This window comes from Lithobates pipiens, unplaced genomic scaffold, assembly GCF_037356315.1.
Source record: "Lithobates pipiens isolate NorthernLeopardFrog02 unplaced genomic scaffold, aLitPip1_a1.2 Scaffold_51, whole genome shotgun sequence".
Lineage (NCBI taxonomy): Eukaryota > Metazoa > Chordata > Amphibia > Anura > Ranidae > Lithobates > Lithobates pipiens.
Genome location: NW_027507874.1, coordinates 1 through 70,182, shown reverse-complemented (window position 1 = coordinate 70,182; position 70,182 = coordinate 1). Strand labels below are relative to the sequence as shown.

The 70,182-nt window shown below is 45.3% G+C and overlaps 1 protein-coding gene across 2 annotated transcripts; it reads right to left on the bottom strand.

Annotated features, from left to right (window-relative positions):
• Window positions 1-13,712: 13,712 nt before the first annotated feature.
• Window positions 13,713-42,060, bottom strand: LOC143957058 (uncharacterized). 2 transcript variants are annotated; one of them, XM_077467195.1, is made up of 9 exons: window positions 41,923-42,060; window positions 33,536-33,625; window positions 33,163-33,239; window positions 32,926-33,025; window positions 32,538-32,633; window positions 32,338-32,439; window positions 26,052-26,149; window positions 25,050-25,134; window positions 13,713-15,107 (listed from the first exon to the last, which is right to left on the bottom strand). In XM_077467195.1, the coding sequence occupies exons 2-9, from the start codon at window positions 33,567-33,569 to the stop codon at window positions 14,260-14,262; spliced, it is 1,440 nt and encodes a 479-aa protein (XP_077323321.1). In that variant the 5' UTR covers window positions 33,570-33,625; window positions 41,923-42,060; the 3' UTR covers window positions 13,713-14,259. The 2 variants fall into 2 exon arrangements, with proteins under 2 accessions (XP_077323321.1, XP_077323322.1); XM_077467196.1 differs by having other exon boundaries at window positions 33,536-33,674; window positions 41,923-42,048.
• Window positions 42,061-70,182: the final 28,122 nt, after the last annotated feature.

The window sequence follows — 70,182 nt, the reverse complement described above, 5'->3', positions numbered from 1 at the left end:
TCCCGGAAGTGGGTGCAGATACCTGGATTATACAGGTATCTGCACCCCCTTAAAAGGTGCCAATTGTGGCACCAGAGGGGGGGGAAGGGTTCCCGATGAGCGAAACTTCCACTTTAGGGTGGAGCTCCGCTTTAAGTATTCTTGTTATATTTTCTAATATTAATACATTTTTTTTCTGTACCTGGGATTAAAGGGTAAGTTTATCTTTACAGAAAAATCTGTAAGGTGAACTTACACAGGGCCCTCTCCTGTAGCACGACTGTAGTATTTAGTGTACAACTGTATCCAAGGTTATCCAGTTTTAGTCCCAGGTAGGTCCACAACTCAGTTTTCAAATGGTAATGCTGGGTGGACCATGTCAGCAGATGTTACATGCTCATCAGGGCTTTGCTAGTCTTGGTGAAGTAGAGTACTGTCCTTGTTCTGTCTTCCACAGTATAACCAACATAAAGCAAATCAAGTGATAGACAGAAGCCGATTGGAAGACTTTTTACCCCGACGCAAACATTTCAATGTTCACTTCAAGAATGGTGGCAACACTATCAACAGGATTAAAATAAATATAAAATTGAAAGGGAATTTCTCCTCATTGGAATTCATTTCCATCGAATTGGTTTGGCATAAATAATAAAAATAAACACTCAGGACTTACTACTTTATAAAGCTTTGATGTGCATTCAATTTCCTCACATAATCTAAGATGGTTTTATGCTTGGGGTATTTTTATTTTTTTGGCTTCATCTACTTTTAAAGCCTCGTACACACGATCGGATGGTGATGACAGACTGTTTGCCTAACATCCGACCGTTAGTACGCTCCATCAGACAATTGTTGTCCAACGTTCCACCAACAAATGTTGTGTGGCAGGCAAGTCACTTTCAGATTTTCCTATCGTCTGTACACAAGTCCATCAGACAAAAGTCCAAAAGTACAAACATTCATGCTCGGAATCAATGCTCACCAAACACGACATTAGCAGAAGGTGCCCAAAGGGTGGCGCTCAAGAGCTGATTCCATGTAGTACGTCACTACGTTTGTGTTTGTTGGCCGAAAATTGTGTACCATTTGTATGCAAGACAGGCACAAAAGTCTGATGCTCTGTTCGATCTGATCACGTTTACGAGGCTTTAGAGGCAGTACTTCGAAATTCGATGAGGAGCGTGGTGGATGTGGCCACACTGTACTCACAGTGGGATGGGTTTAAAGGGATATTGTTAAATAGAACCAAAGTCTATTCACTGTATACACAGCACACACAAGCTACAGTCCTTGTAATCATAAAATATGCTTTAGTTACTGTGCCACAAGTGAGAGTCTAACAGACACACATAAACCTCAGCACCATATAAAGTGCATGTGTAGCCAAAACTTTTTCTTTCTTCTGTATAGATCAGTGTACAAAAGTGTTGTAGTCAGGAGAATGCAGAGCTTCTTTTTTCTCAAAGAATAGGTGCAGGAATGCAGGAACTCCTCCCTTATGAGTCACCCACCTCTGAGCACTGTCGCTTGGCTCCACCCCCTACCCACCTCCCAGTACCGCCCCTTACAGAACCAAGTATAATTGTGTGATACTAAGTAATTTGTATGGAATTTGCTAGATACCACCCCAGCAACAATAGCCCCCCTTCCCCAGCAACAACATACCCCACCACAGCAACAGAACCCCTCACACAATAGGCCTCCCCCCAACAAAATACCAGCCAAGCAACAATTGACCCCCAGCAGCAGCAATAGATCTACCAGCAGCCAGCAACAATACATCCTCCAGCAGCCAACAATAGTTCTATCACTCACCAGTAGATCCCTCCCAGCAACATAAGACCCCCCCCAGCCAACAACAATAGACCCCCCACAAAACAAATCCCAATCAGCGACAACAGATCCCTCCGTAGACAGCAACCATAGAACCTGCAGCACACCCTGCCATAAAATACATTCAGTGTTGGAGGTGTCGGAGCTGGGATCCCCCTGTTGCTGCTGAAAAAAAAGCCCTGAAAGTATGTATCATACAAAAGCAAGGGGTATATAGCATAGCACACAGTGTACAGGGTATGACGATCACGATCATCTAATTTTCATGATATGCTACATAATTTTGGCTGCTGGACGTTGCACGCTCTGACTTCTGCACTCCCAGCTTAAAAAGTGCAAAAGGTCAGGAGGACTTAATACAGAACCCCCTGCACCCCTCTTGCCTTTACGGCTTACTGTTGCACCCTAATTTTCCCACTGCACCACCAGCACCTTTGAACGCCTCTTTTACCACCATTTCCCTGCATAGTTCTTTCACCACTGCACTCAACACACACCTCCACAACCACTGTTCCCACTGTCCAAAACATCATTGCACCACTGTTCCTCTTCACATAGCTCTGCCATCACTGTACCCCCTTGCATACCTCTGCACCCCACCAGGGCACACCTCTGCGATTAATACATTCCCCCTGCACGCATCTGCCACCACATCACCCTCTCTCACTACACCCCCCATGCACTTCTACAAATGGACTCAAGCACACCACTGTGGGCCCTCAAATGACTTCTCACCTACCAGCCCACACATGCACGTGAGTGCACACGTACACCTCCTCATGCACACCTCTGCCACCAGGGCACCCCAACATACCTTTGCCACCAATGTCCCCAAACACACCTCTACCACCACTGTACCCCTCCAAAGACACATCTACCACCACAGTACAACCCCCCAAAGAACACCTCTACCACCAATGTACTCTAGGACACCTCTGCCACTACAGTACCCTCCAACGTAACTCTGCTACAACTGTACCCATGAACACCTCTGTAGCACTGCACACCTCTTCCACAACTGTATCCCTGTACACCTCTGCCCCCATTATAACCCCAAAGCCCACCTCTGCCCCCACTTTACTTCTCAGCCTCCAATGGTCCTCGTAAAAACCTTCGTACCCTCAAACGCACCTCTGCCACAACTATAACACTGCACACCCCCCTTCCTCCCTGAACACCAATGTACTCCTAACACACCTCTGCCACCACTGTACTCCTCAGCGTCCAGTGTTCCTCCTAAACACCTCCATACCCTCTGTAAAGAAGAGAAGGAGAGATAAGCCCTGCTCTCACCATCAACTAGGTGGCACCATGTTAGCTGTAGCAGGCTCCAGTCACACTCCACCATCCTTAGCTTACAATATTGGGTTAACTTCCTTGTATGAGCAGATGCCAAAGCTCTGACCACTGAACTTTGCGTAGAGCACCAGAACACGCCAGAGCGGGGAGGTGTGAAGTAAGTAATACAGCCTGCAACTTAACCCCTGGAGACATAACAAGCATTTAACTATTGCATTGGGGTGAGGTGGAAAGGCGGGAAGTGCAAGGGAGGATGTTTTTACAATTTCTGGAGCTGGGCTTTAAAGAGTAACTCCACTTTTGTGGGAAATGCGACCAGTGGCGGCTGGTGAAAAATTCTGAAAGATACTTAAAAAAAAAACAAAAAAAAAACATCAATTGCAGCCTCACTGTGCCTATCAAACGCAGCCACTGTGCCCAGCATATGCAGCTACTGTGCCCATCAAATACAGTCACTGTGCCCAGCATATGCAGCCACTGTGCCCAGCATATGCAGCCACTGTGCCCAGCATATGCAGCCACTGTGCCCAAATACAGTCACTGTGCCCAGCATATGCAGCCACTGTGCCCAGCATATGCAGCCACTGTGCCCAGCATATGCAGCCACTGTGCCCAGCATATGCAGCCACTTGTGCCCATCATATGCAGCCACTTGTGCCCACCGACCCCCCCCCCACTTGTGGCTCTGGCAGCACCCCCAACCCCCCCTCCACTCACCCCCCTGCTCCAGCGTGGATGTCCACCGCTTCTCTTCCTTTGGCCAATCAGGAAACAGGTCTGACGCCCTGCCTCCTGATTGACGGGGAGGAAAGGAAGGTTAGTGTGAAAATGTATTATTTATAGTCACACAATTGGATGGGATCAGGGAGCACTCTCTGCGCCCCGAGCCCACCCCATTTTGAAGCCTATTAGAGCCTCTGGCTCTAATCAGGTGCTTCAAAATGTACCACCCCCGCCATAGGAATCCATTTGTCCGGCATCCTGAAAGGGACCGGCGCATGGATGGGGGGGCGGCGCCCGTGTGTCCACAATGCATGGGCCGCCACTGATTGCGACACAAGTCATACTGTAATTTAATGTTAATAAAAAAAAAATACCTTTCCTTTCAATCTGCAGTTCTGTAATTTTCTATAAAATGTGCAGCAATATGGAAACCTGGAGGCATTCTGTACACAGATGGTGCGCAGAACACCCCCCAAAAATGTAATTTACTGCTTGTGTAAATGGATTTACCCAGAAGTCTGCACTATATAAAGTATCTCACAAAAGTGAGTACACCCCTCACATTTTTTAAAATATTTTATTCTATCTTTTCATGTGACAACACTGAAGAAATGACACTTTGCTACAATGTAAAGTAGTGAGTGTACAGCTTGTATAACAGTGTAAATTTGCTGTCCCCTCAAAATAACTCAACACACAGCCATTAATGTCTAAACCGCTGGCAACAAATGTGAGTACACCCCTAAGTGAAAATGTCCAAATTGGGTCCAAAGTGTCAATATTTTGTGTGGCCAACATTATTTTCCAGCACTGCCTTACCCTCTTGGGCATGGAGTTCACCAGAGCTTCACAGGTTGCTACTGGGGTCCTCATATAATATAATTATATATATATATATATATATATATATATATATATATATATATACACATATACATACATAGATACATACATACATACACACAGTATATCCCTGCCACGAAAGTTGCATTTTTCCTGATATACTCCCAAATTGACATAACATCTAAAGGGATGCAGATTCCGCCACTTTCCTCAGAGCCCTGATTGATCAGCCAACGAATTGATAATTATGAAATCACTCCTATTAGATTGACTTTCCACATGGACACCAAAAAACAACAATTTCTTCAGAATAACAGAAGGTAGGAATCTGCAACAAAGTTTGTTACTTAATTCACCCAGTGAGGAATGTTTTTTTTTCTCAACAAAAGTGGAGTTACTCTTTAGGTACAAAGCGCACAAGATTCTTGCCTGTACTAAACTGATGAAGGGGGCACCAGGCGAGAACAAAGCACAACCAATATGGTGTTCTAGCTGCCCCCCCCCCCCCCATATGACCAAACATGGCACCTCTTGTCTCATCATAGGGGCGGCCTGCTTTTTGACAGTTGTCAGGCCCAAGCAGCCAATCTCCAGACATCTTAGGAGGAACATGATGTCACATGTCCCCATACCCGGGAGTACTGGGCGTTTTTGAGAGCCCCAAGAGATAAACAGGATGGCAGGAAAGCATTGTGAAGGGAGTATCAAAAGGGAAGGGTGTGGGCAGATTCTTTTTGTTTTCTCAGAGTTTAGATATGTGCAGGTCCTTTAGATGCTTAGTTTATACTTAAAGTGGTTGGACATGAAATATGAGCAAAGCATATACTTCTTTAGCTGTGATCTCCAAACTGTGGCCCGCAGTCCGGATCCAGTCCTTTGCTTGCCTTCATCCTGCCCTTGGGACACCATTCCTCCCACTGACACCAATACCGAGGAACTCTTCCTCCCACTGACACCAATACCGAGGAACTCTTCCTCCCACTGACATTATAAGGATTAACAAGTCTCCATTTTGTTATACTGTCATCCATTTTAAAACTTTGTATGACCAAGCTAGAATTCTAATTACTTTTGACATAAATGCTTGCTATTTGGAAAACATGCTGTTTTCCTTGAATGCCCTTGGCCGCGAGAGTTTGTACAGAGAAAGCCAAGATATGCAACTATCTTATATTGTCTCTGACCTAGAACGTCTGGACCACAGACTATTAGCACAATATTGTTGAATATTGTTGAATATCGTAGTCTTATTCTTATCTCGTGAAGGTTAATGACGTGCTTTGCCGTGAAGACAATTTCTGCTTATTTTGCTTGTTCTGTCAATAAACCTGTTACTAGGAAAAGCTTGGTGTATAGCTACGAGCGCATCCCTGATTGGCTACTCCACAGGGCGCCACCCCAACTGTTTCAGCATATAACCTGTTGTATTCAAAACATTAAATCGTAATCATTATTCGCATACATCTCGTGTATGAGTTTTGGTTATCTCACCGGTGAATGGGACTCCCAAGTACATCCAGACCACGGCCTAGGAAAGATAGGAAGAGGGAAATCGAGCACCTAACAGAGCAAGGACCTACCTTTACAGCTGGTACCAGAAGTGGGGTCATCGATTCGGCAGGTGAGTGACTACTGATTTATTTACCTTATTGGTGAGGATCTTTTGGTGTCACTCATACTGCCGCGGTGACCGCCACGTGCGGGACCTGTATTGCTGCTGTGCCTCCGCGGTGGGCTAGGCTGGCCCATCGGGAGAAGTAGAGGGCTCGTACCTAAAAAAAGAGAGTCCGGCTAGGTTGGCCTGACTTAAAACTATTAAGTAAAATAGATTAAAAGAGAGTCCGGCTAGGTTGGCCTGACTTAAAACTATTAAGTAAAATAGATTAAAGAGGAACATTACAGGGAAGGGAAGCAATAGATTGCGCCCTCCCCAAATAAGGTCGGATGTTCAAGGGACGCCCGAAGGGTAATTTGATCAAATCAAACACAGTGCACATTTTATCTGGTCATGTAAAACGATTGTATGTGATTTAGTTGTTCATGTTTTTCTTTCCAGGTTACGTAAGTATTTCAAACTTGCCTTTTCAATAGTTTTTTTGTATTTTGCTGTTCTTTCAATGTCTTTACCTTGGGATCCAGATTGCTGTGAAATTGTTAACCCTTGCCCTCACTGTACTGTTGGTTTATTGTTTCTTAAACAAATCGATATCCTGATATTGATAGCCACTCGCCCAGGGGGATATTCCACTAGACTAGGAGAACGCCCCGTGTACCCCCAGGACGAAATTTCTCCCATTGTCCCGCTAGTCAGAATAAACCTGCATAGCCCAGTCAGTGAAACCCACCTCCTTGCTGAATCTTCCCTGGAAGAAGTTCAACAACAGGTGATTCGTGCCACTGGCTGCCATCACCTCTGCCCCTTACCAAGCATTTCCTAACACCCCCCCATAATGGGGAATACTGTAGGCAAAGACGGGACCCCTTATGGACAACCTACTCCCTATCAGTATGTGCAGACTATAGTGCCCGGTCCCTATGTAGAACCATTTTGGAGTCAGGTTAGGTAAAGGTGCCAGCAATTAGGGATCCATGATATAGGTCCCGCGGGCCCCTGCAACACAGAAGATTGGCATGTAGTAAAAAAGATTTGTCAGTTACATAAGCACTCATACCCCCCCGGGAAGTGGAATGTAGATTACATGAAAAAATCTTGCAAGATATGGGAAGCCCCTCTAAAAATTTATAAAAAAAAGCATGCCAAAAATCATGCCCTCACAGAAGGAAAACCAATACCCTCGGCCCCTATAACTACACCCCTGAACGCCCCAGAAATAATCCCTTTTATAGTGGGTCCCTTTTTACCACTACTGTAATGGCCGGAGGGGAGCCAAAAGTAGTACAGCTGCTAAAATTAATTAACCCCAAATGGGCTACCCAACCCCCAGAGGATTTCATGTCAGACACCCGCTCCAGGGAAACTTCCGGGGTTTTTGAACAAAAAGGGGGGTTATTTTATAACACATTTGAACCCCCAACCCCTTTAATGGCACTCCAACCATATGCCCCCACTCGAAGACCAGAATATGCCCGCCAACCACCAGACCAGGGTTGTTTCAACTGTGGTCAAATGGGACATTGGAAATCCAATTGTCCCTACCGTAGGGGCCAAACGGGACCTTGGGGGAAGGGAAATGGACGAAGGCGTTACCCTAACGCCTTTCCTTCCACTCCACAACATCAACGTCCCCCAACTTACCAAGGACCAGTGTCAGGCCCCAGATATCACCAGCCCTATCAAGGACCCCGAGGACCCCCTCCACCTAACAATGCCGCCCTTCATGTTCCACCACCCCCACCAGCCCCTATTCCCATGCAATGGCCTGCCACCCAACCCTCAAGCAGGACATAGGGCTGCCTGGAGTATGTCCCTTCCCTCAGCCTGGTATGTTACAATGTGTCCTGGAGGAGCCTACCCCAGGTGATCCTGGGTGTAGATGGAAAACGCATTTGTTTTCTCATTGACACTGGTGCCACCTCTAGCTCCATCAATGATGTGACCTTTGACACGCCACAATGTTCTGAGGGAAGCTCCATAGGTATTAATGGGACTCCTGTTACCCACCCTATCACCCCACCCTTATCAGTAACCACCCCGGAGGGGGTGCTACTTTGCCAACAACGGTTTGCCATCCTGCCCCAATGCCCAGTCTCCCTGATGGGAAGGGACTTAATGTCCAAACTGGGAGTGGTGATCAAATTTGATCCACAGGGAGCAGTAACTGCCAGCTCTGCACTCTGCGACTTACAAGGCCCAAAGAGACAATCCAAAAAAGGGTATTTTGTACTCTTACCTGCCTCCCTGGAAACCCATGCTATTTGGGCAGAGAATAACGCGAGTGTAGGTTTCATCCCATGTACCCCTTACACCCCCCAAATGCGCCCAGACTCAGTACCTGTTTTTCAAAAACAATATGCACTACATTCTGACAAAATTGAGGGGATTACACCCCTCATCAATAGGTATGTAGCCATGGGCATCCTGACACCCGTCATCAGCTCATGGAACACCCCTATATACCCAGTGAGAAAGGCAAGCGGGGAATGGCGCTTGGTACAGGACCTCAGGGCAGTCAACAAAATGGTGGTTCCCCTCCCCCCTCTGGTCTCAGACATTGCCTTTATTTTTTCTTGCATACCGGCAAACTCAGTGGCCTACACAGTAATTGACTTAGCTAACGCTTTTTTTAGCATCCCTGTGGATCCACTGGCCCAGCCCATGTTTGCTTTTTCTTGGGGGGGGGGGGGGGGGGGGGGAGGGGGCAACTGACCTGGACCCGCCTACCGCAGGGCTATGTGGACAGCCCGGCAGCCTTCTCTATGGTATTGAATGAGACAGTCAAATCCTGGCAATCGAGCGCCGGGTCGGTACTCATCCAATATGTGGATGACCTCCTTCTCTGCAGCCCCACCCCAGAAGCTTGTGAAGAAGACTCAAAAAACTTGCTGGATCACCTAGCCAAGGCAGGTCACTTGGCCTCACGGAAAAAGATACAGTGGGTGACCCCTACTGTAGAGTACTTGGGGTGCATCCTCAACAAGGGAGAGAGAAGTGTTTCCCCCCACCGTGCCGCAGCCCTTAACGCTCTGCAGCCACCCAGGGACAAGGCCGCCCTCTTGTCTTTCCTGGGAGCAATCGTCTATTGCCGGCAATGGATCCCTGACTGCTCATTTCATGACTCCATTCTGAGGAGGGCCACGCTCTCCACTGCGCCAAAAGTGGTGGAATGGACGGAGGAAATGTTACACTCATTTAACACCCTCCTCTCCTCCCTTGCCTCCGCCCCGGCCTTAGGACTAGTGGACTACAGGAAAACTTTTTATCTATATTGTGTAGTTAATGGATCTGCCTTTGCAGCAGTTCTTGCCCAAGAGCACGGTAATTCTTACCGACCGGTGGCTTTCCTTTCAAAGAAACTCCCACTCCAGGTCCAGGGCATGCCTGCTTGCCTCCAGAACATGGCCGCATGTGCCATGGCCATCCAAGAGGCCAACAAGTTAGTTCTGGGACACCCTCTAACTGTATACACTACCCACTCAGTCACCCACCTTATCCAAAACCTCAATACACAACATATGACCACCCAAAGAGCCAGCGGGTATGAAATCATTCTTCTAAACACCTCCAATCTGACCATCAAACACACCTCTGACACCTCCCCCATCCTCAGGCTATTACATTCTCTGCTCAAACTCATGAATTATGGTGAACCATCCAAAATGCATGACTGCACAAAAGTGTTGGACCAAGTCACCTCCCCACGTAGGGACTTAAAGGACGTACCTCTGGCCGGTGCAGAGGAAGTTTTTGTGGACGGCAGTTGCTCGCGCCCTTCGGATTCCACTTTCCTGACAGGATACGCGGTAGTACAACTCCCAGATCTGGTTCTGGAGGCTAAGCCACTTCCGCCTTCCTCGGCACAGGTCGCGGAACTGGTAGCCCTCACCAGAGCATGTATCCTGTTCACAAATAGGGATGTCAATATTTACACTGATAGTCGATACGCCTTCGGCGTGGTTCACGATTTCGGGGTGATCTGGGCTAACAGGGGGTTTAGAACGGCTGATAACAAAATTATAGCCAATAAGGAGCATATCCTGGCCCTTCTCCAGGCTATACTACTGCCCAAACATTTGGCGATTATTAAAGTCAAGGCTCACACCACCACTGGTAGCTACATTGCCCGAGGCAACGCCCTTGCGGATAGATACGCTCGAGCGGCGGCAAATTCCTCCACACATCCACCCGCCCCTACCACGATATTTTTCCAACAAGATTTTTCAGCGCCAGATTTCCCCTCAGTTGCAGCCCAAATCCAATCCATGGCCACAGACGCTGATGTACTTTTCTGGGTCGAACAAGGATTGTCCAAAGACCTGAGAGGCCTTTGGACAAATGGAGGGGTCATTGGGATCCCCGAAGCCAGCTCGGCCCTCATCCTTTCCAACCTGCATGGTCCCGGACATATAGGGTCCCAACCCTTGCAACAGCTGTATGAAAAAACCTTAAAAGCATTAGATGCACAGACTGACATTAACATATATTCTTTACAGGAAGAGTACGTGAAACATCTGGTAAGTACAATAGAAGAACATAATGAACAAGTTGCTGTCACCTTTTCTCCTCTTCCAACAGAACCTACTCACCCCTTCATCCCGGGGGATAAAGTGTTGATCAAGCAGCTTGCCCAACGGAAGCACGTGGGGCCCATCTACTCCGGTCCATGGAACGTGGAGAAGGTCTCCAGGACTGCTGTCCTCACAGACTACACCCCTCAGTGGATCCATGCCAGCAGACTAAAAAAATGCCCCGAACCTCCACCGACTCCAGAACACCCCCAGAGGACACTTGCCCAAGACCAACAGGAGGACGCCACCACCAAAGGGACCCCAGAGACGAACCTACAGACCCTCCAGGAACAGTTCGTCAGAATCTCCCTGGACTCTCCTCCTCCTCCCACCAGCTCGGACTGAAGTCTTTGCAAAAAGAAAGAGACAGGGGCTTAGAAGATCAGTATGTACTACACACCATTTTGCTCTGGTCGATAGTATTGACTTTTGTGGTTTTTTCTATAGTCATGATGACATGTATCATGACAGGGTCATGTGGGTTTACAAGAAGCCCAAAAGGTACTGAGAACCGATCACTAGACAGAAGAGCATTAGTTCCAAGGCCCAGTAATCATAATAATAATAATAATAACAAAGGTTTAGGAGTAATGGTAGCACGGAACAAACTACCCCCCCAGGACAATAAAACGTTTTCTTTAGCCCCAACAATACTGGGATTTTTCAAGAAAATATTTCTCGTATTAGTGATGATAGTGTTGTTGATAGTAATGTTCTATGTGATCGCCAAATGCTGCTGCATAGCAGCCTCCAAGGTTTCCCATCCAACAATAGCAACCAAGCCCAATGACGAAGAGAAAGCACTTATGGCTTTTTCCAAGAATGTCTGGTATAGAGGATGATCGATAACTTCGTGCCAAAGTTATGATCACAGGAGGGATTATAAGGATTAACAAGTCTCCATTTTGTTATACTGTCATCCATTTTAAAACTTTGTATGACCAAGCTAGAATTCTAATTACTTTTGACATAAATACTTGCTATTTGGAAAACATGCTGTTTTCCTTGAATGCCCTTGGCCGCGAGAGTTTGTACAGAGAAAGCCAAGATATGCAACTATCTTATATTGTCTCTGACCTAGAACGTCTAGACCACAGACTATTAGCACAATATTGTTGAATATTGTTGAATATCGTAGTCTTATTCTTATCTCGTGAAGGTTAATGACGTGCTTTGCCGTGAAGACAATTTCTGCTTATTTTGCTTGTTCTGTCAATAAACCTGTTACTAGGAAAAGCTTGGTGTATAGCTACGAGCGCATCCCTGATTGGCTACTCCACAGGGCGCCACCCCAACTGTTTCAGCATATAACCTGTTGTATTCAAAACATTAAATCGTAATCATTATTCGCATACATCTCGTGTATGAGTTTTGGTTATCTCACCGGTGAATGGGACTCCCAAGTACATCCAGACCACGGCCTAGGAAAGATAGGAAGAGGGAAATCGAGCACCTAACAGAGCAAGGACCTACCTTTACAGACATCAATACCGAGGAACTCTTCCTCCCACTGACACCATACCAAGATGTGGTTTTACTCTTTCCACTGACACCAAAGATGGGACATTATTCTTCTCATTGACACCATTGATGGGGCTCTATTCTTTTCACCAATATCATTTTCTACTTCTACTGGCCACAGTTGGGCCCCCCTAAAGTCTACAAGGCAGTATATTGGTCCTTTGCTTAGAAAGTTTGGGGACCCCCGTTCTATAGTGTGTACTAAGTGTCATTACAGACTACTGCCTCATTCCTCTGCTATCAGCACAAGTCACGTCTGACACCAAGAGAAAAACGGTGACAGGGGAGGGAGCTCCAGCACACAGTCTGTGATTGACAGCTTCAGCTCCTGTTCCTGTGTGGAGTAGGGTGTATCTCTTCCCTCCACTCAGCTCTCCTCACTGAGCTCTGCAGTGTGTAATTTCATATCTTTTCTTTCTGAAAGCTCAGATAAGCTTTTTAATTTCTGGACTTTGAACGATTGTACAGAAACCCGCAGATAAACAAGTACAACCTATGTAGGGGGACTTGTTTCATCTCTGTGTATCAGTCACATCACTGGGTATATGTAAGGGTTTACAACCACTTTAAAGTGGTGTTTCAGCCCTAAAAAAAAAAAAAAAAAAGTCAGCAGCTGAAACAAAAGTAGCTGCTGACTTTTAATAAGGAGACTTACCTTTCCAGGGTGCCCGCGATGTCGGCCGCCGAGGCTGACACGTCCCTCGGCTCTCGGGTCCCAGCGCTGCCATCCTCACTAAGGGAAACAGGCAGTGGAGCCTTGCGGCTTCACTGCTCGTTTCCTACTGCGCATGCACGAGTCATGCTGCGCTTTGTGAATGGGACGCGCTGTGTTAGGGAACACACAGTTCCAAGAACACAGCGTGCCCCATTACCCAGAAGACAGCGTGGAGGAGGGGAGAAGATCACAGAGGAGCAGGAAGAAGGCAGATTAGGAAGACTGCCTAGCAACAGGGATTTCTGGCCAGGTAAAAAAAAATTTTTTTTTAAATGTTTTTTTTTTTTTTTTTAAGAATATTAATGCTTTTTTTTTTTCTTTTTTTAGGGTGGCCCTCCACTTTAAATCAGTACCTAAAACACCTCTTTTAAAACTATTGGTGGAGCCTGGTGAGCTGATTCAGCTCCTGTCTGTCTTTCTAGAAGTCATCGATATGCCACCAATTAGATCTCTCTCTACCATAATTCCCAACTCTATTCCTTTGTGTGTTCCGGCTCCTCCTATCCTCTAGTCTCATAAAAAATAATAATAAAAAGCCATCAGAGATTATGGGAACACAGCCCACACACAGGTCTCATCAGCAAAGTCCCGGAGATATAGAAGAGACAGATAGTTTACCTCTAGATAGATCCTTTAATGCACTAGGACGGTGCTTAAGTGTTCTGTCATTAAAGCGGAATTAAACACATTGATTTTACGGTTTCAAAAAACAGTTGCATTCAAGACATGCTAAATGGGAATACTAACTGTGACTTTTACTTGTGCTCTCAACCAAACTGTCAAATGATCCAATGGCTGGCGTCATAACTGATCACATGTGCAGCACCATGGCAATTGCAGATCAAACAGAGGCCAAGATGGCAGCTTCCTTGGCTGAAAAGGATAAGAAGGTTTAGTTCAGCTTTAAAAACATGCTGGGAATGCTAACCATCACATTTGCTTGTGCTCTCAAACTGTCAATCCATGACATGTCTGGTGTCATAACTGATCACATGTGCAGCACCATGGCAACTGCAGATCAGAGGCCAAGATGGCAGCTTGCTAGACTGAAAAGGAGAAGAGGTTTTAGTTCAGCTTTAATTAGCGGAGAATTCGTATTGTGAGGACCTGATGGCCTGACTAATGGTCAGTTTTAAAGGTCTGTGAACACCTAGCAAAACTCAGCTGTTTCCTGACGCAGAAACCTCTTGCGCAATGTGTGTACGAAGATGCGCTATAAGAGAGTCTTTCAACGCAAACTGCTGCCCACATTCAGAACAGAATAGCCACTGATAACGCAAGTGGACCTTCTCGTGTCTAACCAGATCAGATCTCTGCTTAAAAGCCCTCCCACACTTGGAACAAGAATACGGACGATCGCCAGTGTGAGTCCTGTAATGCGTCACAAGGTTTGCCCGTTCGGTAAAGCATTTCCCACACTCCGTGCACGAATACGGTTTCTCCCCTCTGTGAAATTTTTCATGCCTGGTAAGAGACGACTTCCGCGAAAACCGCTCCCCGCATTCGGAACACGAATATGGCTTCTCCCCGGTGTGAGTCCTCTGGTGGTTATTGAGCTTCGTTCTGTCGGTAAAACATTTGCTGCATTGCGAGCAAGCGAACGGCCTCTCGGCCGAGTGGCTCTTTTGGTGTCTGACCAGGTTCGACCTTTCGCTAAAACTCTTCCCGCACTCCAAACAGGAAAGCGACTTCTCTCCAGTGTGGCTTCTCTGGTGTATGACCAGTTGCCTTTTCCAAATGAAACTTTTGCCGCATTCCGAACATGACAAAGGGTCCTCCCCCCTGTGAATTCGCTGGTGCGTAAGAAGGTTTTCTTTTCTGATGAAACTTTTCTTACACTCAGTGCAGGGAAAACGTTTTGGAGAGGACGAATCCGCGCTGGGGAGGGGCGACTGAGGGTTTGAGGTAATAGGCATTTCATCTGAGGAGTTGTCTGTGACGTCATCGTCTTCTAAGTCACCCTCTGGACAGATAATGGGCTGTGCTTCGTAACTTCTGTAACGTCCATCTGTAGGAAAGAAGGAATGAAAAAGAATCATTTAACCACTTCAGCTCCGGGCCAATTTTGACACTTCTTACTTATATGTAAAAATTAGCATTTTTTTTAACTAGAAAATGATTTAGAACCCCCAAACATTATCGATTTACCGCCCTTCATGACCGGGCCATTTTTTATGATATGGCACTTCGTTACTTTAACTGACAATTTTGCAGTCGTGCGACACTGTACCCCTATAAAATTGAAGTCCATTTTTCCCCCACAAATACAGCTTTCTTTTGGTGGTGTTTGATCACCTCTGTAGTTTTTCTTTTTTACGCTATAAACAAAAAAAAGACAATTTTGAAAAAAAAACACAATCAATATTTGTTGTGTTCAGCTACAAAACCCATCCAATAAAAAAAAAAAAAAAAAAATAGAAAAAAAAAAAAAATAAATCTAAATTTATTCACGAATTTAGGCCAATGTGTATTCTGCTATATATTTTTGTTAAAAAAAAAAAAAATCTCAATAAGCGTATATTGATTGGCTTGCACAAAAGTTATAGCATCTACAAACTATCGGATATGTAATAAATATATATATATATATATATATATATATATATATATATATATATATATATATATACACACACATCTATATATATCTATATATATATCTATATATCTATATATATATCTATATATATCTATATATATCTATATATATATATATATATATATATATATATATATATATATATATATATATATTTTTTTTTAGTAATGGAGTCGACCAGCGACTTATACTGGGACCGCAATATTGCAGAGGATAAATCGGACACCTAACTGACACTTTTTGGGGACCAGTGACACTAATACAGTGATCAGTGCTAAAAAATATGCACTGTTGCTGTATTAAAGACACTGCCTGGAAGGGGTTAACATCAGGGGCCAAACAGTTAACCATGTGTCTAGCCAGTGCTTGTGTACTGTGGGAGGTACTTTCACTAAGGGAAGACATAGATCCACAATGCCTTCCCTACTGACAGAACAGCGCTCTGCCTTGTTTACATAGGCAGATCGCCATTCTGCCTGTATACTAAACTGCCTGTGTACTGAACAATCGGCGGATGCCAGCAGACATCGAGTCTGCAGTACCCGCTGCTGGGCTCCCGCTGTGTGTGATCACCAGAGCGGAGACCTCAAGTTTTAGGAGGTTGCAAACCTGGAAGAAGGCCGATCACGTGCACATGTATGTGATAATGCGTGTACCTGCCATCCGCTTGCAGTATATTTACTGTAAGCCACGGGCAGGGGGCTAAAGTGTAAATAGTGTAAATAAGGCAAATTTATTTATTTTTTTGATTTTTTTTTACTGGGTCCAATCAGGAAGACCTCTCACTTCCTGTTCTGGTGACAACTCTAGGATTTTGGAACTCTAATGTCACTCCTTGGTGACATTCGGTTTGGCTATGCAAACACTAGTTGATTTAAAGCACAGGTTCAAACAGTTAAAGGACCGCTCCAAGTACATATACTGCGGCCCTTAAGCACAAAATCATGCACCTGTACGCGTTTTTTTTTTCTTCTGGTCTGGGACGTGTGCCGCCAGATCCCCGCTCCCGCTGTGATTGGGCACAGCAGGAGCCAATCAGCGGGTCCTGCAGACCAGATGTCTGCCGGAAACCCAGCAATCGCTCCAAGAGAGGCAGAACCTATGTAAAGAAGGCAGATCGCCGTTCTGCTACTAAGAAGGACAGAGATCTTGTGGTTCCGCTTAGCACCAAAAGAAAGCTGTATTTGTGGGGGGGGTAGGACATCAATTTTATTTGGGTACAGCGTCGCATGACCACGCAATTGTCAGTTAAAGCAACGCAGTGCCGTATTTTAAAAAAATGGCCTGGTCATTAGGAGGGGTAAACCTTCTGGAGCTAAAGTGGTTAAAGACAAGAAAGATGCAGCATATAGTGGACATAAAGAGGAATTCTACTTTGCTCTCTAGTGGCCTGTGGCTTCTACTTTCTCTTCATTCCAGCTCTGCGGCCTATGCAAGAACCTTCAGTATTCAACACTTGCAGAAACGTGAATTTTGACGAAATGAGGTGGACAGCGTCCGCAATGCCCCGCCATAGAAGCTGCTGGCAGGGTAATCAGGACAATCCTAAAATGGATCCAGAATGGATGAAACATTGAGGAGCTGAAAGAAGAGATGTAATCCAGTCCCATGTGTGGGCCTTTGACCTCCTGTAGCATGCAGTGCACACCTTCTCCTCTCCCCATGTGAGGGCAAAAGAGAATGAAAGCCTCATATTCTGTGTACAGAGGAGTGTGAGAAGCGTGTTCATACGTCTCCTGCTTCCCTCCTATCCAGGCATATTGTCAGGACATGTAGTATGTTATAGGACATGTAGTAAAGGCATACAGCACTGTCGGGACAAGTAGGGAATTGTAGGACACGTAATAAAGGCATAATATTGGGACATGTAGTGAAGACATACTTTCGGGACATGTAGAGAATTGTAGGATATGTACTGAAAGCATACTGTCGGGACATGTAGGGAATTGTGGGACATGTAGTGAAGGCATACTGTCAGGACATGTAGGGAATTGTAGGACATGTAGTGAAAGCATACTGTCGGGACATGTAGGGAATTGTAGGACATGTAGTGAAGGCATACTGTCGGGACATGTAGGGAATTGTAGGACATGTAGTGAAGGCATACTGTCGGGACATGTAGGGAATTGTAGGACATGTAGTGAAGGCATACTGTCGGGACATTTAGGGAATTGTAGGACATGTAGTGAAGGCATACTGTCGGGACATGTAGGGAATTGTAGGACATGAAGTTTGACCCCCGGGCACTGAGCTATAGTGCCAATTCACGTGTACCAAGCAGGAAATACAGCTGTAGTGAACACAACTTTTGAAAAAAACCATAAAAACGCAGTATTCTGTAAAAGAAGGCTAAACAAGATTGAAAAATAAATGACTTTGCACATGCCGATTGCCATCTACAGAAGGCTTGGGGCCCATACATATGGCCACAAGGAGACTGTACAGCATGGAAAAGTGTGCAGAATATGCGTAAAGTCTTCCCGGGGGCAACATCTGCTGCATACAGCTGTCCACAGAAAGCAATTACAGGACCTAGGTAAACGCTGGTACTTGTCTAAATATTCAAATAGACAAGCAACCCTGGACCCAGACGTCCCGTGTCCAAGGTTGTAGATACACGTGTGTGAAGCTGCATGCACATCTCTGTGTTTTAAATCTCGGGCGGATTTGCCACGATTCTGCCCACGATTTCAAAGCGCCGAGGTGTAAATGACAAATTGCAGAAAGCCAATTTTAGGTACTATTTATTTAAATATCACCTACAAACTGGGCGTGGTTCTGCCACGATTGTCGTGCTGCAATCGCAGCAACCCGCATCATGTGGGACATTTTGGCCAAAAGTAGCTCCTGAACTTTTTTTTTAGGGTGACAAGCTTTTGCAGCGCGATTTATTGCGTGACAATGGTGGCAGAACCGCACTGCAATTTTAGGTGCCATTCATATGAATGGCATCTCAAATGCGCCTTCTGCGATTTATCATTTACGCCTCAACGCTTTGAAATCATGGGCCGAATCGCAGCAAATCTGCCCGCAATTTAAAACGCAGAGATGCGAATGCAGCCTGAGTGTGTTCACCAGCATATACCTGCTTGTAGCCACATCCTGTAACTACTTTCCACAGGCAGCTGAACGCCGCAGATGTGGCTCCAATTTTATGCAGTCTCTGTAAATTCATGCATGCTGTACTGCCCCCTTGTGGCCCTGTGCAATTGCTGCAGGATGTTAGTATTTATAGGGGTTGTAAAGGTTTGTTCCTTTTTTTGTTTTTAATTAACCACTTGACCACTGGGCACTTAAACACCCTTAACCACTTTCAGACCGGACCATTTTGCTGGTCAATGACCAGAGGTCTTTTTACAATTTGGCACTGCGCTGCTTTAACTGGTAATTGCGCGGTCATGCAATGTTGTACCCAAATAAAATTTGCGTCCTTTTCTTCCCACAAATAGAGCTTTCTTTTGATGGTATTTGATTGCCTCTGAGATTTTTATTTTTTGCTATATAAACGTAAAAAGACCGCAAATTTTGAAAAAAAAAATGATATTTTCTACTTTTTGTTATTAGAAAAATCCAATAAACTCAATTTTAGTCATACATTTAGGCCAAAATGTATTCAGCCACATGTCTTTGGTAAAAAAAAAGTCAATAACTGTATATTTATTGGTTTGCGCAAAAGTTGTCACATCTACAAACTAAGGTACGTTTTCTGGAATTTACGCAGCTTTTAGTTTATGACTGCCTATCTCATTTCTTGAGGTGCTAAAATGGCAGGGCAGTACAAAACCCCCCCAAATGACCCCATTTTGGAAAATAGACCCCCTAAGGAAATTGATAAGAGGCATGTTGAGCCCATTGAATATTTTATTTTTTTGCCTCAAGCGATTGAATAATGACAAAAAAAAAAAATTTTTTTATTTTTTTTTCACAAAGTTGTCACTAAATGATATATTGCTCACACATGCCATGGGCATATGTGAAATGACACCCCAAAATAAATTCTGCTGCTTCTCCTGAGTACGGGGATACCACATGTGAGGGACTTTTTGGGAGCCTAGCCGTGTACGGGGCCCCGAAAGCCAAGAACCGCCTTCAGGTTTTCTAAGGGCGTAAATATTTGACTTCACTCCTCACTACCTATTACAGTTTTGAAGGCCATAAAATGCCAAGATGGCACAAAACCCCCACAAATGACCCCATTTTAGAAAGTAGACACCCCAAGCTATTTGCTGAGAGGCATGTTGAGTCCATGGAATATTTTATATTTTGCCACAAGTTGCGGGAAAATTAAAAACTTTTTTATTTTATTTATTTTTTTCACAAAGTTGTCACTAAATGAGGCTTTCTAAGGGCGTTACAGTTTTGAAGGCCATAAAATGCCAAGATGGCACAAACCCCCCCCAAATGACCCCATTTTGGAAAGTAGACACCCCTAAATTTAGGGGTACACTAGTGAGACTAGGTAATAAATGGCGGGTGCCCTGAAACTATAAAAAAATAACTAACCAACCAGCGTCACCTGTAACAGTTATATGGTGATCACTGGTGAAAGGGTTAACTAGGGGGCAATCAGGGGGCTTTATGCGGTAGTATATGGGGGTCCCTGGCGCTATAAAAAGCTGCGGCAAACCTAAATACCTACCTGCCTAACTAGCGTCACCTGTGACACTAATACAGCGATCAGAAAAACGATCGCTTATTAGGCTGGGTTCACACTGGAGCGATGCGGGAATGCCACGAATCCGCGGCGGGTTCCCGCATCGCATGCCTCCCGGCGGCAGTTCACACTGCCCTATGCGAACTGCTGGGAGTGTCAGTGAAATGTTAATGACACCCCCAGATCAGTTCGCATATCGCAGTGCGATCTGCAAACTCGGATCGCATGGTGTGAACACCCATGCGATCCGATTCTGCTGCGGACCAAAAAAAGGGTCCCGTGCGAATTTGCGGCGGGTGCGGCGCGAATTCAGTATGGCTGAACTCGAATCGCACAGAGATCGGATGTGATTTGCACTGCAGTGCGGTGTGAATCACATCCGTTCTCATAAACCGCTGCAATGTGAACCCAGCCTTAGTGACACTGGCGACGGGGGGTGATCACGGGGTTAAACCTTTATTGGGGGGGTTAGGGGGGTACCCTAGAGCTAAAGGGGGCTAACCCTAACTGCCCTAACAGTTATTACAGTCACAAATGACACCAATGCAAAAAAAAAAAAAAAATAAAATAAATGCTATTGGTGTCACTGTGACTGGGGGGGCAGGGGTGATTGGGGGGGTGATCCGGGGGTGAAGGGGGGGTGTGAGTGTGCCTGGCATGTTCTACTGTGAAGTGTCGTGTTGGTGCAACTCACCGATCCTCTCTCCTCGGTCCCGGAACGAAAAATACCGACACGGAGGAGAGATTACATCACTTCCTCTCCTGTGTTTACATTACAGGAGAGGAAGTGATGTCACGCCTCACTTCCATTCGTCAGGAGCGATCGAGAGGGGGTGGCCATGAATGAATGGCCGCCCCCTCATCCCGGATCGCTTATGAACAAAAACCGACCGCCGCTGGCACCGGGGGGGGGGGGGGGGGGGCCCGATCGGGCCACTGGCACCGGGGGGGGGCCCGATCGGGCCCCCCACCCGCGGGAAGGCAGGGACGTACATGTACGCCCATATGCCTGCCCGTGCCATTCTGTCGACGTACATCGTCGTGCGGCGGTCGGCAAGTGGTTAATAACCAGACCAATTTTCAGCTTTCGGTGCTCTCACATTTTGAATGACAATTACTCAGTCATGCAACACTGTACCCTTATGAAATTTTTGTCCTTTTTTTCCACACAAATGGAGCTTTCTTTTGGTGGTATTTAATCACCGCTGGGTTTTTTATTTTTTGTGCTATAAAAGAAAAAATACAGAAAATTCTGTAAAAAAATGAATTTTTCTTTGTTTCTGTTATAAAATTTAGCAGATTAGTAATTTTTTCTTCATAAATTTTGGCCAAAATTTATACCACTACATATCTTTGGTAAAAATTAAGTATTAATTGTTTGATATTATTTGGTCTTTGTTAAAGTTATAGAGTCCACAAGCTATGGTGCCAATATCTGAAAATTGATCACATCTGAAGTACTGACGGCCTATTTCAATTCTTGAGACCCTAACATGCCAGAAAAGTACAAATACCCCCCAAATGACCCCTTTTTCCCTTTTTGGAAAGAAGACATTCCAATGTATTTAGTAAGAGGCATGATGAGTTTTTTGAAGTTGTCATTTTTTCCCACAATTCTTTGCAAAATCAAGATTTTTTTTTACTTTTTTTTTTTCACAAAATTGTCATATTATCAGTTTATTTCTCACACAGCATGTGCATACCACAAATTACACCCCAAAACACATTCTGCTATTACTCCCGAGTACGGTGATACCACATGTGTGAGACTTTTACACAGTGTGGCCACATACAGAGGCCCAACATGCAGGGAGCGCCATCAGGCGCTCTGGAGCACCCAGGACAATTCTGACATTTCTCTCCTACATGTAAAAATCATCATTTATTTGCTAGAAAATTACATAGAATCCCAAAACATTATATATTTTTTTTAGCAAACACCCTGGAGAATACAATGGTGGTCGTTGCAACTTTTTATCTCGCACGGTATTTGCGCAGCAATTTTTCGAATGCTTTTTTTTGGAAAAAAAACAGTTTTGTGCTTAAAAAAAAAAATTTTTGCATAATGTGAAAGATGAAGTTACACCGAGTAAATCGATACCTAACATGTCACTCTTCAAAATTGCACAGGCTCGTGGAATGGCGCCAAACGTCGCTACTTAAAAATCCCCATAGGCGACGATTTAATTTTTTTTTTTACTGGTTATATGTTTTGAGTTACAGAGGAGGTCTAGGGCTAGAATTAAAATTGTCATATTATCAGTTTATTTCTCACACAGCATATGCATACCACAAATTACACCCCAAAACACATTCTGCTATTACTCCCGGGTAGTGGCGATACCACATGTGTGAGACTTTTACACAGTGTGGCCACATACAGAGGCCCAACATACAGGGAGCGCCATCAGGCGTCCTGGAGCACCCAGGACAATTCTGACATTTCTCTCCTACATGTAAAAATCATCATTTATTTGCTAGAAAATTACATAGAATCCCAAAACATTATATATGTTTTTTTAGCAAACACCCTGGAGAATACAATGGTGGTCGTTGCAACTTTTTATCTCGCACGGTATTTGCGCAGCAATTTTTCGAATGCTTTTTTTTGGAAAAAAAAACAGTTTTGTGCTTAAAAAAAAAAAAAAACACAGTAAAGTTAGCCCAATTTTTGCATAATGTGAAAGATGAAGTTACGCTGAGTAAATAAATACCTAACATGTCACTCTTCAAAATTGCACAGGCTCGTGGAATGGCGCCAAACGTCGCTACTTAAAAATCCCCATAGGGGACGATTTAATTTTTTTTTACTGGTTATATGTTTTGAGTTGCAGAGGAGGTCTAGGGCTAGAATTATTGCTCTCGCTCTAACGTTCGCAGCGATACCTCACATGTGTGGTTTGAACACCGTTTTCATATGTGGGCGGGACTTACATATGCGTTCGCTTCTGCATGCGAGCACATGGGGACAGGGGCGCTTTAAAAAAAAAAAAAAAAATTATTGTTCATTTTACTTTATTTATTTTAGTTTGACATTTTGTTCCCCAAAAATAAATTTTTTGATCACTTTTATTCCTATTACAAGGAATGTAAACATCCCTTGTAATAGGAATATGGCATGACAGGTCCTCTTTACAGTGAGATATGGGGTCAATAAGACCCCACATCTTATCTCTAAGCTGGGAAGCCTGGAAAAAAAAAAAAAAAAGGATTCTGGATTTGATCGTATTGGCGAGTCGGTAGAAGCACCGGAGGGCGGCGGGAGGGGGGGGGGGTGTCTATGGCTGGGTATTGCAGGGTATCACCGACTATGGCTGGGTATCTCAGAGTATGGCGTTGCAGAGTATTGCGTTGCAGAGCATTGCAGGATATTGGAGGGTGTTGCAGAGCATTGCAGAGTGTTGCACGGTATTGGCGGGTGTTGCAGAGCATTGCAGGGTATTGGTGGGTGTTGCAGAGTGTTGCAGAGCATTGCAGGGTATTGGTGGGTGTTGCAGAGTGTTGCAGAGCATTGCAGAGTGTTGCAGGGTATTGGCGGGTGTTGCAGAGCGTTGCAGGGTATTGCAGAGTAATGCAGGGTATTGCAGAGTAATGCAGGGTAATGCAGAGTATTGCAGTGTAACGCAGAGTATTGCAGGGTAATGCAGAGTATTGCAGGGTATTGCAGGGTAATGCAGAGTATTGCACAGTAATGCAGAGTAATGGCAGGGTATTGAGGGGGTTACTTTTCGGTGAGCAGCGATGTGGGCACTGCAGATGCAGCCCACATCGCTGCTGACACCGATCTCTTCCCCCTCCGCTGTTCCGATCGGCACAGAGAGGGGGAGGGAGGAACCGGCGTCATAACATGACGCCGGTTTGTTTACAAGTGATCACTCCGTCATCTGACGGAGCGATCACGTGGTAAACGGCCGCTATGAGCGGCCGTTTACCGTGATTCGTGATGCGCCGGGTCCTGTGGACCCGGAGGTCACGGATGCTCTCGAGTGCGCGCCCCAGGGGGCACGCGAGAGCGGAATTCTGGGAGGACGTCATACGACGGCCTCCAAGAGTTAAGAAACCGCCCTGTAGCCGTCATTCGGCTATAGGGCGGTTGTTAAGTGGTTAACAAACATGTTATACTTACCTCCACTGTGCAAGGGTTTTGCACAGAGTGGCCCTGATCCTCCTCTTATGGGGTCCCTAAGCGGCGCTCCTGTCTCCTCCTCGCATTGACTGCCCCCTCGGAGACCTGCATTCTGAGTCCTACTGCTGCGTCCATTGACACAGACAGCAGGACCCACCCCCAGCTCCCTTGTCACTGGATTTGATTGACAGAAGCGGGAGCCAATGGCTCCCGCTGCTATCAATCTATCCAATGAGGACCCGAGACAGCGTCTGGAGCTGCTGTGCTCATCCTAGTCATTGGAACGATTGGGTTCAAGTAAGTAAAAAGGGGGGGGGGGGGTCTGGGGGACTAGTGCAGAAGGTTTTTCACCTTAATGCATAGAATGTATTAACGTGAAAAACCTTGAGGGTTTACAGCGTGAATAGAAGTGCTACAAAAATCAAGGTTGAAGAAAATAGAGCTTTATAAGTCCTTCCCTATTCTATCTTCTTACATTGCTGGTTAGAATCTTCCTTGTAAGAAAATTTCAAAGCAACGATCACAATACATTTCTTTTTATTACATTGTGGATTGGGTGTTTATTACTCACCTGCACCGATCTCTGGAAGCTCTTTACAGCTCACAAATGTTTCTTCTAGTTCCTCTTTGACTTCGACTTTGACCAAACTTCCCCTCTAAATAACATAAAATGATATAAATAATTAGAATAAAGTTTAAAAATTATATTAGTCATTGCAACACATGCACACCCCTTGCAGACCAGAGTAATGTTTCCGCTGCTGCTATAGGCCTATCTAGTCGTCCACAATTTTGTCATTACAAACAACACCAGAGCAATACACACTGTATATAAAATTTTATCAAACACATACGGCTTTCTTTATTATTTTTATATTAGATGCAACCCATGGTCCTCAGATAATATATCTAAAAGCTGAGGCTTTTTCCTGACTATATAAGTGAGTTCATAGAGGGAAATTCGTTTTTTTTCCCCCCATGCATCAGAAAGGGGTCTCTATCTATATCAAAATAAATTATTATTATTATTATATTGATTTAAAAATAAAATCCTCACAGTAACAATTTTGTTTTTTAAACAGATTTTATTTTATTTATTGCTTTTGCCATTACGTTGATACAAACCAACACAAACCAACACACATTTCTCAATCACAATAATATGTGGCACATGTACAGATCTCAACACAACTGGTTGGAGAACCGGACTCAGCATTACTGCATAAACATTAAAGTGTTACTAATCCCACACCAGTAAAATCAGTTTGTATATGCAGGAGAGCGTGCTCGTTATACTCGCTGTGCAACCTAAGGGGTTAATCCTCTGCTTTATGTAAAAAGTTTTATTCCGTCTCCTCCGATCCTTCCATTCTTTTACTGTCCCCAATCCATCTGCTGATAGTGCAGAGCCCTAGGAGGCACTCTGCACATGCTCAGTTTGCTGCGTATTTCTAGAAAGTTTTTTTTTTTGGTTGGGTTACAAGCCCGCTTTACAGTATATAACAATAGCGTCTCTGGTCTCCAAGAATCCTCATTTCCCTCAGTGTTTTATTTCATTGATTTTTCTATCTACCTGATTATCTTTAGGGATCCTGTGATGTTCCTGTTGGGAATCCCAAGAATAAAGGGGGCCATGGCATCTCTCTTGTGTATTTCCGTTGCTATAGACACCTGTAAGAAATAGACACATCGTCTCAATAAAATTAATTACATCTATAGGACTCCTAATAAAAAAATCACCCAACCGCCACACACCAGCTCAGCCCGAGCGTGAAATAGTAAACAGTTTCAGCCCGGCTCCATCCAGGCCACATACAAACGCGCTTTGCCCCACCACCAGGGCTTAGTCATGGAAGGGGTGGAACGCGTCAGTGGACATAGCCTGGATAGAGCACGGCTGAAGCCGGTTAGTAATTTACAATTCGGCTCAGCTGATATGCGGCAGTTGGATGTTTTCCAGTTGCATAGAATCAGGATGAGTTCTTTGTTCCTCCTGCACGATAGTAGGAGTCAGTGGACCTTCAGGCTGGGTTCACACTCTGTGCGGCGCGGTTCGCAGCAGGGGTACGGTATGTCCCAGTTCACCGATTTAGATCCAAATTCTTGGCTGAATTCAGACCTGAAACAAAGCCAAAGATGCACTTCTGCAGTGCGCTCAACGGTCATCCCGGAGATGTGTAAAGCGACTCCATTGAGGGCCGGTCACAATCTCCAGTCACGCAAATTGGATGAGGGAAAACCCACATCCAATTCGGACTAGTGTGAACCCAGCCCTAAGGTTGCTTTCACATCTGATAGTGTTTTATGAAGTGATTTCGTGCATGATTTTGGTCTGTATATGTGCATTTTTATACACAGTTTTTGAGCTTTGGCATTTTTTATTAGCCAATAGAGAAAAATCATCATCTGTTGCATAATTTGTTGCTAGTTTTTTGCTAGGTTTTTCAGCTTTTTTTTAGCTTTTCCACCAGCCTTTATTTTTTTGTATTATTCTTATTTAATTTTTTTTAAGGGGCTGTTAGGGTAAGGAGTTAGAGTTTGCGTTTGGGGGTTAATATTTTATTTATTGTTGTATGTATTTTTTTATGGTTAGGGTGTTAATAATATTGCTACTTCTACTAATAATAAATGTAAAATAAAATGAAAATAATCATAAATAATAAATGAATAGTATGTAATAATAAATAAGCACATACTGCACATACATACATGCATACCGAATTAACCCCTAACCTTAACACCCCAGCTCTATTTTTTTAACGTTAGGGGGTAAATATTAAACATTATTAAATATTATGAATTAATTTTATTTATGATGATTTTTAGAGATTATAAATAATAATAATATTTATATATATTTTTTTTTTTTTTTTTTTTTTTTAAGTGATACTAAAGTCTTTTTTTGTTGTTGTTAACCACTTCCCGGAGGAGGAACCCACGCAGTTTTTATTTTTTAATTTGGCGTGGAGTTCGGCAGAATGCCACGGGCAGGCAAATGGGCGTACCTGCACATCCCTTTAAATTTGCCGCGTGTCGGTTGGGACCCCAGCGAGTCCGGTTGCGGGTCCCGCGGACTCAATCCCGCGGGCATACCCGCGATCGTCTGACGGGGTGGCTGAACTAGGAGATGCCGTTGTAAACAGCATCTCCCAGTTCTGCCTAGCAACAAGTGACGCTGATTTCTGCTCCATGTGATTGGAGCAGAGATCAGTGTTCACTAATAGAAAGCCCAGCCCCCAACAGTTATTAACACGCCCCTAGGAACACTTAACCCCTACACTGTCATCCACTGGTTAACCCCTTCACTGCCAGTGTCATTTACACAGGAATCACTTCATTTGTATAGCACTGATTGCTGCATAAATGACAATGGTCCCAAAAATGTGTCAAAAATGTCCGATGTGTCCGCCATAATGTCGCAGTCACAATAAAAAAAAAAAAAAAAAAAAAAAATTTTATATATTTTTGGGGGATATTTATTAGATGAAAAAGTAAAAAAATAATGTGTGTTTTTTTTTCAAAATTGTCGCTCTATTTTTGTTTATAGCGCAAAAAAATAAAAACTGCAGGGGGAAAAAAGGACGTGAATTTTGTTTGGGAGCCACGTCACACGACCGCGCAATTGACAGTTAAAGCGACGCAGTGACGAATCGCAAAAAGTGGTCTGGTCTTAAGCCAGCAAAATGGCCCGGGGCTTAAGTGGTTAAAAAACAAACATGTTATACTTACCTGCTCTGTGCAATGGATTTGCACAGAGCAGCCTAGATCCTTCACTTCTTGGGTCCCTCTGCAGTACTCCTGGTCCCTCTCTTCTGTTGCGTGTCCCCACAGCAAGCAGCTTGCTATGGGGGCACCCGAGCCCAGCCACAGAAAACGTTGGATATTCAGACACTCTCTCTCCTCATTGGCTCACTGACTTTGACAGCAAAGGGAGCCAATGGTGCTTTGCTGCTGCCTCAACCAATAAGAAGGGAGAGTCCCAGGCAGTCAAGTCTCCCCTGCAACATCTCTGGATCAAGATGGGGCTCAGGTAAGTATTAGGGGGGCTACTGCACAAGGAAGGCCAATCTAAGATACAAGAAAAGCTCCAGAACTTTGAGCTTCAGGCATTTGGCTTCAGGCAAATTGTAGCGAGGATGTAAACCATCTCCAGAGAGAATAATTGATTTTTTTTCCAGTGTTTTGGAGCTGCGAGCTTCAAGCTACAAAATGCTGACGTGTGAATGGGGCCTTAAGACGCATGTCTAGAGCAGCACCCCAACCTATGCATGGTCACATCTATAAGACTGTTATAAGGATTGAGCACCAATCGTAACTACAAATCAATAGAGAAGACCCAATGCAGAAAGCAAGAGAATACTGTCCAATAAGGATGAGCTCTGGCGTGTTCACACAGCCCACGTGCAGAGCCTGCCAGGAGGTCGGCACTGCACAGCATTAATCACAGGCAGTGAGACATTGTCCCAATGCACGGCTGCAGAGATCGGGAAATGTCTCGCTGCCTGAGATTAGCGCAGTGCCGACTTCCTGGCGGGCTCTGCACGTGGGGCTTGTGAACACGCCTGAGCTCATCCTTACTGTCCAATCAGAACGAAATCTGAGGGATGCCTTCAGCAGTAATGTGGGATGACATGCCTCAAAAATTCTAAAGATGTATAATATCCACTTGAAGACCAGGCCTATTCTGACACTTTTTAAAAAAAAAATTTTTGCAAGAAAGTTACTTTAAACCCCCAAACACATACATACATATTTATATATATATATATATATATATATATATATATATATATATATATATATATATATATATATATAGCAAAGGTCCTAGAGAATAAAATGGTGGACGTTACAATTTTTTATGTCACACAGTATTTTCGCAGTAGTTTTCCAAACGCAATTTATTTGGAAAAAAAAATACACTTTTACGATTTTTAATGCACACAAACACAATATAACCAGTTCAGCTCTTTGGGCATAGCCGGCGCTGCCGGTCAAGGGAAGAGATTGCAGTGGGACAGAGGAAATCCATGCGTCAATCTCACATACAAACAGTGAAACCGGAAGGGAGGTCACTTCCGGTTACAGATGCACCCTTTGCTGGCCAGCACAGTCAGGGGACACTTCTAACCAAGTCAATTGGTGCTTGGTTGGATGGTGTGAGGGGCAGGGGCCTATTAGACCCCTAATGTCTCATAAAGAGTACCTGTCACCTACCTAATGCTATCACACAGGGGTTCATTAAAGTGGTTGTAAACCCACTTTGGTAAAAAATAAAAATAACACCTGCAAGACAAAAGGCATAATGAGCTAGTATGCATAGCACACTAGCTCATTATGTAATACTCACCTAGAATCGAAGCCCCCGCTGAGGTGCCCGACACAGCACCGGCTGGCGACATGTTGTCCCAGAGTTACTTCCGGGTATCGCGGCTCCGGTGCTGTGATTGGCCGAAGCTGCGATGACGTCACTCCCGCGTATGGACGTGGGAGCCGGCAGTCACGGCATGGCCTCCTTTAGAAACGGCATGATCGCAGTTTCTAAAGTGCACCAGCACCATTGTCTACGGCGCATGTGCCATAGACATCGGTGCACACGTCTCTTTTGTAAATATCCCCTAAACCGTCGAGGTTTAGGAGATATTTCCAGCACCTACAGGTAAGTCTTAATCTAGGCTTACCTGTAGGTAAAATTGGTTGTACAACCACTTTAACCCCTTGTTATAGCAATCAAGTAAAAATAAATATAAAAATAAAATAAGACAGTTTAAAAAAAAAAAATTATAATAAAATGTCTTATAATAAAAAAGAAAAATTGCTGAAAACCCTCGTAGCCCTGCACACACGCAAGGCCAGGGTGTGCACATTCATGTAAACCGCAGTGTGTGAAATTTCGCCCCAAACATCAGAGTGAGAATAATTCTATCTCAAAAGCTACTAGTTAACTCTAAACTGATTAGCCTAGGTTCAGACTAGTGCAATCTCAGACATCAAATGTGATTCGCATCCGCACCACAGGTGCCGATCACATGCGGTGTCTAAACAATGCGAGTTCAGAATCATTTAGTTGTATGGCTGAACTCACATTGGATTCACACAGAAAAAGGTGCAGGGAATAGTTTTTCCCCGCACTACCCATTCGATCTGATTCCTGTGCAAATCCAGAGTTTGCACTGCGATCCGTGAACCGTTCTTGGGTGTCATTAACATTGTATTGACACCAGCAGTGGTTCGCAGAGGGCAGTGTGAACTGCCTGCGGGAGAGAAGCGTCGCGGAAGGGCCCTGGAATTGCGTTTGTTCCTGCATCGCACTAGTCTGAACCTAGGCTCAAAGCGTCACCTATAGGGATTTTTGGGCACCATAGTTTTTGGCTATATTGTGGGCGCACGCAATTTTAAGACACAGAATGTTTGGTATCTATTTATTCAATGCAACCTTCTCTTTTATATTTTTTACCAAAACTTGGTATTATATGGTGTGGTTTTGCACTAAAATGTATTTTTATATTTTTTCCCTGAAAATTTGCGTTTAATAAACAGTTGTGCAAATATCATGTGAAACACAAATTTGCAACTATCACCTTTTTATTCTACAGGGCCTTTGCTTTCAGAAAATTTATAATGTTCTGCAGGCTTAATCAATTTTATTGCCAAAAATGTACATTTTTACACGTATATGCAAAAAATAAAAGTAAATAGATACTTAAAATATCACTCTTGTGGAACGGCGCCAAATGATGGTACTTAAAAGTCTCCATAAGTGACGCTTTGTAAGCCTTTACAGGTTACCAGTTTAGAGTTTCACAGGAGGTCTGGTCCTAAAATGATTGCTCTCGCTATAACATTCAAGGCAACACTTCACATGCATGGTGCGAACACCGTTTACTGAGGCGTGCACGACCTACATATGCATTCACCTCTGCTGAGCAAATAGATACCCAACATGTCATGCTTTAGAATTGCGCATGCTCGTGGATTGGTGACAAACTATAGTACTTAAAAATCTCCATAAATGACGCTTTAAACATTTTTACAGGTCACCATTTTAGAGGTACAGAGGTCTAGTGCTAGAATTATTGCTCTTGCTATAAAGTTTGCAGCGATACCTCACATGTGTGGTGGGAACACTGTTTACATATGCACAAGTGACCTAAGTTTTTTCTTTTTTTATCACTTTTAGACCTATTACAAGAAATGTAAACATCCCTTGCAATAGAAATAAAGTATGACAGGTCCTCTTTATGGAGACTTCTGGAGTCTACAAGACCCCAGATCTCTCCTCTACCCTTGAAAGCATGAGAAAAAAAAATAAAGTGTTTACATCTGCCCTAACAGAAGTGAGGAAAATGCTCATTCTAGACCTAGACTATAGAGGTTATCAGAGATGATCCAATCTCCAAACACCTCTATTGTAAGCCAGTACAACCACCGAATCAGATCCCAGGCTCCCCGCTGGGATGGGAGAGCCTGGAGAGGCACAGGATGGCGGCGAGATTGGGGGGCCTTCCAGCGTCTGTAAAAGTAATCCAGCAGTTAATTAGCCACTAGCATTGTTTTTACTTTGTACAGCATCGCTGATCATAACCACATTATAATCAGTTGGAGTCAATCATGAACATGTACGTGATTTGGCGGCAAGTGGGTATACTGTATAAATGAGATTCTGGCTCAACCACTACTGAGCTTCCATATTGCCAAGGTCAAATCAGTTTCATGGAGATCACTGGCTCTGGTCTGCTCTCACCGGACAGAGAACTCCAAAGGGCTCTTTTACAGAAACCTGACTAGTCTGACAAAACAAATAGCATGTAGTTACTATGGGAGACTGCACTTACATCTGTTGCATCTTTATTACTCACCTGCTGTAATCTCCATAGGATTTTCCTCCTCTTTAATCTTCACATGTCCGTCTTTCTTCTCAACTTTGATATTTCTCTGAATCCCTCTGGTCTTTCCGGGGTCTGTGAATAAAGATGATCTCTAAAGAATTCTGTGCAACTGAGTAGTAATTAAAAAATGAGAATATGAGACTCTTTTGGATTTAGTGTTAATTCCTCACCTGTGCTGATCTCTACAGGAACTTCCTCCACTTTAATCCTCACACATCCTTCGTCCTCCTCCTCAGCTTTGACGTCTCTCTGAGTCTCTCTGGGGTCTGTGAATAAAGATGAGAGTGAAGCCCCCTGTACTGAGATATATGAGAGACCCCAGAGAGTGTGTGTGGGGGGAGACTGGTCACGTCTCTTGGCTGGTAACACACAATGACATGATGTGAGGAGGAGATCCGGAGTCTAATAGAGGCTGATGGCTCCTGACTCCCCCACTGGGCACATACTGTCTTCCCATTACTGTCTACTGACAGAGGAGGGGGGAGGAGAAGAGATTGTTGTAGTGACTGAACAAGGAGAATCTGGGACTCTTCTCTAGATTAAGAGTTTATTTCTCACCTGTGCTGATTTCTGGAGGGGTTTCCTCCTCCATATGCAACTCATTGACCTTCACATATGGTTCTTCATCTTCAATTTTAACAACAATCAGACCCTCAACCTAAGTAAGATAGACAATACATAATAACTCCTTTTATCAATAGATCAATTTACAATATCAACAAAGTAAAGCTTTACTAGTCTATCTGCCCTAAATCTGGCCAAAAATGTGTCTCTACGATCCTTAGTTTTGCTTACCTGATCCTCCTGTGTGGAGAACCGGGAATACAGAGGGTGGGGACATCTCTCTGGTCGGTTCCCATTACTGGATCCATCTGTAGGAAACATACACACTGACTGAATACATTGTTTCTATGTCTTTATTCTTTATATCTGAGGATGTGTATATCTAGGTCAGGGGTCTCAAACTGGTGGCCCTCCAGCTGTTGCAAAACTACAAGTCCCATCATGCCTCTGCCTGTGGGAGTCATGCTTGTAACTGTCAGGCTTGCAATGGCTCGTGGGACTTGTAGTTTTGCAACAACTGGAGGGCCGCTAGTTTGAGACCCCTGATCTAGGTGGATCTTTAATACTGTTCTCTCATTTACAAGAAATTAAAGTCTGCTCTTACCCGGTGAAGTGAGGGGCGGCCGGTGCTCCATCATGATGTCCTTGTAGAGATCCTTGCGTCCTTCGAATTATTGCAAACTTGTTTATATGCCTGAGCATGTACACAGAAATATGTTGCTTTAGAATACAATTAGATAAAGCTGCAAACAAAAAGATCAAAACTATTAAAAAAAACAAACAACATTAAAAAGGGGTTGTAAATCCTCATGGTTTTTCACCTTAATGCATTAAGGTAAAAAAAAAAAAAAAAACCTTCTGTAGTGCTGCCAGTTGGCCATACGCTAGGCATGACAAAGGGTCGGCCATACGCTAGGCATGGCGGCCGGTCGGCCATACAACAGGCATGGCGGCCGGTCGGCCATACAACAGGCATGGCGGCCGGTCGGCCATACAACAGGCATGGCGGCCGGTCGGCCATACAACAGGCATGACGGCCATACAGTAGGGATGACGGCCGGTCGGCCATACAGTAGGCATAACGGCCGGTTGGCCATACAGTAGGCATAACGGCCGGTTGGCCATACAGTAGGCATGACAAAGGTTTGGCCATACGGTAGGCATGACAAAGGTTTGGCCATACAGTGGACATGACAAAGGGTTGGCCATACACTAGGCATGACAAGAATGACCATACGCTAGGCATGACAAGAATGAAATTAAACACCTCTCCTCCATATCAATTGTTTGGTATTATTTTATAAACTGTCAGAGGTTGACTTGCAGTGGAGAGGGATAGTGTGAATAAAAAACGCAACACAATTGTGCTGAGTTGTTCACATGTCTGGAGGCTCCGACGCTTCAATTGAACCAGTCAAGAGCCAATCGCCAATCCATGGCTAGAAACCCTCACACACAGATCGATCATGATCGGTTTTAAACTATAATCAATAGTACACAAAATTATCATCATATTATGATTATGGATGCATGTTAAAAAACAGATGAATTAATAAAGGGTGTGATACCTTATTAGACATATGAAAAACCCATAGTACATTATGAAAGCACACATTATAGGTAAAATCATTATTCATTAAGAACAAATCTAGATCAGATGCAGTACTCTTCGGCTGTATATCCTGGATGGCACCCAGACATATGAGTATTATAAGTACCCCATAACCAACTGAAAAAGTTTACCTATATGTATATGTTCAAAGACACTACACACAAACAGGCGGCCCAGATCATTATGTCTGTATCTGTAAAGGTGTGGGTGTTACTCAACTGCGTCATACAGATGCCATGAAAAGAAGAGAAAAGAAATAGCCGAACAAGACAAATTTATAAGAATAAAACTAAAAAGTAAAAAATGAAAAAAAGACGAGGAGGAAAAGGAGAGAAAAGGAGGAAATAGGAAATTGCAGGATCCTTACTGGCAATGAAATAATTGCTTCAACAGAAGTCTGGAAGCGTAAAAGGCACAAAGTTGAACTTGAGAGAAAAGAAGAACCAGCCAAATCTTTCTTGATAAACTCCAAAACACACACTATCTTAATTATAATGTCTCAGAAAAAGCCATCTATATGTAGGAGATTGTAAAAAAACAAAAGTAAATAAAGATCTCAATCAACCTAAGAGTGTGCATGTGTCTATATGGACACCCATGTACTATCCCCAATGATGACAGCCAAGAAAGCGAATAAATAACGTTTAATGTAAAAATAAATGTATTGATTTTGGGGACATACCAAGGTATCGGTAAGGGTGCAGTGCATGAGAGGATGAAAAGGAATGTGGGCATATTTGGTATAAACATCACAATTAAAGCGCGATCGACGATCGCCGTGTGCGTACACACGCACAAACATCCCATCTCAGGGTGCGCCAGCACATGCACCCATACAGCGGCCCCAACACAAAGATACAAATGAAAAATTATCATCCAATATGTGAACATATCAACCTGGGTGCATACATGGGTATCCATAGCGACACAGCACAAAAGTGGCTGTAGAGATGTTTAGGTTGGTATAATGTGTCATATTAAAGCTTACATGAAGGGGGGGGGGGGGCAACAAATTTATAACTATCCTGTACCTCATGTATAGATTCCACCCTATTTAAAGAAAAAAGAAAAAACATATAGCGATCAATCGTAGTAATATGAAACATCCCATTCAAAATTTAATGCTGACGGAATTCTGGTTTCCTTAAAAGAATATCCAGAATACCTCGCACCTACAGAGTATATGAAACCTGTCCCCCCCCCCCCCCCCCTCGTTTGGGGGTGACTATTTTCTCAATGCCTTGTATAAAAAGGCTTGAAACATCTTTATGATGTACTGTGTTCCAATGTTTAGCTACATTGGTGGACTTGTTTTTCTCGATATCATAAAGATGATCGTATAATCGATCTTTGAGTCTGCGTGTGGTACGTCCTACATACTGGACATGAAAGGAGATACAGGTGATAATGTAGACCAAGAAATTGGTATTGCAATTGATAAAAGATGTAATGTCTGCATTTCTATTATTAGTGCAGGATGTGCAAGTCAACCTCTGACAGTTTATATAAATAATACCAAACAATTGATATGGAGGAGAGGTGTTTAAAGCGGAGGTCCACCCTAAAGTGGACCTTGCGCTCATTGGAATCCTCCCCCCTCTGGCGCCACAATTGGCACCTTTCAGGGGAGAGGGGGTGCAGGTACCTGTACAGTACAGGTATCTGCACCCATTTCCGGCATAGATTCTGCAGAAGGTACGCCCCTTTCCGCAGAATCTACGCCCCTTTCCGAAAGTCCTGCTGGGAAACACATGGATCCCAGAGACAGCGGAGACCATCCTTATTGCGCAGCGCGACTCGCGCATGCGCAGTAGGGAACCGGGAAATGAAGCCGAAAGGCTCCACTTCCTGATTCCCATACCCGAGAGACGATCGAGAGATCGGCTTTGGGTGCCGACATCGCGGGCGCGCTGGACAGGTAAGTGTCACTATTTTAAAAGTCAGCAGCTGCAGTATTTGTAGCTGCTGGCTTTTAAAAAAAAATAAAAAAAAAAAAAAAAAAAAACTGCGGACTCCCGGCGGACTCCCGCTTTAACTTTATTCTAGGGCTAATAAACTTTCCTATTTTTCATACAAAACTTAGTCTCATTAGGTCTTCATATAACCATAGATGAGCTTTTTCCAATTTCTAGATGCATACGCTATTTATTCCCCCTTTTTTATCTTTTGATACACATTCATATTCCACATTCACACCTATATTCAGTTTTCACACTTATTTTTTGTTTTTGTTTTACTCACTTGACATCACACACACCCAATCCACTCACATCCTATTTTATGCACACTTAGTTTCTATTCGGTTTCCGGCATATATTTTTATCACTCACTCTCATATTTTAATTTTTATCTACATGACATCACACACACAATTTCACTCACATCTTTTAACTCTTCATAGTTTTTGTTTCATGCACACGACATCATACACACCATTTCACTCACACATTTTTCATTTCTTAAGCTCTTTTTCATTTTTTTGTTGTACTTTTCAGTTCCCCCTTTTTTTTCCTTTTTATTTTTTTTATTTTTAGCTTTTTCCTTTTTTTTTTCTCATCACTTTTTCCGCCATATCTTCATTTATTTATTATTTTTTCACTTTTTCTTCCCATCCTGTTTTCTATCATTCATTATTAGTTGGGTGTGGGGTTCACACGTGTGGAGACACCAGGTTAATGAATCACTGGTGGTTATGGTCACTTAAGCCTTAATTACATCATCACATGATGACACTCATTTAATATATATGTTTTTTTGTTTAGAGCAATAACTAGCTATGAATAAGCGCTAATTTCAGCGTGAAACGCGTCAGTTTGTTGCTCTATTTTCCTTATCCCTTTGCTGTTGTGATCTGTATGATGTGAAGATTTTTTTTAAGTGGAAACAATAAAAAGGCATTACTTATTTTACCTGATCCGGAGTGCGGCTATCCAGAGTTTTTCTGTTCCTCTACATACGCTAGGCATGACAAAGGATTGGCCATACGCTAGGCATGACAAAGGGTTGGCCATACACTAGGCATGACCAAGGGTTGGCCATACACTAGGCATGACAAAGGGTTGGCCATAAGGTAGGCATGACGGGTGATGGGTAATACGGTAGGCGCGACGGCCAGTCAGCCATACAGTAAGGCATACAGCAGGCATGACAGCCGGTTGGCCATACAGTAGGCGTGACAAGTTGTTGACTATACAGTAGGTGTGACAGCCGGTTGGCGATACGGGGGGCATGACAAATGGTTGGCCATACGGGGGGCATGACAAATGGTTGGCCATACGGGGGGCATGACAAATGGTTGGCCATACGGGGGGGCATGACAAATGGTTGGCCATACGGGGGGGCATGACAAATGGTTGGCCATACGGGGGGGCATGACAAATGGTTGGCCATACGGGGGGGGGGCATGACAAATGGTTGGCCATACGGGGGGGGCATGACAAATGGTTGGCCATACGGGGGGGGCATGACAAATGGTTGGCCATACGGGGGGGGCATGACAAATGGTTGGCCATACGGGGGGGGCATGACAAATGGTTGGCCATACGGGGGGGGCATGACAAATGGTTGGCCATACGGGGGGGGCATGACAAATGGTTGGCCATACGGAGGGGCATGACAAATGGTTGGCCATACGGAGGGGCATGACAAATGGTTGGCCATACGGAGGGGCATGACAAATGGTTGGCCATACGGAGGGGCATGACAAATGGTTGGCCATACGGAGGGGCATGACAAATGGTTGGCCATACGGGGGGGGGCATGACAAATGGTTGGCCATACGGGGGGGCATGACAAATGGTTGGCCATACGGGGGGGGCATGACAACTGGTTGGCCATACGGGGGGGCATGACAACTGGTTGGCCATACGGGGGGGGGGGGCATGACAACTGGTTGGCCATACGGGGGGCATGACAACTGGTTGGCCATACGGGGGGGGCATGACAACTGGTTGGCCATACGGGGGGCATGACAAATGGTTGGCCATACGGGGGGCATGACAAAGGGTTGGCCATACGCGGGGCATGACAAAGGGTTGGCCATACGCTAGGCATGACAAAGGGTTGCCCATACGCTAGGCATGACAAAGGGTTGGCCATACGCTAGGCATGACAAAGGGTTGGCCATACGCTAGGCATGACAAAGGGTTGGCCATACGCTAGGCATGACAAAGGGTTGGCCATACGCTAGGCATGACAAAGAGTTGGCCATACGCTAGGCATGACAAAGGGTTGGCCATACGCTAGGCATGACAAAGGGTTGGCCATACGCTAGGCATGACAAATGGTTGGCCATACGGTGGGCATGACAAATGGTTGGCCATACGGTGGGCATGACAAAGGGTTGGCCATACGGTGGTCATGACAAAGGGTTGGTCATACGGTAGGCATGACAAAGGGTTAGCCATACGGTAAGCGCGACAAAGGGTTAGCCATACGGTAGGCGCGACAAAGGGTTGGCCATTCGGGGGGCATGACAAATGGTTGGCCATACGGGGGGCATGACAAATGGTTGGCCATACGGGGGGGCATGACAAATGGTTGGCCATACGGGGGGGCATGACAAATGGTTGGCCATACGGGGGGCATGACAAATGGTTGGCCATACGGGGGGGGCATGACAAAGGGTTGGCCATACGCTAGGCATGACAAAGGGTTGGCCATACGCTAGGCATGACAAAGGGTTGGCCATACGCTAGGCATGACAAAGGGTTGGCCATACGCTAGGCATGACAAAGGGTTGGCCATACGCTAGGCATGACAAAGGGTTGGCCATACGCTAGGCATGACAAAGGGTTGGCCATACGCTAGGCATGACAAAGGGTTGGCCATACGCTAGGCATGACAAAGGGTTAGCCATACGCTAGGCATGACAAAGGGTTAGCCATACGGGGGGGCATGACAAATGGTTGGCCATACGGGGGGGCATGACAAATGGTTGGCCATACGGGGGGCATGACAAATGGTTGGCCATACGGGGGGGCATGACAAATGGTTGGCCATACGGGGGGCATGACAAATGGTTGGCCATACGGGGGGCATGACAAATGGTTGGCCATACGGGGGGGCATGACAAAGGGTTGGCCATACGGGGGGGCATGACAAATGGTTGGCCATACGGGGGGCATGACAAATGGTTGGCCATACGGGGGGGGCATGACAAAGGGTTGGCCATACGCTAGGCATGACAAAGGGTTGGCCATACGCTAGGCATGACAAAGGGTTGGCCATACGCTAGGCATGACAAAGGGTTGGCCATACGCTAGGCATGACAAAGGGTTGGCCATACGCTAGGCATGACAAAGGGTTGGCCATACGCTAGGCATGACAAAGGGTTGGCCATACGCTAGGCATGACAAAGGGTTAGCCATACGCTAGGCATGACAAAGGGTTAGCCATACGCTAGGCATGACAAAGGGTTAGCCATACGCTAGGCATGACAAAGAGTTGGCCATACGCTAGGCATGACAAAGGGTTGGCCATACGCTAGGCATGACAAAGGGTTGGCCATACGCTAGGCATGACAAAGGGTTGGCCATACGCTAGGCATGACAAAGGGTTGGCCATACGCTAGGCATGACAAAGGGTTGGCCATACGCTAGGCATGACAAAGGGTTGGCCATACGCTAGGCATGGCAAAGGGTTGGCCATACGCTAGGCATGACAAAGGGTTGGCCATACTCTAGGCATGACAAAGGGTTAGCCATACGCTAGGCATGACAAAGGGTTAGCCATACGCTAGGCATGACAAAGAGTTGGCCATACGCTAGGCATGACAAAGGGTTGGCCATACGCTAGGCATGACAAAGGGTTGGCCATACGCTAGGCATGACAAAGGGTTGGCCATACGCTAGGCATGACAAAGGGTTGGCCATACGCTAGGCATGACAAAGGGTTGGCCATACGCTAGGCATGGCAAAGGGTTGGCCATACGCTAGGCATGGCAAAGGGTTGGCCATACGCTAGGCATGACAAAGGGTTGGCCATACGCTAGGCATGACAAAGGGTTAGCCATACGCTAGGCATGACAAAGGGTTGGCCATACGCTAGGCATGACAAAGGGTTAGCCATACGCTAGGCATGACAAAGGGTTAGCCATACGCTAGGCATGACAAAGAGTTGGCCATACGCTAGGCATGACAAAGGGTTGGCCATACGCTAGGCATGACAAAGGGTTGGCCATACGCTAGGCATGACAAAGGGTTGGCCATACGCTAGGCATGACAAAGGGTTGGCCATACGCTAGGCATGACAAAGGGTTGGCCATACGCTAGGCATGACAAAGGGTTGGCCATACGCTAGGCATGACAAAGGGTTGGCCATACGCTAGGCATGACAAAGGGTTGGCCATACGCTAGGCATGACAAAGGGTTGGCCATACGCTAGGCATGACAAAGGGTTGGCCATACGCTAGGCATGACAAAGGGTTGGCCATACGCTAGGCATGACAAAGGGTTGGCCATACGCTAGGCATGGCAAAGGGTTGGCCATACGCTAGGCATGACAAAGGGTTGGCCATAAGGTAGGCATGACAAAGGGTTGGCCATAAGGTAGGCATGACGGATGATGGGTAATACGGTAGGCGCGACGGCCAGTCAGCCATACAGCAGGCATGACAGGCCGGTTGGCCATACAGTAGGCGTGACAAGTTGTTGACTATGCGGTAGGCGCGACGGCCGGTTTGGCCATGCGGTAGGCGCGACGGCCGGTTTGGCCATGCGGTAGGCGCGACGGCCGGTTTGGCCATGCGGTAGGCGCGACGGCCGGTTTGGCCATGCGGTAGGCGCGACGGCCGGTTTGGCCATGCGGTAGGCGCGACGGCCGGTTTGGCCATGCGGTAGGCGTGACGGCCGGTTGGCCATACGGTAGGCGTGACGGCCGGTTGGCCATACGGTAGGTGTGACGGCCAGTTGGCATTACAGTAGGTGTGACAAATGGTTGACCATGCGGTGGGCGTGACAAATGGTTGAACATGAGGAAGGCGCGAAGGACGTGCAGTCAGTGAACTCAATGGTTACACAATCTCTTCGAAAAGTACATACTATCCCAGAGATACTCTCTGTACGACCCAAAATTTCCTGACTTATGCAAATCATGCCACAAGAGAACGATTTTTGAATCACCACAAAGCATATATTTTGAATGAACTTTTACCTCCCAACTGACAGAGTAATGATCAATTGTATTTGTTACTTGGTATACTTCTAAAAGGAACAGATTGTGGTATTGCAGAGATTACAACCCCAGCAAAGCTCCCCATCTGATTTCTACACATCAGAGGAATATGAGGATTTGCTGAGTTGACATGATGCCCCCCCATTCACTCCACAGAGTGCTGGCACCCCCTTCTCTCGTAATAAGAATATTAGTAGTAGTATTACCTCCTCCTCACCGCTCGGACAATCTCCAACCTGCCAGCTTCAACAGCTGCGGGGAAGAGAAGAAAATTCTCCTATTTCCTAATTTCTTCAATTTAGCTACAAAAAAATGGCCGCTAAGCTTCACTGTCCCCGCCTGGTGGTTCATTCTGCGCGCGCGCGTCACCACAGCAACCAGACAACAGCTGTTCTACTCTGACAGATGCCTGTGTTCTGTACGGTGAAACGTACTCAGGAACATCGTTGTACTTTCATCGACCGCTAGAGGGCAAACTAAAACAGAATATTATTTTCATTCAAGCGCAGCAGCGGCCATTTTCTTGTAGTCCAAATATTGTTAAAATAATAATTCAAAATTGAAATAAGTATATTGTAATTGTATAAAATGAATTATTAGTTGCAAGTTGTATGTTTATATTAAGAGATAAGAGAGTGCTGACCTGAAGGCAGAAGCTATTTTGTTGTAGACCAGATGAGAAATGGAGCAGGTCTGGTAGTGTGAAAATCTGGTGTGTGAGGCTGAAGAGTGTTGTGGCTTAGTGAGGAGGGGGTAATGATGTCTTCTTATTATTAGAGAAGGAAGGAAGAAGGGGGTCCCAGCACTCTGTGTGGACTGGATGGGGGAGAACATGTCACCCTCACAAATCTTCATGCTAGTCCACTGTATGTAAAACATTAGATGGTTAGCTCTGCTGGGTCAGCTGTTCATTAGGGGCTAACGATATACCTGCATGTATCCCATGAAGTGTTATTGGTAATGAGATGTATAAACCTTAGTAGCCAATAGGGATGAGCCGAACACCCCCCGGTTCGGTTCGCACCAGAACTTGCAAACGACCCCCGCGTTCGAAACGAACGTTAGAACCCCATTGAAGTCTATGGGACTCGAACGTTCGAAATGGAAAGTGCTAATTTTAACTGCTAATATGCAAGATAGTGTCCTAAAAAGGGTTTGGGGACCTGCCTCCTGCCTCAGGGGACATGGGTCACTGCAAAAAAAAGTTTTAAAAACTGCCGTTTTGGCGGGAGCACTGATTTTAATGACGATTAAAGTGAAAAAAAAAAGGTGAAATATTCCTTTAAATATGGTGCCTGGGGGGTGTCTGTAGTATGCCTGTGAAGTGCCACGTGTTTCCCGTGTTTAGAACAGTCCCTGCACAAAATGACATTAAACGGAAATAACACCATTTAAAACTGCTTGCGGTTTTAATGTTATATCTGGTTCCTGCAATATGGTTGAAAATCATTGAGAAAAATGGCATGGGTAGCCCTCCCTGCCCATTACCAGCCTATTTGGGTCTTGTACGCATATTAAGGGGAACCCCGTACCCATATTAAAAAAAGGAAATGCGTGTGGCCCCCAGGCCCTATATACTCAGAACAGCAGTATACAGGCGATGCAAACAAGACAGGGACTGTGTAGGTTTGTTGTGTTAAGTTGAATCTGTTTGTCATTTTCAACCGGTACATTTTTAAAGTGTAGCTCCAGTCAAAAAAACTATTTTTAAGCTTTTTGGAAAACATAGGGAAGGGTTATCACCCCTGTATAATTTGTTTTGTCGTCCATCTTTTTTTATCTCACTTGCTGCTGTCTCCTTCCGTTTGCAAGTAGGAGATGTTTGTAAGTTGGATGTTTGAAAGTAGGGGCCTGCCCTATATTATAGCGGTATGTACTGGGTACAGAGCACGCAGACAGCACGCACTATCTCCTAACACTACTGACTGCAAGCTCTATTATTAACCACTTGACCACTGGGCACTTAAACACCCTTAATAACCAGACCAATTTTCAGCTTTCGGTGCCCTCACATTTTGAATGACAATTACTCAGTCATGCAACACTGGACCTATAGGAAATGTTTGTCCTTTTTTTCACACAATTAGAGGTATTTAATCACCTCTCAGTTTTTTATTTTTTGTGCTATAAAAGAAAAAAGACTGAAAATTCTGCGAAAAAATGCATTTTTCTTCGTTTCTGTTATAAAATTTAGCAGATTAGTAATTTTTTCTTCATAAATTTTGGCCAAAATTCATACTACTACATATCTTTGGTAAAAATAAGTACAAATTGGTGGATATTATTTGGTCTTTGTGAAAGTTATAGAGTCCACAAGCTATGGTGCCAATATCTGAAAATTGATCACACCTGAAGTACTGACGGCCTATTTCCTTTTTTTTTTTTTTTCCACAAAATTGTCATATTATCAGGTTATTTCACACACACAGCATATGCATACCAAAAGACCCTGGAGAATACAATGGTGGTCGTTGCAAATTTTTATCTCACACGGTATTTGCACAGCAATTTTTCAAACGCGTTTTTTGGGGGGAAAAAACAGTTTTGTGCTTAAAAAACAAACAAAAAAAACAGTAAAGTTAGCCCAATGTTTGCATAAAGTGAAAGATGAAGTTATGCTGAGTAAATAGATATCAAACATGTCACTCTTCAAAATTGCACATGCCCGTGGAATGGCGCCAAACGTCGCTACTTAAAAAATCCCCATAGGCGACGCTTAATTTTTTTTTTACTGGTTACATGTTTTGAGTTGCAGAGGAGGTCTAGGACTAGAATTATTGCTCTCGCTCTAACGTTCTCGGCGATACCTCACATGTGTGGTTTGAACACCGTTTTCATATGTGGGCGGGGCTTACACATGCGTTCGCTTCTGCATGCGAGCACATGGGGACATGGGCGCTTTAAAAAATATTTTTTTTTTTTTTTTTCATTTTACTTTATTTATTTTAGTTTGACACCCACTGCTTCAGATGCTAACACACTACACGAGGCCGCCTCAAAGGCGGCCTTATATAGTGTGGGGCGTGCACTACACAGCCTGAGCTATGATTGGCCACAGGCAGGATGCCTGTGGCCAATCATGGCTCTCCTCGCTGCTGGCGCTACGATTGGCTAAGCATGCGGGGTCACAGTGCATGCTTGGCCAATCATGAGCCAGCAATGCACTGCGCCACCGCACTGCATTGTGGTCCACGCGCGCCACTCGAATTTTGACGCGAACGGCCCAAACGTTCGTAATTCGCCGAACGGTCGAACACGAAGCTCATCCCTAGTAGCCAAGTTAACTCTTAGACCCCTTTCACACTGGGGCGTTTTTCGGGCGTTTTTCAGGCGCTTTAGCGTCAAAAAAGCGCCTGTAAAGCGCTTGAAAGAAGCTGCAACTGTAATCCCAATGTAAATGCCCGAGTACTTTCACACTGAGATCCCTTTCACACTGGAGCGTTTTTTAGGCGCTTTAGCTTTAAAAAAGCACCTGTAAAGCGCCCGAAAGAAGCCGCAACTGCAATCCCAATGTAAAAGCCCGAGTGCTTTCACACCGAGGCACTGTGCTGGCAGGGCGTCAAAAAAAGTCCTGCAAGCAGCTTCTTTGCAGGGCTTTTGGAGCGGTGAATACAACACTCCTAAAGAGCCCCTTCCCTTTGAAATCAATGGGAAGTGCCTGTAAAACTCCTGAAAAGCGCTATTGGCAGCAGCGTTTTGTGGGCGCTTTTAACCCTTTATTTGGCCACTAGCAGGGGTTAAAAGCACCCCAATAACGCTTGAAAAACAATGGTAAAGCGCTGCTAGTTTAAGCAGCGCTTTACGAGCGTTTTTCAGGTGCTGACATTGGCTCTTAAAGGGCTTTTAAAGCACTTGGGCTTTCACATTGGGACTGCAGATGAGACTTCTTTCAAGCGCTTTACAGATGCTTTTTTTAACGCTAAAGCACCTGAAAAACGCCTGAAAAACGCCCCAGTGTGAAAGGGGTCTAAGTTTAGCCTCTGCCCAGGGATCTCTACAAGGACATCATGATGGAGAACCAGCCGGCCCTCACATCACCGGGTAAGAGGAGACTTTCCTTTCTTGTAAAGGAGAGAAGTGTATTGAGGATCCACCTAGATTAGGGTGACCAGACATCCCCGGTTTGTGGGGACAGTCCCTGGACCAAGTCTGTCCACGGTTTTGTCCACGGATTCAGGGCTGGATTAACATAGACAGGGCATCCCATGTTAGCTGAGAAACCGCCTGGTGGCTCAAATGCTGACTAAGACCCCTTTCATACTGGGGCATTTTTCAGGCGCTTTAGTGTTAAAAAAAGCGCCTGTAAAGCGCTTGAAAGAAGCCTCCTCTGCAATCCCAATGTGAAAATACAAGTGCTTTAAGAGCCCTTTCACAATCTCAGCGCCTGAAAAACGCTTGTAAAGCACCACTTAAACTAGCAGCGCTTTACCAGCATTTTTCGAGCGCTATTGGGGCGCTTTTAACCCCTGCTAGTGGCCAAATAAAGGATTAAAAGCGCCCACAAAGCTCTGCTGCCAAAAGCTCTTTTCAGGCGTTTTGCAGGCGCTTCCCATTGATTTCAATGGGAATGGGCGCTTTAGGAGCTCCAAAAGCGCTGCAAAGAAGCTTCTTGCAGGACTTTTTTTGACGCCCTGCCAGCGCAGCGCCTCAGTGTGAAAGCACTCAGGCTTTTACATTGGGATTGCAGTTGCGGCTTCTTTCAGGTGGTTTACAGGTGCTTTTTTTTTAAAGCGAAAGTGCCTGAAAAACGCCCCAGTGTGAAAGGAATCTCAGTGTGAAAGCACTCAGGCTTTTACATTGGGATTGCAGTTGTGGCTTCTTTCACGCGCTTTACAGGCGCTTTTTTTTAACACTAAAGCGCCTGGAAAACGCCTGAAAAATGCCCCAGTGTGAAAGGGGTCTAAGGATGAGCTCAGGCGTGTTCACACAGCCCACATGCAGAGCCCGCCAGGAAGGCAACACTGCGCTGCGCTAATCACAGGCAGTGAGATATTTCCCGATCTCTGCAGCCGCACATCAGGACAATGCTTCATTGTCCTGTGATTATCGCAGCTCGGTGCCGACTTCTTGGCGGGTCCTGTACGTGGGCTGTGCGAACACGCCAGAGCTCATCCTAAATCCCGATGCCCCCTGCTTGACGATCTCACAGCCGCTCCTGCTGCTGTTCAGCGGAGGGGAGGCAGAGGCAAAAATTTACTGTGTGAAGGGCTGAGAGGGGGGGGGGGGGGTCCCTGTTTGTACACAGGTGAGGGCAGCGGGGGAGGGGTCAGAGCTAATGCAGCTGCATGGAAAGATGGAGAGTTTAGCTGTTGTGGGGGAAGGGCTAAAATGTGGCTGCAGAGATAATCTGTGAGAGAAGGGTGCAGAGGTTAGCTATGGATGTGGGAGCAGAAATGTCCTCTGTGCATTGTAAACCTCTGAACCCTGCACTCTATAACTAACACACTTTTGTGTATTATGCAGTCCTGTGCCCAGCACTCTGTGTATTATGCAGTCCTATACCCAGCACTAGGGATGAGCTTGGTGTTCGAGTCGAACGCATGTTCGACTCGAACACCGGCTGTTCGCATGTTCGGCGAATACCGAACGTTATGGGCCGTTCACGCCAAATTCGTGTGGCGCTTACGGCCCACAATGCACTGCAACATCGCAGTGCATTGCTGACTCATGATTGGCCAAGCATGCACTGTGACCCTGCATGCTTGGCCAATCACAGCACCGGCAGCGAAGAGAGCTATAATTGGCCACAAGCAGGATGCCTGTGGCCAATTATAGCTCAGGGGGTTTAATACACGCCCCACTCTATATAAGGCAGCCAGCGCGGCGGCCTTTTGTAGTGTGTTCCGGCGTGCAGGAAAAGAGCAAGATAGGCAGGGACAGTGTGTTCTTTTATCAGGCATCTGCAGGAGTTAAAGTGGGTGATGTTTGCCTCCAGCACAGTATACACCTGTATCTACCCTTTATTGCTGGTGTTCTCTAATACAGGCATCTGCAGGAGTTAGTGGGTGTTGTGTGCCTCCAGCACAGTATACACCTGTATCTACCCTTTATTGCTGGTGTTCTCTAATACAGGCATCTGCAGGAGTTAAAGTGGGTGTTGTGTGCCTCTAGCACAGTATACACCTGTATCTACCCTTTATTGCTGGGGTTCTCTAATACAGGCATCTGCAGGAGTTAGTGGGTGTTGTGTGCCTACAGCATAGCACAGTATACACCTATATCTACCCTTTATTGCTGGTGTTCTCTAATAGGTATGGCCTTGCGGTTCGCCGGCGGTCGGTTCGCGGCAAATTTTGCGTGTGCGCAATTCGCCAAACCGGCGGAATTCTGGCGCTGTTCGCGTGGCAGACATATGCGTTTACATTGTGAAAGAGCTTTGACCCATGATGACACATCCATCATGGGGTACAGGACAGCCAATTGAAACATTTCAGCACATGGACAATTGGACATACCCCCTACCTTATAAATAGACCTGATCTGGCGGCCATTTTACATTCTGTCTTTTGTCAGTGTAGGGAGAGGTTGCTGTGTGGAGCAGGGACAGACTGTAGTGACACAAATCGCTAGCTATTAGGTCCACAAAAGTCCTTTTAAGGACTGGTATAGGTGTACAGTATATAGGGTTCTGGTGCACTGCTGCTGACTGCTGTGCTGCTGATTGCTGAGTGCACTGCTGACCGATTCTACAGCTGTCTTTTGTCAGTGTAGGGACAGGACGCTGTGTGGAGCAGGGACAGTCAGTTTAATCACTAGATATTACTATTAGGTCTACAAAGGTCCTTTTAAGGACTGGTATAGGTGTACATATAGGGTTGTACACGTATAATATACTTTCTTTCAAATATAGAAAGCCTATTATACTTGACTGCTGAGCTGAGTGCTGACCGATTCTGCAGCTGTCTTTTATCAGTGTAGGGACTGAGGGACAGTCTGCAAATCACTAGCTACTAGGTCCGCAAAGGTCCTTGTAAGGACTGGTATAGGTGTACAGTATATAGGGTTGTACACGTATAATATACTTTCTTTCAAATATAGAAAGCATATTATTTATCACGGTGCTGGTGTCAGTTCTTTCTATCACGGTGCTGGTGTCAGTGCTCTCTATCTCGGTGCTGGTGTCAGTGCTTAGTCTCTATCGTGGTTGTCACGAGGATCCTGCCAGCAGTGGTCAGTCCGGACCTTCCGCCGCGCGTCCGCGGGTGCGCGGCCGTGCGCGTGTGCGCGCGCGCGGTCGTGCGCGCGTGTGTGCGCTCGTTGGCGCCAGGCGGGCTATTTAACTCGGTTGGTCACATCCAGTTCTTGCTGTCTGATCTACAGCGTGCGAGTACCCTGATTCTGAGAACCTGCCTTCTGTGACCTGTTGACCCGGCTTGTTTACCTACTGCTCCTGCTATCCGCCTGCATCTGACCTCGGCCTGCCTGACCTTCCTTCTGCTTGTTCCTTCGGTGCCTTGCTGCCTGCCCGTTTACCGACCCGGCTCGTCCGACCATCCACCTGCTTGATCCTTGGTACCTCTGCTGACCGCCTGACCTCCGACCCGGCTTGTCTGACTGCTCTGCTTCCAGCCTTCTGTTCCGGTGCTGTCTGCTGCTCTATCTCCAGTAGTGGTTCCAGCACCTGCCTGAAGTCCTGCCTCTGCCAGAGTTCCTGCATTGGTGTCCTGGTTCAGCCTCTCTGCCAGCTGCTCTGCTTCAGCTTCCTGCACCTGCCTGCTGATCCAGTTTCCCTCCGATTCCAGCACTCCCTGATCCAGCTGTTGATCCTGCCAGACACTCGTGCCCCTCTTGACTCTTGTGTTACCTGTATACACTACCAGGGCCCTTGAGTCTGAGCCACAAGAGAGGTCTCCTTCTGCAAGTCGGGCTCTACCACCAGGTACGTGACAGTGGTGCTGTGTCAGTGAGGGAGATAGCAGCGGGGAAGCCAATCAGTAGGCAGTGCCAGCACCATGGCTGAGGATCAGCACTGGACTGGCACCTCCGGACCACCGCAGTGGAGCCCTGCATAGGTGGGGATAAGGGACGGGCAGAGAGAGGGGCTCAAGCACAGGTTGGCACACTAGGACACTGGCACAGGACTGCGCTACCCTGACTGTGGCACTGATTATCTCCTGCACCCCCTTCATAGCCTGCCCTGACCTTGCCTCTTCATGGCCTTCATGCGCTCCTGAATTGTCAAAATTTCACAGATAAAAAAAGAATGCTTGTCGTTGTCGATCCCAGATTCACCTAATACTTTAGCTATGTCAGTGTTCAAAGTATTTTGTGGCTGAAAATATGACCTGGAGGTTTTTAAGGTTCGCCTGCCATTAAAGTCAATGGGGTCTGCTGCGAACTTTGTGGTTCACAAACTTTTGGCCGTGTTCGCCGTTCGCTTTCTAAAGTTCATCCATCACTATTCTCTAATACAGGCATCTGCAGGAGTTAGTGGGTGTTGTGTGCCTCAAGCACAGTATATACCTGTATCTACCCTTTTTTGCTGGTGTTCTCTAATACAGGCATCTGCAGGAGTTAGTGGGTGTTGTGTGCCTCCAGCACAGCACAGTATACACCTGTATCTACCCTTTATTGCTGGTGTTCTCTAATACAATCATCTGCAGGAGTTAAAGTGGGCGTTGTGGGCCTCCAGCACAGTATACACCTGTATCTACCTTTTTTTGCTGGTGTTCTCTAATACAGGCATCTGCAGCCTTTACAGTGACTGTTGTGTGCCTCCAGCACAATATAAACTACCCAATTGCTGGTTTTCCCATCTCCCCGCAGGCCATTACTATGTCTGGAAGGCCAACAAGGAGAGGCAGACAGTCACGAGCCAATAAAAGAGGGCAAGCAGGCTCTGTGTCTAGAGAAAACAGTGCTGGTCGTGGATGCGGTGCATCGTCATCAGCACGTGGCCATGGGACACGCTTGTCCTTATTTTCGGCAGCTGGACGCGTTGAGCCGCATCATGCAGAAGACTTGGTAGAGTGGATGACCAAGCCCTTCTCATCCTCCTCATCCTCTCTCACCCAGGCTCAGGGTACTAGCAAAGCAGCTGCCAACGTGTCCTCTTCCCTTGTCTCAATGTCATCAGTCACTCCTTCCCTAGACCCACCATGTCCTCCTGAGGAGTCCCTCGAACTGTTTGAGCATAGTGTCGGGTACATGCTCCAGGAGGATGCCCAGCGTTTTGAATGCTCTGATGATGAAACCCAGCTAGAGTAAGGCAGTAGTGTGAGCGCAGAGAAAGGGGATGCTCAAGAAGGACAGCAATCTGGCACTCATGTTCCACCAGCTGCAGCATACTGCCAGGTTTGCTCCAGTGATGAACAGGTAGGGGATGATGAGGTCACTGACTCCACATGGGTGCCTGATAGGAGAGAGGAGGAGGAGACACATCTCCAATGAGGAAGGATGCCCTCCGGGGTCCAGCTTAGGGGCAGCACACCGACTGAATCACACCACAGAGCTCCGCCTGTGCAGGGCGCTGCCTCTGCGCGTTATTCCAAAAGCTCTTTGGTGTGGGCCTTTTTTGAGACCAGTGCATCAGATTGTACCGCTGCTATTTGTAACATATGTCTCAAGCGTATCTCGCGTGGCCAAAACATCAGCCGCTTGGGCACCACATGCTTGACCAGACATATGTTGTCCTGCCATGCAGCTCGTTGGCAAGCGTACCTTAAAGACCCACACCAAAGAACAAAGTGGACCTCTCCTTGCTCCTCATCAGCTGGGATCTTCAACCCCACTAGACCCTCAGTCCTCTCTGAAACCTGCACTGAGAGGAATTAAGGTGTACAATTAGGTGTGTCACAGCCAAGTACTTGCGGGCCTTCTGCTAGCAGTACACCCACGTCCGATTGTAGCAGGCAAATTTCCCTGCCCCAGCTGCTGGACCATCAAAAGAAGTTCACTCCCAGCCATCCACATGCCCAGCGGTTGAATGCTAGCTTGGCTAAATTGCTAGCACTTCAACTGCTGCCTTTTCAGTTGGTAGACTCTGCCCCCTACCGTGAGTTTGTGCAATGTGTGGTTCCTCAGTGGCAGGTCCCCAAACGCCACTTTTTCTCATGGAAGGCGATTCTGGCTCTCTACCGGCATGTGAAAGGCAATGTCCTTGCCTCGCTGGACAGGGCGGTCAGCAGTAAGGTGCATATTACCGCTGACTCATGGTCCAGCAGGCATGGACAGGGACGTTACCTGTCTTTCACGGCCCATTGGGTCACTCTTCTGGCAGCTGGGAAGGATGCAGGACAAGGTGCAGTGGTGTTGGAGATTGTTCCGCCACCACGCCTCCAAAATGCTACTACTGGTTGTGACACACCTCTCTCCTCCACCCCCTCCTCTTCTTCTTCCTCCATGGCCTCTTCCAGTGCTCTGTCCTCTGAACCAGCGGTGCTTCATAGGCGTTCAAGGGGCTACGCAAGTACGCAGGCAAAAATATGCCATGCTGTGCTTGCACTCATTTATTTTGGGGACAGGAGCCACACTGGGGCAGATATTTTGTCAGCTCTGCAGGGACAGGCCGAGAGGTGGTTGACACCATGCCAGCTTAAGCCAGGACTGGTGGTTTGCAACAATGGCACCAACCTCCTCTCCGCTCTCTGACAGAGACAACTGACCCATGTGCCCTGTGTGGCTTACGTCCTTAACTTGGTGTTGCAGCAGTTCTTGGGCATGTACCCAGGCTTACAGGATGTCCTTAGGCAGGCCAGGAAAGTCTGTGTCAGGTCACCTTGAGGCCAGGTGACAGATGCACACCGTAGGGATCAGGAGTGCACCGCAAGGTTGTGGACCCTACAGCTGACTGCTGTGGATGGGGGTCAAGGTGATGAAGGCAGGGCCGCCAGAACACCAAGACAGATCCCACCGGGGATAGAGCGTAAGATTCCCTGGGGCGCGGAGTCTAAGAGCCAGCAGGTGTTCACCAGAGCCTCTAGTGGTGAGGATGGACTGGGCTGCAACTGGCTCCAGGTCACGACCCCCAGGATCTCCCAGCTCACACCCACAGTAGGCAACAGGAGGTTAGGGATAGTGAAGGATAAAGCCAAGGTCGGGGCCACAAGCAGACAGGAATAGTCAGGGACACGCCAAAAGGTCAGGATCACAGGCAAGCAGGGATAGTCAAGGACACGCCAAAGTCGGTAACGGAACAACAGAAGAGCACATGGCAGGTAACAGGAAGCTAACACACAAAGGTTGATCAGCAGGGTTGGCCTGCAGTGCACAGGTTAATATAGAGTTCTCTGATAGGAGCTAGGGTGGAGTCATGCCAGAGGATGGATTACAAAAGCAGTCAGGTGAGGGTCGGCTGGTCTCTAGAGATGAACACATGGAAACAGGTAAGCAGACAAACTCTATTGCAAAACCATGACAGTCTGTGTGCATTTCCGCCGATCATTTAATGCTAGTGCTCGGCTGGCTGAGCTCCAAAATGAGTTAAACCTGCCCAAGAACCGCCTTATATGTGACATGCCCACCCGGTGGAACTCAACATTGGCCATGCTGCAGCGGCTGCACACGCAGCAGAGGGCCATCAATGAGTACCTGTGTGACTACGGCACCAGGACAGGGTCAGGGGAGCTTGGTTTTTTCTCACCACGCCAGTGGGGCATGATCAGGGATGCATGCACTGTCCTGTCACCGTTTGAGGAGGCCACAAGGATGGTGAGCAGTAACAGTACATGCATCAGTGACACTGTATCTCTTGTTCACCTGTTGGAGCATACGCTGCGTGGAATAATGGACAGGGCACTTGAGACAGAACAGAGGCAGGAAGAGGAGGACTTCCTTGCCTCTCAAGGCCCCCTTTATCCAGACAGTGTTCCTGCTGTCCCACCCATCACACAGGAGGAGGAGGATGATTGTGTCAGAATGGAGGTGGAGGCTAGCACTCAGCATCAGCAGCAGCAGCAGCAGTCTTGTAGGGATGATTTACAGTCCCAAGAAACCTGTGGACTTGTACGTGGCTGGGAGGAGGTAGCTGCGGATCATGTTGTCCTTAGTGACCCAGAGGACTTCGGAACGAATGCCTCAGCTAACCTACGCTGCATGGCCTCCCTGATCCTGCAATGCCTGCGGAAGGATCCTCGTATTCTTCGGATCAAGGAGAGGGACCATTACTGGCTGGCCACTCTCCTTGATTCACGGTACAATGGTAAGGTTGCCGACATCTTGCCGTCGCAGAGGGAGCTGAGGATGAGACATCTCCAGGAGGCCTTGCAGAAAGGTCTGTGCAACGCGTTCCCAGAGACTGGGAGGTTACAAACTCCTGGTCCTGGACAACGTGTTGCTGAGGCATCGGTCAGAAGGAGCGGTGGAGAAGGTGGCCGTCTGACCGATGCGTTCAGACAATTTTTTAGTCTGCAGCCCCAAGGTATGAACGTTTCCAGCACCCATCGCCAGCGTCTGATTTACATGGTGCAGGAATACCTAGGGGCAAGGTCAGACTTGGACACCTTTCCCACCGAAAATCCTCTGGCTTACTGGGTCTTGAGGATGGATCACTGGCCAGAGCTTGCACAGTATGCAATTGAGCTACTGGCCTGTCCTGCATCCAGCGTTCTTTCGGAACACACCTTCAGTGCTGCTGGTGGCTTTGTTACCAATCACAGGGTGCGCCTGTCCACCGACTCAGTTGATTGACTGACCTTCATCAAGATGAATCAGTCTTGGATCACCCACAGCTACCAAGCACCTGAAGCTGATGTAACCGAATATTTGTTTTTTGAAATATCACATCCCTTCAAGACTGCCTATGCTGATGCTGAGTGACTGTCCTGTTATGTTAATTGTCTATCCTCTTCCTCCTCCGCTTATATGCTGGAAGAACATTTTTGGTTTGGGGTGATGCCACCAGCCCAATTGTTCAGCCCCTGTTTAACAGGGGCGTTTAAGTACAATTTTTGATGCAACGCTTTGCAGCAGGGCTCATTCCTGCACTACAACTAGAGTATATGGGAGAGGTTGCAGTGTCGTGGCACCAGCACCAGTGCCTAAGGCCCAATTTTTCAGCCCCTGTTTAACAGGGGCATGCAATTACAATTCTTGATATAATATTTCACAGCAGGGCCCGTTCCTGTGCCCACCGAGAGTAACTGTGAGGACTTATAGTGTTGTGGCACAAATTATACAGGGGTGATAACTCTTCCCTATGTTTTCCAAAAAAGCTTAAAAATAGATTTTTTGACTGGAGCTACACTTTAAAAATGTACCAGTTCAAATTTACAAACAGATTCTACTTAACACAACAAAATCTACACAGTCCCTGTCTTGTTTGCACCATCTGTATACTGCTGTTCTGAGTATATAGGGCCTGGGGGCCCCACGTCTTTACTTTTTTTAATATGGGTACAGGGTTCCCCTTAATATCCATACAAGACCCAAAGGGGCTGATTCTACTTAACACAACAAAATCTACACAGTCCCTGCCTTGTTTGCACCATCTGTATACTGCTGTTCTGAGTATATAGGGCCTGGGGGCCCCACGTCTTTACTTTTTTTAATATGGGTACAGGGTTCCCCTTAATATCCATACAAGACGCAAAGGGGCTGATAATGGGCCATTTTTCTCAATGATTTTCATCCATATTGCTGGAACCAGATATTACATTAAAAACGCAAGCAGTTTGAAATGACTTTTTTTTCCGTTAAATGTAATTTTGTGCAGGAACTGTTCTAAACACGGGAAACACATGGCACTTCACGGGCATACTATAGACACCCCCCAGGCACGATATTTAAAGGAATATTTGACTTTTTTTTTCACTTTAATCATCATTAAAATCAGTGCTCCTGCCAAAACGGCCATTTTTAAAAACATTTTAAGCATTGACCCATGTCCCCAGGGGCAGAAGCCAGGTCCCCAAACCCTTTTTAGGACTGTATCTTGCATATTAGCCATTAAAATTAGCACTTTTTATTTCAAACGTTTGAGTCCCATAGACTTCAATGGGGTTCTGAAGTTCGTACGAATTTTCGTTCCGTTCGAAAGTTCTGGTGCAAACCGAACCGGGGGTGTTCGGCTCATCCCTTCTGTATGGTATATAGTAATTTAAGATGTAATACATAGAAATGTATTGAATATATATACTAAGACATTCAGACACGGGAATGATTGGGAATAAAATGGTTCGCAGATTTGGATTGGAGATCATGTGTAAACTCATTATGGTGATAGAAAAGGGGAAAACACTGCGCTATGGTTTGTAAAAAATGGCCACAACAGCCAAAACAGCCGCCAACACTAAAAACAAACAAAGTTCAACAGATGGAATAATAAAAACAGTGTAGCGCTTCAATAATAATAAGTGTAATCAACACAAATTAAAAAAAATAACAGGACAAAAAATCGCACAGAACTAGATGCCTGAAAGTAAAAGTCCAACATAAGGCACTCATTCCACTATGTTGATGGCATAGGAGTGGCCAAACCGTCACATGGAAGGAGAATGGTGTGCTAGACGAATATGTTCATGCAGGTAGACTTGATTGTAACAATAGTAGATAAATACTTCTTACCGGAACAGTTGGACTCACGCAATCATATGACGGCTGAGTCTAGAAGGCTTGGGGTCACAGTCAAGGACCAAAGAGTGTGAAGAGAGAGGTCAGTTGAGCTGGTGATGGAGCTCCAGGCGGTTGTAGGCTCAAAGATGGGTCCTTTCAGATGGAACATCAAAGGTCGAAGTGGTCAAGCTCAAACGCAGCCCGTTGGACCAATACTCCAGCCTCCCCCGAATGGGGAGGGGGGTGTTTGTGAGGATTTTAAACCAAAACCATGGAAAGAAGGGAAAAGAAAAAAAGGCTCCACATGGTGCGGGTCAAACGATATAAAAACGTTGGTTTATTGAAGTCAAAAGGTAACAAATGACTTAGTGATCACATAAAAAAACAAAATGAACTTAAAAGCAATGTGGGGTACCAACAGCTCGCCCGACGCGTTTCGACATATGTGTCTTCAACTGGGACATGCCCCAGTTGAAGACACATATGTCGAAACGCGTCGGGCGAGCTGTTGGTACCCCACATTGCTTTTAAGTTCATTTTGTTTTTTTATGTGATCACTAAGTCATTTGTTACCTTTTGACTTCAATAAACCAACGTTTTTATATCGTTTGACCCGCACCATGTGGAGCCTTTTTTTCTTTTCCCTTCTTTCCATGGTTTTGGTTTAAAATCCTCACAAACACCCCCCTCCCCATTCGGGGGAGGCTGGAGTATTGGTCCAACGGGCTGCGTTTGAGCTTGACCACTTCGACCTTTGATGTTCCATCTGAAAGGACCCATCTTTGAGCCTACAACCGCCTGGAGCTCCATCACCAGCTCAACTGACCTCTCTCTTCACACTCTTTGGTCCTTGACTGTGACCCCAAGCCTTCTAGACTCAGCCGTCATATGATTGCGTGAGTCCAACTGTTCCGGTAAGAAGTATTTATCTACTATTGTTACAATCAAGTCTACCTGCATGAACATATTCGTCTAGCACACCATTCTCCTTCCATGTGACGGTTTGGCCACTCCTATGCCATCAACATAGTGGAATGAGTGCCTTATGTTGGACTTTTACTTTCAGGCATCTAGTTCTGTGCGATTTTTTGTCCTGTTATTTTTTTTAATTTGTGTTGATTACACTTATTATTATTGAAGCGCTACACTGTTTTTATTATTTCATTATGGTGATAAACACGTCCAATGATTTAGGAAACATTTTTTTTTTTTTTAGGACTGTGTGCTGCCCGGGGTGATATTGTGAGCAGATTTGTATGTATCTGATACTTTGTACATGTGAATTATGTTTATTATTATTATTGTTAATTAGAACTATAAGTACACAGAATGAGCTCAACCCCCACCCTGTGTGTACATTGATCTGCTGATGATTGAAATAGATACAAATAGACAAAGATTTGTCTGGGCTGATTGAGTAGATACAATGTTTCGTTTTTCTTGCTTCTTTCCTCCATTGTGTTGTGGGTTAAGAACTCCACGATCTTCTCTTTTTGTGATTTCAGATAATGTAACAATGTAAGGCGGGAGATTGTGGAGGATCTTTTATTGTAACAATGTGTGAGTGCGGCATAAGTGTTATTCAGCTCTGCCACCTTGTGGTCATTCCTGGTAGAACACTGGAGTGTGTGTGCAGTACAAGGAGGTGAATAGGGGATGTATATACAGACAGAAAGTGGAGATGATCTCCGCGATAAATCTAGAATCAGGATGGGAATAGAAGGGAGGTTTATTCACCCCCTCCCCAGTCTGACCGATCTACTCCTCGTCTAAAGATCAATGTTATTATTATTTTATTATTTTATTTTATTATTTTAACATTGCCTCACAAACATGCTCTACATAGAGCGGGATTCCTGGTTTCTATTCCTATTCTTCAATTAAGTTATATATTATTAATACTGTCAGGTAAAGTTCCCTGTAAAGGCAAAGCCTTTGTCTTCTTATCACACTCAGGCTTGTAATAGAGGTGAGGAGTAATGACAGGAAATGTGATCACAGTACATCATTCTCTCATCTCTTTTCATTCCAATCATTCTATGCTGATTGTCTACTCACCGCTAAACCCTCCAACCAAAACCATCCACCCCTCCTTACCCGTCCGTCCTAACAGTAATTCAGAGTTTCTATGATTTGTATCATTTATTAGAACGTATTTCATGTGAAGGAACGATGTGATCTCCTTACAGGGACTGCTTTTTATTGTCCTTTAATTCTGCTGAATATCTTCTGGGGCTCAGAGATCATTCAATATTCAATACCAAACAAACATCCCCCAGCTGAAAGGAACACAGATCTCAGATCCTCCTTCACACTCTTTGGGAGGAAAATGCATTTTATTATCTGAAGAAATCGCCCTGATCTGTGATTGATGCAACTATTAAACTGATTCATTCAATTGTCCCGCCAGAATTCCATGGAACCTTCCAATGATCTCAGATGGAATAATCCAACACTAAAACCTGATATCTCTTCCTTCGGGAACATCGATCAACGCTTCTCTGAATTGTCGGGCAGTTTATCTAACCAAGAATAATAAATCCATTAGTAATATGAATGTTACCATTTCTTCTAATCTTTTTCTCTTACTTCACAATAGAGAATCCGCCCTGCTAGAGAATGTTTTCTATAGAAATCAATGAAAAGTCTATAGAACAAGTATTTTCTGGGTTGAAAACCAAGAAAGATCTCAGAACACATTTCTTTGAAATTTTGGCTGATGAAGGAAACGCCCAACAGCTCTAATTGGCTCATATTTCAAACTCCTACATTCAAATTTGCCCGCCAGAATTCTTTAGAATGTTACAGACAAATAATCAGCCCTATTATACCGCCAAATCCGACACTGAGATCATCAGATGAGACATTTATCCGAGAGATATCATCGATGCTTTATTTTCATCCATTAGTCCGGAATAAATAAAAATGGAGTCCGAAGATTATTGAATAATATAAAACATTTCCATATGTGCTCTTTTATTCCAAGTCCTCAGAATTCAGAAAACTAAATGGGGAACTATAATATATATATATATATATATATATATATATTATTTATTTTATTTTTCTTCTCTCACTCTCTGTCTGATATATAATTTATACATATAGCAGATTGCACATATTTTGCGCTTCCTGTACAAAGATCGATAAATATGACATTATTGATAGAAATAGGTAATAATCATGGCATGCCAGACAAATATGTACAATTAATCAATAAAGATAATGTTGTGCGTCTGATGGATCACATCAGTTTCCATTCAGCAAACTATTGAAAAGCTTCTAATTAAATGAAATTCTATGCTGTGTAATAAATGACTAGACCCGCCCATTCTCCTCCTGTCTCCCATCAGGTCCGCTCATCCTTAGGAAGGAGAGACGTCAAAAGCAATGTGTTTCTTTGTTTACTTTTCAAAATGATGTTTTATAAATATAAAATTACTATGAACAATTGAAACTGCTGATTGTTTTTCTGTTATGAAGAGTTAAAGCTTCGTGTTCTCCGTGTAATCTCCAGGTATAAATAGAAAATAATTGAGAATAAAGAATAAATTCATCTTCTGGAAAATTGTATTGCTGCTGCATTAATGTATCTGAATACAACATAATATTTAGGAGCCTGATAAAGGAATGACATTGTCTATTATTTTGTAATGGATGGGCGTGACTCCGCCTCTTTCCCAGGAAGGTTTCCATCAGGTCCGCTCAGGCTGTATATAAGGAGGGCAGGCAGACGGCTGAGCTCAGTGCCTATTTGAGTAGGAAATAGTCGTCATGTCTGGTCGCGGTAAAGGAGGGAAGGGTCTGGGGAAAGGAGGCGCCAAGCGGCACAGGAAGGTGCTCCGGGACAACATCCAGGGCATCACCAAACCCGCCATCCGACGTTTGGCCCGCAGAGGGGGTGTCAAGCGCATCTCCGGACTCATCTATGAGGAGACCCGCGGAGTGCTGAAGGTTTTCCTGGAGAATGTCATCCGCGATGCCGTCACCTACACCGAGCACGCCAAGAGGAAGACCGTCACCGCCATGGATGTTGTCAGGGATCCGCTCGTCCTGCGCGATCGGCTCTCCGTGCGCGCGTGCACGTTCGTGCAGCGGGTCGTCGTAGGCACGAGCGTCTTCCAACGCGCGCGCGTGCACGCCGTTCGTGTGTGCGCGCGGTACACGCACGCACGGGCGAGCGTTAGCACGATTGGCGCCAGTGGCCCTTTTTAAAGGCACAGTTGCAGCAGCTCTGTGCTGTCTCGTCTGCAGCTCGTGCCTGTGTATACCTGCTTGTCTACCTGCTACCTACCTGATATCCGACCCGGCTCCGTCTGACCTTGTTGACCTCTCCTGCTCCGACCCCGGCTTGTTTGACCCTTCTTGAACTGATCTCCTGTTGCCGAACTCTGCTTGTACCTGACACCTCTGCTTGTTCCTGCATCGCTACCTTGTATCCTGAGGACCCATCCAACCTGATCCGGTGGCCTGCAGTCCTCAGCCTTCCTACTACTGAGAGTCCCTGCTCCTGAGAACCCTCATCTCCGGATACCTGCTACTGCTCCTGGCTGGACTCTCCTACCCCACTGCGCTCCGGTCTCCCTGTTCCCATTCCAGCGAGACCAGAACCAGAGCCGTAAGAGAGGTCCCCTTCTACTAAGACAGACTCAATACCTGAAGTTCCTAACAGATGTCGTCTATGCTCTCAAACGCCAGGGGCGCACTCTCTACGGATTCGGAGGCTAAACCCTCATAGACGCCTACCTACTTCACCTACACAAAGGCCCTTCTCAGGGCCACCCACCTTCTCATACAAAGAACTACATACCGCTGTTTACGTTATTAGAAGTAAATGAAATCTAAATGACGCGTCGTACACACTTCTGTAGCGGGAGGGTTTGTTCTGGGGGTTGGACACGTGACATTCGCCCTATATAGGCGATATAAGTGTGATCACACTGTAGGAGATGAAAGGGGTGATTGCTTTTAATTGGCCTATTAAAGATTCGAATCAAACAGCCTTTTGGGTTTGTTGGGAAACGTCCAGAACTGGGATCGGATCAGCTTTAGCTGGACATTTCTCCCCTAAGTCTAAAGCCCCATACACACGATTCGATTTTCTGCAAATATTTCTCTTCAGATTTACCTAAACCACGCAGTGTAAGGGCCTGCCTGATTGTTTACAAATTGAAACTTGAGGTTGAATCTCTTATTATATGGTTTTGATAAACAATCGAATAGCGTGTATGGCTCCTAAGAACGTTCCATCCAGAGAACCAGATCTATTGTAGCGCCAAATCTCAGCAGGAAACGGATGGAGGATTTCTGTACAATTATCATCGGATTCGTTCATTTGTTAGGGTGGAAGAAGTTTTCATATTTCATCCGGAGTACAGATTGTACAGTCTTGAAGATCAACTCTCTACCCAATTAGATACAACATTGGATAGATCATTTTGTTGTGTTCTTACGACTCTTTGGTAAAGCAGATCTCACGTGTACCTGGAGATTACATGGAAAACATGAATCTTTAACACTCCCTAACACCAGTTCCAATATTTCATATTTATAAAGATTATTTTGAAAAGGAAACAAAGAAATGCATTTTATTCCTACATCTCTCCTTCCTGGGTGTAAAGCTGAGCGGAGATGAGAAGGGCGGCTCTATTCATTTTAGAAGCTTTTAAATATTTTGCTGAATGGAAACCGATGTAATTCATCAGAAGCGCAATATTGTCTGTATTGATTCATAGTACATATTTGTATCTTTTTTTTTTTCTTTTTTTCAGTTACATAATCCTATGCAGATCTGATTATGTATTTTATTGTACATAATTTTATATATCTGGCAGTGTCATGATTTCTACCAGTTCATTCACATTATATATTCTCTAAATGTAATATGGGGGAAATCTGTTACTGCTACATCTGATAGAGGCCAATCCCATGATCCTATACAGATCTCATGACAAACCTATTCTTCCAATTCTTTTTCGGAGAGAAAACAAATCACCAGTTACTATTGTTAATATATATAAAAGATTAGTAAAGAAAGGAGGGGGGGGGGGGGTCATTTATGTTTCTAAGATAAAACCATTCAGTACTTTGTAGATAATTACTTAGCAAGATTGTTAATATTTTGCTGATTTCTCATTACAGTGGATAACGATCTGTTTGTTTTATTGATTCATTGTACATATGTATCTGGGAGTGTCATGTTTTCTACCAGTCCTTTCACTTTTTAGAACTCGAGAACATATTTTACATCATTCAACAATCTTCTGAATCGATTTCTATTCCAGACTAATCGATGAATCAGTTTGGGAACAAAGCGCTGATGATATTTCTCAGATAATTGTCTCATCTGATGGTCTCAGTGTCGGATTTGGCGGTATAAATGGGCTGATTATTTGTCTGTAACGTTCTAAAGAATTCTGACGGGCAAATGTGGAATGTAGCAGTATGAAATATGAGCCAATCAGAACTGTCGGCGTTTCCTTCACGAGCCAATAATGTTTTTGATGAGGAATCCAAAGAAATGTGTTCTGAGCTTTCTCCGTTTTCAGCCCAGAAAATGCTTGTTCTGTAGACTTTTCATTGATCTCTATAGAAAACATTCTCTTGTGGCTCTCGGTCTTCTTGGGCAGCAGCACGGCCTGGATGTTGGGCAGGACTCCTCCCTGGGCGATGGTGACGCCGCCCAGCAGCTTGTTGAGCTCCTCGTCGTTGCGGACGGCCAGCTGGAGGTGTCGGGGGATGATGCGGGTCTTCTTGTTGTCGCGGGCGGCGTTGCCGGCCAGCTCGAGGATGTCAGCCGTGAGATACTCGAGGACGGCGGCCAGATAGACGGGAGCTCCGGCCCCGACCCGCTCCGCATAGTTGCCCTTCCTGAGCAGACTGTGAACACGGCCGACTGGGAACTAGTGATGTCCAGTTCATGAACGAATCGTTCTTTTGAACCGGTTCTTTTTAGTGAACTGGATGAATCGATTCTTTTCAGTGAACTGATTCGTTTGGAACAGTTCACTCTGCACTCAGTACATAGCAGAGCAGCAGAGCTGGCAGTGGTAATATGATCCTAGAGTGAGAGAGCTCCGCCCCTCCCTGCAACCAATCAGCTGACTCGAAACACAGCGACACTCAGGAACTGGATACAAACTTAAAACAAGAGCCAGGAGTACACAGTACACCGAGTTAAAGAATCGTACAAGTTACCGAGTTAAAGAATCATATCCGTTTTTAGAACACTGAAAGAAACATGAGTCACCACCAGTAGTTATAACACATTTCCCTATGATCCAATTGATTATAACTCTGATCATACTGATCAAAAAGGAAGGAAAGTGTTAAATTCTCAATGGATGACAATTTAAAAGCCTGTACAGTACATTCATTAACCATGAATTATATTTCTAGAATTATTGCAGTCACTCTAGCGTTTGTGGTGACACCTAACGTGTGAAGCAATCATGGTTTATGTACACGCGCATGCCCTACGCACATTTATTCACATGCAGATATCAGGGTTGGTGGGGATGGTTTTAGTTTTTATTTTATTAATTTTTTTCACTTAACAAGCCCCTATGTGATCGTTTGTGGAAGTGACAGGTTCTCTTTATTGCATATGGGGTCTGGTATATGATTATATGAGTATAGGATTGTGCTCAGTAACCTGGGTAGCAGGTGTTCTGTCAGATCAAGCAATCTATAGGAGCAGCCAATATTGCGACTTACGGTGATGCACAAACAGTTGTGTAAATGAAAAGCGTGTTTTTGTGTGTATTTTCTGCATTCTGATGGGCCAACTTCACAGGTAAGATTGCTAGCCATCTGATTTGTCCATAGTCTTTACAGTGCATAATGAGGCTCCTTTTACACTTGTGTGACTTATCATGCAACTTGGGACTACAAAGTCGCATGACAAGTCGTACCCCAAGATTTCCAATGAGTACCATTCATATCTGTGGGTCTTCCAGTCACAGCGACTTCAAAGTAGTTACTGCACTACTTTGGTCCGATTTTGATGCGACTTGAGGCAGAGACCTCAAGATTACATAAATATTCCTTCAAGTCACATCAAAATCGCATCAAAGTCACGGTAAAAATCGTGGCAAAAATTGCATGACTTTCAAGTCGCACAAGTGTGAAAGGAGCCTAACGATTGGATTTTACTACCGTGGATACTTCGCCTGCACGCGGAAGTAAAATACAATCATTTTTCCTGTGCATGCACTGTAAAGAGAACAGAAAAATCTGATGTCTAGCAATGTTAACTGTGTAGTTGGCCCATCACATGCACAAAAATCAGCTTTTCATTTTCATAGCTTTATGTGTGTCACCAAAATTGATGACGCTGGCTGATCTGACAGAATAATAGGATTGTGCTTGTGCTTGTAGCAAGGAACTAAATGCAAGTAAACCTCCCCAGGAGCTGCCAACCTTCTGAGAAGAATCATTCTTTTGATTCTAATCATTTAAGAAGGTTGAGTCAGAGCTTCAGTTCACTTGCTTGTCAGTAGACTCAGCAAGTGAACCGAAGAACCGAAGAATCGGTTCATTGAATCGGTTAATTTCACTGAGTAGTTCTAAATGAACCGATTCAGTTAAAAGATCCGGACTTCCCATCACTACTGGGAACTGCAGACCAGCCCGGGATGATCGGGTCTTGGCCTTAGCCCGAACCTTGCCTCCTTGTTTTCCACGGCCAGACATTGTGAGATTCTTCTGTTACTCTGCTAAAGATCGCTCATTTCTGCAGCTTCCTTATATTTATACAGTCAATGCTCTGACATCACACACTGTGGTTGGTTAATTTCCAAGCCAGCCAATAGTGTTCTGACTTGTTTCTACACCAATCAGTAAACAAAGAAGGAAAGCAAAACACTCCTCCCTATCACATGACTGAATCCTCCAATAGAAGCTCTGACATTGGACTGCTTGTCTCCATAATACAGTAAATGAGATGACAGAAAATTCTCACTGATCGGATTATTCCGTTCTTAGTGAATAACAAGTAGAAAGGTGACTTGTACAGCTTGTTCCATCCAGCACAATTCTATACTAACATGGAGGGACAGATCGCTGAGCACCATGCACAATGCAGGGTTAATAACCCTCAGGGCCGGTGCTACCACTAGGCAAACTAGGCAGCCGCCTAGGGCGCACTTCTGCCTGGGGGTGCCGGGCCACTGGTGTTCCTACTCTCTGCAGCGAACAACTAAGTCTCAGCACCAGCAGGCAGCCGCCTTCGCAGATAGTATCAGAGGTGCAGCGCGGGCAGAGGACTGTGTCTTTGGCCTGACTCCCGAATGAATGGAAGCAAGCAAACATTCTCTGATGGGCACTAGTAGGCTGTATTGATGAGTGTTGGGAGGCTGCATTGATGGGCGCTGGTGAGGCTGCGTTGATGGGCGCTGATGAGGCTGCATTGATGGGTGATGGTGAGGCTATAGTTGATGGTGAGGTGTCCATGGGCAGGGGATTAAAAAGATGGGGTGTACATGGGCAGGGGGGAAGGGGGTGGAGCCAGGGGAGGGGTGGCAAAAGGAGGTTTTTGCCTAGGGTGTCAAAAATCCTTGCACCAGCTCTGATAACCCTGCATTGTAGGAGTAGCCTGGAGTGCAACCAGGGCCATGGCTGTTAATCGTGCACTCTAAACCTCATGTGTTAGGGGTCTGGTGCTGGATGGATTTTTCTACAACATTTTTATTGCTGAGAACTCCACTCCACTTTGGGACTCTATTGGAGAAAATCCCCCATTTCAAACTGTGACACCAGGAGAAGAAATGTAGTTAATTAGTGTAACGGCACCCCGGGCCACAATCCAGGCACAATAGGGAGCAGGCCTGATTTTTTTTTAGATGAAATAACAAACATGTCATACTTATCTGTTCTGTGCAGCTGTGTTGCACAGAGCAGCCTTGATCCTCGCTTCTTTGGTCCCCCGCTGGAGCTCTGGGCCCCACCCCCTTGCTGTGTGCCCCCATAGCAAGCTCCTTGCTGTGGGGGCACTTGTGCATGCTCACTCGCGAGCCAACTCTCTGTGTCCTCAGCCCATGTCCTGTGCTCCCGCCTCACTGGCTGTGATTGACAATTATTTACTTTATTATTATTATTATTATTTTTTTATCTTGGGGGGGAGGGTAGGGAATGGATTTTTGCTGACACATTTTTTTTTTTGTTTTTTTTTTTTGTTTTTTTTCTTGGGGGGGAGGGTTCTTTCATTAACAACTCAAACTGAGAGCCTCTGAACATTGCAAAATTTCACATTACAAAATGTTCTAAAAGTATATTTTTCTCTTCAATATTTTTTATTGAACATGTTATAGACAATACAGAAGGAAAATCATTAATATTTTCACTTCGGCCAAGTACAAAAATCCACATACTGTTCATAGAGTGGGGAAAGTTGGATCTGGAATATATCAACAGAATTTAAAGTAACCATGTACACTTACCATCATACTTTTGGTAGAAGATAATAGAGGTTTGATTAAGTCAGTGATTAAACAACTCATCGGTGTGCGGTGCATCCAAAATAATGCATCCAAAACACAAACAACAAATAAAGAGAGAACATAAAAGAAGTAAATAAATGAACACATATGAGTTTTCTTACATAGTCTACATTACTAAGTACAGTTCAAGATTATTTTACTCTAAGAAGAATCTGAACATTCTCAAGTGTAAATATTTGTAGCCAAGGTTGCCAGTCTAGGCAAAATCTGGAGCCTCTCTTGCGTGAATAGGATATGGCACATTAATAAAACCATTGTAAATGTACTCTGTGGATGACCTCTGATAAATTAGGTGTCATTGTCTGTTTCCATGTGCTAGTGATTGTAAACTGTGCTGTAATTAAAATATGAATGACAACGGAGCCGAATTGGCTGGGGATACCATCAATAGGTGTTGAGGAGAGGGCTGAATGATAATGCCCGTAATTTGGTAAATTAGGGGGATAAAAATGCATTCCAGAAACTGGTCAGCAGGGCCGGACCTACCATTGGGCTTGACAGGGCTCAAGCCCACGGGCCCCACCCAATAGAGGGCCCCGCAGGCCCCGCTGAGATACATAGCCAAGTGTACTCAGCTCGGCTCCGCTCACAGTCATGCCCAGTCCCGACCTGTGATGGACATAACACAGGGGCTGGGAGTGACTGTGAGCCGAGCCAAGTACACTCTGGACTGCGAGAGGACCCGAGAACCGCAGAGAGGACCCAAGATACAGAGGACTTTGTATCTCAGCAGCACCATTTTTAAACTTCAAGACTGCAATGACAAGGCTCCAAATGACACTGGATAAGGCTGTAATGACACTGGGCAAGGCTGCATGTAATTTTTTTTCCTTAAACTTCCCTCCTAAAAGTTTTTTCCTTAAAATTCCCTCCTAAACTTAGGGTGTGTGTTATACACTGGCGCGTGTTATATGCCGATAAATATGGTAATGTATAGAAGGTAGGGCCCAAAAGTGACTCAAGCCCAGGGGCCCCCACCACCCTAAGTCCTGCCCTGCTGGTCAGGGATTTGCAGTGCCACAATACATGAAGCAAATTGCCAAGTTGTCCACGTCTTCTCCAGAAGCTAGCAGAAGCGGGCAGTAGAGTAGATAATAGACAGTTTGTAAGGGGTTAGATATACCATCTGTATATGATTTGAAATGCATTTTCCTTATGTGAAACACAGTGAGCAGCTTTGTGGGTATGTGGGATAATAGGGATAATAGCAGACAGCCAGTCCTCCAGCGAGAACATTTGATTGAGCTCATGCTCCCACTGAAGAAAAGTGGGAATCTTAGAGGAGGAATTGGGATTTTGTAATCTGGCATAGGATCAAGAGATACCTCCTTTTTGGATGTGAGGTGATTGGTAATAGTTCCATACTTCCTTATCCGTATCTAATTGCCAACAGGAGTATTTACAATGGAAATGGAAATGACAAATTTAGGTGTACTGGAATATGCTTTGTAGAGACACATCTGGTAACCACATCTTTAATCCATACATGATCTCAATGGAAATTACAGAGGCCACTGCCGGCTGACGCGTTTCAAAGGGATTCCTTCTTCCTCAGAGCCAAGCAGTGTTGCCTCCTTCAGCTTCACATGTATATATATAGGGACACACAAGAACCAGCATGCATTCAATCAAAAAACCCTCCCTAAGGGGCGGTACATAAAGGGGGTAAGTCCCATTACGCCTCCCATACTGACATTTGCATAGATTGGCATAAATAAACATAAAATACCAATGGGCTAATGGGGAAAATCAGATACACAGTAATGGATGTTGCACTTCTCCAGTCAAACTAGACATAGCATAGCATAATGTAACATAGCTCTGCACATTGCTCCCGGCAATGCCAGTGTTGGAACGCATATGGCGGTGTCGCACATGCGCAGTCCAGTGGGTAGCCAAATGTGATGGGTCACCATATGTGTCGCCAAGATTAGGGGGGGGGGAGGGGGAGAAAAGGAAATCCTCTTGACCCCTTAAATGCACCTGCCAATCGATGCCATAATGCAAAGTGCAAAGGACCTATCCCAATATGATCAGGGGTGCATACAATGAATGCACAGGGGTGCATATCGGTCCAAATACATGCACATGTGAGTGCACGTGCATGCAGTCCCAAAATCACATATTGCACATGCCATTACAGCTGAAGGAGTCAGACTGGTTCTGCACAATATAAATGTCGGGGCTACATGGGCCCATATATTAAGAATATGTTGACCGCGTGTACATACATGTAAAGGAAACATGTGCAGAACAGGCATATTAAACACATTATGCAACTATGCAAACACTTGTTGATTTAAAGCACATGTTCAAACCACTGAAAGACCGCTCCATGTACAAATGCTGCATCAGGGTGGCCCTTAAGAGCAAAATCACTTACTTGTATGTGATTTTTCTTCTTCGGCAGTGGGGCGTGTGCCGCCAGAGTCCAGCTCCCACTTTGACTGGGCACATCAGGAGCCAGTCAGCGGGTTCTGCAGAAACCCAGTGTTCTTTCTGAGAGAAGCAGAACGGCGGTCTGCCAATGTAAAGAAGGCTGATTGCCTTTCTGCTAGTAAGAAGGACAGAGATCTTGTGTTTCTGCTAAGCACTAAAAGAAAGCTCTATTTGTGGGTAAAAGAAAAGGACATCAAGTTTATTTGGGTACAGTGTTGCATGACCGCGCAAATGTCAGTTAAAGCAACGCAGTGCTGTATTGCAAAAAAGGCCTGGTCACTAGCAGGGGTAAACCTTCTGGAGCTAAAGTGGTTAAAGACAAGAAAGATGCACCATATAGTGGACATAAAGAGGAATTCTACTTTGCTCTCTAGTGGCCTGTGGCTTCTTTCTCTTCATTCCAGCTCTGCAGCCTATGCAAGAACCTTCAGTATTCAACAATTGTAGGATTGTTGGGTGCCGGTCTCCCCTGCTGCATTGTTGTGGCTTCATCCTCCAACTGCTATTTCAATAGAGGACTCAGCAGTGACATAACAATGGGAGGAAGGAGCCACATAGTGTGTGGTGGGGAACACAGGCATACCACACACCTGGGAGGGAGTGTTGAATGATTTTCAGACTGACAGAGTCTGTGGGGCTGAAAGAGGATTGCTAGGAGATGGGTCATTGGGGGAGTGGAGAATGAGGTAAGCAAAAGTTTTTACTCCCCCTTAGTCTGAGTTAGCAGTTAACCCTTGCAGTGTGGACAGAGCTCCACTAGAAGTGAGAATGTTTTGGGTTACTGTCAGATGGGCTTTAAAGAAACATGAATGTTAACGAAATGAGGTGGACAGCGTCCGCAATGCCCCGCCATAGAAGCTGCTGGCAGGGTAATCAGGACAATCCTAAAATAAATCTAGAATGGATGAAACATTGAGGAGCTGAAAGAAGAGATGTAATCCAGTCCCATGTGTGGGCCTTTGACCTCATGTAGCATGCAGTGCACACCTTTTCCTCCCCATGTGAGGGCAAAAGAGGAGAATAAAAGCCTCATACTCT

Excerpts from the sequence above, each read along its gene's own strand:
- LOC143957058 (XM_077467195.1), bottom strand. The coding sequence starts at position 33,569 with ATGATGGAGCACCGGCCGCCCCTCACTTCACCGG. Across the intron at positions 32,634-32,925 it reads CCCTCCAGAAATCAGCACAG|ACCCCAGAGAGACTCAGAGA; the intron begins GTGAGAAATAAA and ends CTTTATTCACAG. Across the intron at positions 32,440-32,537 it reads TCCTGTAGAGATCAGCACAG|ACCCCGGAAAGACCAGAGGG; the intron begins GTGAGGAATTAA and ends CTTTATTCACAG.